The 72,089-nt window shown below is 37.2% G+C and overlaps 1 non-coding gene and 1 pseudogene across 1 annotated transcript; both read left to right on the top strand.

Moving 5' to 3' along the window:
* The first annotated feature begins 44,662 nt into the window (after nt 1-44,662).
* LOC118617941 lies at nt 44,663-44,764 on the top strand. The gene has a single exon (XR_004956898.1). It is a non-coding gene; the product is annotated as a U6 spliceosomal RNA (small nuclear RNA).
* A 16,697-nt stretch (nt 44,765-61,461) lies between these two features.
* Nucleotides 61,462-62,761, top strand: LOC118617863 (annotated as a pseudogene).
* The last annotated feature ends 9,328 nt before the right edge of the window (nt 62,762-72,089 follow it).

Here is a 72,089-nt window from a genome sequence, read left to right as displayed (position 1 = left end):
TTTGAAAAAAAAAAATATATTGCAAGAAGTGCATGTTAATATTCAAGAAGGAACAATGTAATGACAAGGATTAGAGAGGAAGAAAAGAGAATTTGAGAATGATAATTAAGGATTTTTCTATTTGCATATTCTGCAGATAACTCTATCCAAAAGACCAGCACAAAGTGCTGTTACTTGCAGAACTCTGATTGCCATTAGCCTGGTCCTGGCATCACCACCCTCATTAGTACACAGATGGCCTGGGAAATGGCATAAGCAATAGCTCATAGCTCTTAGAACTCTAGTCACTACTGGCCCCCACCAGTCAGACCAGTCATGTAATTAAAATAATGCCCTTCCTGCCATGGCTTCAGCTGCTGCCTGGCAAAACTTATTAGATGTTGCTATTTTCACAAATTAAGCAATGCTAAAAGAAATCAAGAGTATTAGTATTCACTTCTGGGCACACCTCTTTCTGAATATCCATATATTTATTGATGTTTGTATCTGTCTGCGCGCGCGCACACACACACACACAAACACTTTTTATCTTTCTAAGAATCAGTTTCTACAAATAAAAGTATATTATAATCACTTCCTACCCCACACCAAGTGTGATGAGGTCATATTAGCTAAAACATGTAACAATATCATTTAAATATATTGTGTTACTATCTGCAGGAATATTCTTAAACTTATCAATAATTATGTGCTTGTTGCAGATATATTTTCTAATTAAAAACAGGTAAAAAACAATTTCTCATACTCCTTTTAAAGATGTTTATTCATTCATACATTCAGATATTCTTTTATTAAATAATGTGTGTTTTCTATTCTTCAGCCACTGATTGGTCCTGAGATACAGAAATGAGTAAGAGAAACTCCATTTCTCTATTCCAGTGGGGGATACAGACTATAAACAAAGTAATAAGTATGTACTGAAGTGTCTGGTAGTCATAATTACTAAGAGAAAAAATAAAGTAGGTTAAAAGAATAGTGAAATTGGGATAAGATTGAGGATGTATATTGGAGTTGATGTTTAAGAAATAACTTTCTGAGTAGAAAGCACTGAACTCAGTAAGTTTAAATCACTTTCTAGAGGTAAAATTGCAAATTTGAATAGAACTCAAAGATGCCTATCACTAAAACAATGCCATAACCATTGAGTGATATTGGCTTCCAATGCAATATTAATAAGATAAAAATAGCATGAAACTATTTCAATATGTTCCAGAGTAAGAAAAAAAATCTAGATTATTAAATTTTCTCTACTATACATTGATAGCTTACTTTTTTAGATGTTAGAAAAAACATTATTTAGAATGTGAATTTCTATTTCTAAATATATTTTTGTTCTATTTTAATACTTAGCATTAAAAAGTCATTAATCTAAATGCATAACTCTATTTATGAGACAATTTGTGACCTTAACACAGCAAGAAATTTAAATTTACGAGGTAATTTATACTCCTAGAAACATAGAAACCAAGGCAATAAAAATGTTCTGAATGCTTCCAGTTCAAGATTTTTCTCATCATTTAAAAAGGCTGTAGTTGAACTTTGAAGGAATTCTCCATTTCAATATTGTATTTGAGGAGATGATCAATAGATGGCTTTTTTCAGACTGTGGTTATTTTTCTCTTTTTGCTGGAGAATATTCTCCAATAATTCTTTCAAATAAGGATTGCAAGTCACATACTCTTTGATTACCCAGTTTCTATGAAAGTACCATCATTTTGTCCTCCTATTACAGTAATACTTCTTTTTTTTTTTAGTTTTAGTAGTCTATATTCAAAGTTATCTCCCCTCAGAACTTTGAAGATGTTGTTCCATTCTCCTATTATGCCATTAATTGATAATGAAGTCTGTTGTCAAATGTCTGTAGATTATCTTCCCCTATATGCATTCCCCTGGTAATACTTTGCACTTTGTTTTCTCTCTTGATAATCTGATATTGAACTGTCATGCAGTTCAATAGGTATATGTGTGTATGTTTATGTGTGTATGCACACATGATAAGAGTAGGTGTGCATGAGGATGTGTATTTGCATATATCTTTATTGCAGTCATATCTCATCTTAGATGCTTCATGTTATTGTGCTTCAAAGATATTGTTTTCAAGGTTTATGGCAATCCATTGTCAAGCAAATCTATTGGTACCATTTTTTTAAAAACTGCATTTGCTTATTTTGTGTGTTTGTGTCACATTTTGGTAAATCTAACATTTAAAACTATTTCATTCTTATTATATTTGTTATGGTGACCTGTGATCAGTGATCTTTGATGTTACTATTGTAACTTTTTTTGGGTGGCACAGACTGTATCCATATAAGATGACAACGTTAATCAATAGTGTGTTTTTTTCTGACAACTCCACTGACTTGCTATTCCCCAATCTCTCTCTCTCCTTGGAACTCCCTATTCCCTGAAACAATAATGTCAAAATCGGGCCATTCAGTAATTTTACAATGGCCTCTAAGTCTTCAAGTATTGCATATCTCTTACTTCAAATAACAGTTAGAAATCATCAGGCTAAGTGGGGAATGCATGTGAAGAGCCTAGACAGGTCCAGATCTTGGTCTCTTCTGCCAAACAATTAGCCAGACTGTCAATGCAAAAAAAAAAAAAAAAAAGTTATTGAAGGAAAATAAAAGTGCTATTTTAGTGAACACACAACTGATAAGAAAGTAAAACAACCTTATTGCTGATACAAAGCAAATTTTAGTGGTCTGGATGAAAGATCAAACCAGCCACTATATTTTCTTAAGCTAAAGCCTGATCCAGAGCATGGTTCTAACTGTCTTCAATTCTGTAAAGCCTGAGAGGTAACAATGCTGAAGAAGGGTTTTAAGCTAAATGGAACAATGAATCCTGGATGATAGTACATCTGTTTACAACATGGTTTATTGAATATTTTAAGCCCACTGTTGAGAACTACTGCTAAAATAAAAGATTTCTTTCAAAATATTTCTGCTCACTGACAATGTGCAGTCTCACCCAAAAACCCTGATGGAGATATACAACTAGATTAATGTTGTTTTTATGACTGCTAACACAACACCCATTCTGCAGCCCATGCATCAAGAAATAATTTTGACTTTTAAACCTTATTATTTAGGAAATATATTTCATAAGATTATACCTGCTATAGATAATGATTCCTCTGATGGATCTAGGCAAAATAAAATTGAAACTTTCTGGAAAAAAAATTCACCAATCTATACACCATTAAGAACAGTCGTGATTTATGGGACCAGGTCAAAATATCAATATTAACAAGAGTTTGGAAGAGGTTGATTCCAGCCATCATGGATGACTTTGAGCTATTCAAGACTTTGGTGGAGGAAAAAACTGTAGATTTGGTGAAAACAATAAGAAAACTAAAATGTGAAGTGGAGCCTGAAGATTTGACTGAATTGCTGTAATCTCATGGTATAACTTGAATGGAAGAGAAATTGGTTCTTATAGATGTGCATCTGATGAAGATGCTGTAAAGATTGTTGAAATGACAGTAAAGGATTTTGAATATTAAATACACTTATTTTATTAAACAGTGGCAGTCTTTAATAAAATTGACTGTAATCTTGAAATAACTTGTACTGTATGAAAAATGCTATTAAACATGCTTTAGAGTAATCATTCATCAAATGAAAATCTATCAATGTGACAAACTTCATTATTGTCTTATTTTTAGAAATTGCCATAGCCACCCCCACCCTAATCATTCAGCAGCCATTAACTTTGAAGAAGATCCTTCACCAGCAAAAAGATTACAACTTTCTGAAGGCTCAGATAACATTTTTTAGCAATCAAGTATTTTATAAATTGAGGTATATACATTGCTTTTCAGACCTAGCACTGTTTCACACTCAACAGACTATAAAGTATAGTGCCAACATAACCTTTATATGCACTGGGAAATTTAAAAATTTGTGTGATTCTCTTTATCATAAACTTTCATGATTGTGGTGGTCTAGAACCAAACCCACAATATCGCCAAGGTGTGCTTGCATTTTCTTCTTTGGGGCCTAGAATATCCTTTGCTATTACTTATTCAAATACTGCTTTATATCTAGTCTCTATATTGGCTCTTCTGAAACTTCTCTAAGACAGATGCTGCTATTTTTAAATGTCTAGTATATGTTGGTTGAGAAAAATGTTTCTTAAAAATTTTGATATATATTTACATGTTGAAGAAACTAAATTTTTGGAAACAACTGGGCATTTTCAACACTTCTCTCAAAAAGAACTTACTTGACTTGTGAATTTGGGAAAATATCATTATTGTTCTTTTTTCTACTTGGCATCTAATTTACCCACAGAAAACATGTTCTCTGATACTCATGACCATAGAAACTGCAGATAAAATTGTGTTTACAGGAGATGTTCTACAAGGGACCGTGTCCCCTGCCACTGGGTGGATTAATTTGCTGGATTGATGTTCTCAAAGCAATAGCAGCCTGAACATTAAACTCCATACCCAGGCCATGTATTGTTGATAAAAATGAAGACAATTTGTCCTTCACATACTTTAGTCCTTGTTTTATTTTTAAATTGTTTCATGCTCAGAGGTAGAGAAAAAGCAAGCTAATTATTGGGCATCCCCAGAGATGCCAGATATTTGTCTATTAACGTCTCTTTAAAACTTTTTTTTTCTTTTGTGCTGCTGTCTGAGGCAATCAGCTAATGAGTGATTTTTTAATAATTTTATAAATTTACACATAAATTTATAAATTGTGTGTCTAATTCCTATGCTCACTAGTTTGTTCTTTTACATACATAACTTTTTTGTTTCAATATGCACCTATACTTTTGTGATAAGCCCAAAAATCTATCTTTATTACTTTATGAATAATAGTTGTTTGTTTTGATGTCCTTTTCTGATTACTCTCCAAATTTTGTGTAGTCTTCAATTTTATTTATTTATTTATTTATTTATCCTCACCCAAGGATATTTTTCCATTGAGTTTTAGATATAGTGTGGAAATGAGGGAGGGAGAGAGAGAAAAAGAGGGAAACTTCGATGTGAGAGAGACACATTGATTGGTTGCCTCCTGTATGACCCTGACCAAGACTGGGGATCAAACCCACAACCCAGGTATGTACCCTTGACTGGGAATTGAACCTGAGACCTTTTGGTTCCAGGGCTGAAGCTCTAACCGCTGAGTCAAACCGACCAAGCCGTGAAATGCAAAGCTTCAATTTTTAAGCTTGTTCTTTGTATTTCACAGTATTAACTTTTCTCTATGAATTTATTACTTTTACTTTTGACCACTTAAGATTGATTGTTAGACTGTCTTGTGCCTATATATTTGTGGAGTTCACCAACAATCACAGGAGAAACGGCAGATATCCATGCCCATAAGTCCAGTATTTCAATTATCCTGTTTAAGAAGTAGAATTCCACCATCTCAGTGTCCTAAAAAAAAAATTTGTTCCCGGTAAGCGGTAACCTTGTTCTGTCTCTGTCTCCCAAGCTCCTCATCTTCCTGTTTCTGCCCAGTGACAGACCGGCTTCCATTCTTCCCCAGCGCCTTTTCCTACAGTAACAAACTAAATGAATTGTTGGGTTTTTTACTGCTCCTATCCTGATTTTCTGTTTCAATACCTCCACACCAAAGATCTCCTGATTTTCTATCTACATTTCACAGATTAAACTGTACAACCATTATTAATATCAGGATAATATATGATTATTAAATCCAGTAATATTAAAGTAATTAACTACCATATTTCTCCAGTAGTAACCTACAACTTCTATATAATGACAAAGAATGTTGAGATGAAGTTATCAGAGAAGAATGGAGGTCCACTTAGCTTAATATTCACCCTCTATTGTGGAGTTCAATGAACTCCATACACACAGATCTGTACATAGGACTAAAACAGATTTTATTTGGACTTCAGTTTTCAAGGATTTCTATAAAACCAGCATACTCTTGTATTATACTAGAGTTTGTTATTCAGAAACATCATTCATTTGATGATTAATATAGAGCCAATGTAACTTAGAACATTTTCATATTATGACAGAATTTAAAGAATATTTATTTCCCAAATAATTTATTATAAGCTGCTCCAAATGACAATTACTAATAAACATTGACAAGTGTATGTGTATTCATTCAATAATATATGCAAGAAGTACTAATAATTTCAAAATTTGTCAAATGAAAACATATATAAAGAAATACAAAGTTTAGCCTGGCGAGTGTGGCTCAGTGGATTGAGCATTGTCCCATGGACTGAGAGGTCCTGGTTCAATTCCTGGTCAGAGCACATGCCCAGGTTGTGGGCTAGATCCCCAGTCGGGGGCGTGCAGGAGACAGCCGATAGATGTTTCTCTCTCACATCAATGTTTCAATCTCTCTCTTCCTCTCTCTCTAAAATATCAATAAAAACATATTAACAAAAAAAATAAAGAAATATAAGGTTTAAACCGACGAAGGGAAGTGCAAATATTGTGTTCTTTAAAATGCTGAATTAAAGTAACCAGAAACATCTATGTAATGCTCATATTTTATTAAACATGAACTATTAAATAAAATATAAAACATAATCACAATGTTTACAATTGAACTCAAAAGTCAAGTGATTAAAATAATGACCTCTTAAGAGTTATTAAAATTGTTATTAAGGAGTTTATTTTTCCTGTAGTAAAAAATAAGAATGGAAACTTGGGATTTAAATTTTTTAAGAGTTTCCTAAAGAAAATATCACATTTAAATAGTATCAAACAATAAATTAAAACTGATTTAAGGAATAAATAAATAGCATTTCCTTTGTCTGGAGCAACTTAGCATAAACAACATTAAATTTTACAAAAGAAATGAAGTCAATTCAATTACTTTTTCCTACACATAAATGTTATGCTTGAGACAAAAGTTTGAGGGTTGAAAACTATGAAATCTATATAAAGTCAGTGTTTTTCTAAAGCCCTGAAATATAGTGAGTGTGAGTGTGTCAGTATTTACACACACACACACACACACATTGTAGAGTTACAAATAATTTTTATCCATTCAAATGACTTAAGATTATTTTCCTCAATAAACCGCGTGGCTGAGTCTCCAATAACTCGGGAACAGGCAGTCTGGTTGCACCATTTTCATAATTGACTGTTGCTATGCTCAGTTTGACCTAATTGAGAAGCCTATTGGAACACTTCAAACTCTTTGCATTTGTTGGCTTTTTACTATTATGATTTCTTAGATTGCAACCACTTACAAGACAGAATACATTGTGCAGATATGTAAAGCCAAAGCTTTCATTGTTTTTCCAGAAACATTGTTCTAACATCTTGGTAAATTAAGTGGGTCGTGTGGATTCTTAACAAAACAATTTTCACTATTAAATGAGAAATAGTATATAGGCCTATGGTCAAGGACACTGTTTCACAATTTAGGTAAACTGGGTCCTCACTTTTCCACATTGTGACAAAGGGAAGAACAACCAAAAAAGCCCTCTTCTACTGTGATGTATTTAACTATTGTACTCTATAATTGCCTTTAGAAAACAGTTTTGTTTTTCGTTTTTTTAGTCAAACAGTACAACTAGAAGAACTTAATAGCAGCATTGCTAAAATATGAATCACTGCTCTTTCTGACATTCTGAAACATCTAATATCATTTTAAACATACTTTTATGAAGTTCATAAATTATAAAGTCGATCTACTTGTATACAAAAAAAATACATTTACACTAACATCACATTAAAGATATTGCAGTTCAATCCAAGTTTTGGCATTAAATGCCACTGAAGTTTTCTCAGTTCATATACTCTTCTATCTTATCTGAAGATGTCTGTAGTTTCACTCGAGTATTATGTTCCAAAACTTGAAGAGATCATAAAAGCCTTAGTAGAAAATCCTTGGCTTGGTTTTGAAACACTTATATTCCAACTTTTGTGCAGAGAACATAATTAAAACTTTATTTTTCTTTATTAAATCTTATATAATATACATAAATATAATGCAAAAAATGATTTAAAATAATTATTAACACTGGAAATATATTTCACCTTTATTCAGAAATAACACATTCCCAAGATTCCAAAGGACCTTCAATATTCTCTGAATGATAATGCCTTCTCACCACCCAAAAGATTACCACTGTTCTGGCTTTATGAATATCATTTCTTTTACTCTTACCTTGAAATCACATTTAAATATCTAAATAGCAGGATTTAATTTTTTTGGAACTTTATAACTGGACAAATAAGATCTGTGTTTGGGGAAGTAGTTTATTTGTTCAATATTAAGATTTTATTTTATGTAACTCTGTATTTTCACATTTATTCACAATAATATTTGAAAGTTTAATTATAAAGTAAAAATGACAATTTAGCCAACTATGTAATTAATGTATAAAGCATACACTTTTCTTTTTTTTTTTTTTTTGATATGTTTTTATTGATTTTTTCTTTTTCAGAGAGTAAGGAAGGCAGAGAAAGATAAAAACACTGATCGGCTGCCTCCTGCATACCTCCCACTGGGGATCAAGCCCACAACTAGGGCATGTGCCCTGACTGGGAACTGAACCAGACCTCTCAGTCCATGGGACGATGCTCAACCCACTTAGCCACACTGGAGTGGCCTAAAAATAAGATTTTAATTGTATTATCTGCACAAACGTGGATAATTATATTGAAACTACATTTTATAAGTCCATTTAATTTATTTATACTTTTTTTGTCTTAAATAATGAGAATTATTTTTATATTCTGGCAGTCAGTAATATCTGAAATATGTTATGTATTTATTTTCAAAAACAATTAACCTGGATTGTCTGGTGTTTCTTTTCCTTACTCTGCAATTCTTTTCTCATCTCATTTTGTTTTAATTTTTTCTTAGGGTTAATTTTATGTGTGTGTGTATGCATAGATAAATAGATAGATAAATAGGTAGATAGATAGTCTGTGTATACATAATATACACACATGTGCATGTTATATATGCTTATATATATGCATATGCATACACATAATTTGTGCTTATATCTGTGCTCACTGTGAGTCTCATCACGTCCTATATATTGGATTGTAGAGGGTATAAATATAGAAATTTTTGGATAGTTGAGCTTGACATTTTCTTTTTAAGTCATCACACCAACTGCTTGTGTGTTTATATAGATTGACCAAAGAAAATAAGCCATATAAGAAATAATAAATTTATCATTTAATATATTTATATTGACAATTAACATTCACAATCTGTGTTTCCCTACTTGTTTTCTTTTTTTTTTTAAACAAAAACTGAGAAAAATTTTTCATTGGTCAATTGTTTTCTCATCAATTTACATATTTCTCTAGAGATTTTATTTCAATACTGCACATAAATTTTAAACTTTTTATTTTAACATACCAAAATCCACATCAGCTATTTCTCTGAATTGGGAGCTGTCTCAGTTTGAGAGCTTATGGGATTAATAAAATTTCAAAATTATGTTCCACTGGTCTTGGTTCTCTTGATTTTAATAGACTCTTTGCCATCAATTCACACTATTTGCCATCCCTTATACCTCACAATTCTCTTCTCAGTTAGCTTCCATGTTTTTTTTTTTCTTTATTACCTGTAACATCTTTCTGTAGTCCTTTCGTGGGAATTTTTATGGATTAAAAAGTAACACAATAGATATTTCATCATATATTCTATTAAAATGTTTTTGTGTTTATCATTCACCATTCATTAACCATTTTCTCAATTTTATTAAGTTTTTGGTAACAGTCACTGTTACTATTTTTTACTATAATATTGTTGTCTTTAATGCATTTATAGGTTTTTGTTTTGGTCCTTCTGACTATATTTTAAACTGCTCAGTAACAAAAAGAGTTCTATATTTACTTCTTCATTTTTATTGTTTATCAAAGTCAAAATGCAAGGCAAGCACTAAGGTGTTTTGTTTTGTTTTGTTTGTAATGATTAAGGCAGGAATTGTTGCCTCAAAATTAGCAGGTGATTACTGCTGAGTGTCATCATTCACACTCAATACATCTTTTCTTGTTATTAAATAGGAAAACCTTGATTGGAACTGTTGAATTATTTCTAATTCAATCTGTGGTTTATTTGACAGTTAATTAACCTGACAAGTTTTACTTTTCTAGATAAAATATTAATAAATAAACTACTGCCAAAGAAGATGGGAAAAGTAAAAAAGCAACCAATTTAAACGAAAAGAAGTTAAAGCTGTTCAAGAATATTTGCTCTTCATCACCAGTTTATTTACATAAAAGGTTTTATAAAAGTACCTCGCCAGTCATTTATGTCCAACCACATGACTTTCTACTTCTTGAAATACAGGGTTACCAAAGTTTGGCTCTCACTGTGGTAGGGAATATACAAGTTAATATGATTTACAGTAAAAGGTCTTTTATTTTATTACTCAGGATTCAGCAAGGGAGAAAGAATAGTTATTTCACTTAAGAGAATGTTACAGTAGGAACTTATTAAGCAGGAGATGAGTACTGAGATAGAACGGAAAGAGACTGAATTTACAGTGTTAGTCACTACACAAACAGCAGAGCAAAGGAGTTGCAGTTGTGTTAGTGGAACCCAAAAGTCTAAAGAAGGGACCCTGAAGAGTTGGGAATCAGACTGCAGAGAAGGGCACTGCATGGCTGTCTCTGGAGCTTGGAGAAGGGGCCACCAGAGCTGGGACACAGGGTCTGGTGGAGGGGAAGCAGATGGACCCTGGACAAACCACTGCTGCCAGGTAGAAGGGCTTTTGCTCCCGCGGAATCTGCACGGATGGAAGACTCCAGGAGGAAGCAAATTCTCTTTCATTTTCCCAGCCTTCGAAATCTTACCCCCTGCCCTGGACTGGCAGACCCTAACTAAAAGAGAGCCAACCAACAAAGAAGGAATACCATTTGTAGACTCCAGGGCCGGCAGGACAAAGCAGAGTACAGAAAGGTGGATTTGGAGTTTGGAAACTATGGCTTCATGTTCCACATAAAAGTTTTAATTGTATAGTGATGCCTGGGGTCCTCAATTACTATGCGGCTTGAGGGTGACTGGAGTTGCTAGAGGCAGTAATCACAGGTAAGAAGAAATTTAAGCCATGGAAATATCAGTGTATAATGATAAAGTATGACATTTAAAATACCCAGGAACAATGTGATCTATCAACTTCCAGTCCCATGTGGATATTTCAGTTATGTTATGTACTAACTCCAAAAAAGAATTTAATCACATATTTTGATTAAACTCATGAATCATAAATTTTTTTTCCTAGTAATGGAGAGTACATTTTACATAAACCAATGGGTGATTTTTCTTAATTTATGTCTATTCATTTTAAAAAGCAAACTTCATATATGGGTTTTTGAGATTATGTGAGATATTATGAAATAAGTCTCTCTTCTATAGGTAGCTGGAGTCCCAGATAAAATAAAATCTTTTTTTTCTTTTTCCAAAAGATGCTTCCAGATGGGCCTTGGTTTATGTAGACAAACCTTCATTAGAATTTTTATTAACAGTTTTCTGCAAAGCACCTTTTGATCTTGCGCAGGTAAACAGCAGTTGTCATAGCATTTCTGAGGGAAAGAAGTAACCCTCTTGTGAATTTATCAGCTACAAGCCAGACTATACAGTGCTGCTCACTGAGGCAATGAGCAGATTTTTGCAGGGCCCAGAGAGCTGTCTCAGAGGAGCACTGATGATGGATTTATTTTTAAGCTTTGATATTATTATTGCAAACTCTGATGAACTGAAACAGTTTCAACTAGTGGAAGTTAGCAAGAAAGAGTTTGAAACTTCCAAAGTGGGGCATACCACAAAAAAGATCGTCTATCCTGAGTTGAGGCACAATCCCAAGGCTTGAAGGTTTATAGGGAAGAGTTAGTTCCAGCCCATATGTAGTTGAGGTGGAAATCCTTCAACCTGCAGATGTGCTGTCACTGCAGTTTGAGATTGCGTGCACAAGTGCATACACTAAGGAGACTTCACACTTTGGGAGCCTGAGGCCTGAGCAAGAATTAGGAGGAGCAAGAGCAGTGGAGGAGTCTGAGTCGTGAGTGGCCAGTTTTCAACAGAAAAGAAGGGGCAGCAACATAAATATAAAAGCACTTAAAAATCTGGACCAAATGCAGTTGGCTCATGAACAATGTAGTAAACTCCCCACACTAAGAAACACTTCTACTACTTTTGACTCACCTAAAAACTACAATTCTCTCCCAGCGTCTGCATGGCATTGGTTCAGGACCCTCGAGGATACCATGGATGTGCAAGTCCCTTTTATAAAACAGTGTAGAACAATGCATACAGTCAGCCCTCTGCACCCGAGAATCCCTGACTGCAGATTAAAGATACTGTTTTTATCTTCAGTTGGCAGAATCCATGGATATGAAACCTGAGGATACAGAGGGCTGACTATATACTTATTAAAAAATTTGGCATGTAAGTGGGCCTGCATAATTCAAACTTGTGTTGTCCGGAGGTCAACTGTATATTGATAAAACTTTACTCTCTCAATCTACAAATTAGAAACTAGACTAACACAGTCTAAGTAAGCTTCAGTATTTTGACACAATTTGGAATTGTGAGAACTTCTAGTAAGATCGTATAGTGAGGACAGAGTTATTAATAGGAAACATAGAAGGGATAGAATTGCCCTTGTATTTCAATCTAATAAAGTATACTCTACCAGGTAGTATAATGTGTCCTTGATACTAGTTCTGCTGGTTGTAGTGACCTAACAAGTAAAGCATCCATTCATGTTCCAAATCTGTAAGTATATACACAGAGGTTGAAAGCCTGGCCAAGTCAAATGCCTAGTCAGAGGCAGAGATGGACTGAAAAAAAAAAAGAGAAAAAAAAGCTGAAAAGTCACCTATGACCTATTCCAGAAGAGTCACCCAGAACTCAGTATGCTCAATAGAAGCAGAGTTTGTAAATGCTGTTTAGTGCCATCACTCTTTAACATCAAAGGGAAAGTGATGATATAAAAACAAATAAAAATCTTATGTGCATTCAAGTTAGGGCATATGTCGTCACATTCACCTTCTGATGTAAATCTTCAGTGTGTCAAAAATAACCAATAAATATTTGTGAAAGGGAAGAAGGTAAGGAAACAGAAAAGAACGGTTAAACTATAAATTCCACAGTGTCAATTCAGGATCAATCCTCAGCAAAATAGGTGTCATTAAGAATTGTTCCCTGAGTTTAAGGTACTGTACTAAATCCTTATGCTTGATACCCATGAGCATCCCATTTTATTTTGGAACCACTTATCACTTTATTACACATTGAACAGCGGAGGAAATGGTACCAATGGCATAAGAAAAAAGCTGGTGCATTTTACAATATAAAAATTTAAATTTTTGTTCATAAAATTTTTTAAATCATGACATAAAATTAAATATAAAAATTAAAAACAGTGCAGATGATTGAAAGATATGACAGATTATGTAATAAAATATTCATATATAAATAACTTTTATAATTCAACAAGGGAAAAGAGGAACATAGGAAAGAGTGTGCAGAGGAAGTCTGTTATGATTAAATATAGATAGGTATAAATAAAACTTAAATCTTTAAAATGTTTAAAGACATCAATAATATACCATCAAGTAAGAAATGAGAGAGTGTAAAGCGGCTTGCGTAGCACCAGACACCTGTACCTCCTCACAGTCATCTCTGAAAAGGTTAAATGTCAGCACAGTAAATAAACACGATGCTATTTTATGTTATTATTACTATTGCCTTTTTCTGTTTCTCAGCAACTATTTCTTTACTAGGAAAAAAAAGTAATACCAAAAAGAAAAACTTCAGAAAAGAAAACGTACTGGATGACGAAGGAATTTAAAATGTAGCCAACTTATTAATACTGGTATTTATAACTCAATGGATGGAATAAAAATAAAGAACAGTTATTTGTTAGAGAAGCATTGTGTTGTATTGGAAAAACACAATGAATATGGTATCAATTAAAACTGGATTCAAAATGTATTTTTGCACTGCCTAACTGTATGAAATTGGCACATTACCTAAAGTCTCTGTCATTAAATGTCACTATAGTCTCTAAGCTTCAGAATTTGGGGGGGAATGTAGTATATTAGGAAAGTGTGTGTGTGTTTCTGTTATTTTCATTTACTGTGTTTCTTTAAAGTGTTTTTTAAAATTAATATTTATTCTGGTCTCTGTCATCTGTGAGATTTTTTTAAATATGGCAGTAATTCTACTCATATATTCCTTACAGATTTAATTACACTTTACCTTCTGTGTTTTTGTTACTTGCTGTTTTAAGATAGTCTTTTTTCTCCATTCCAGGTGAAAAAATAAGAAAATATTTGTAAAGCATTATCAAGTTTTTATTTTTACACTGCCTTATGTTACAGATAAAATTTATTTTCCTCTGTGGTGAGGAATCAGACTGTAATATTTTAGAGAAATTATTTGCCAATGCCAACTTTAAATTAATCTTTGTGATTTCAAAATATCATCTAATAAAGAAAAAAATGATGAATATCTTTTAGGGTAACAGTATTAAATAAGATAAAGTTTGTAGAGAACACATTCAGGAGGAATAAAAAAAAATGGCGGCGGAGTGAACGGAGCTACACAGACCGTCTCCCAGAACCAAACTGGAATTACAACTATAACACAGACAAATCCACGGGAAAAACCAACAGAAAAGCAGCTTGCGAGGACCATACAACGAGGGACACTGACTCGATCCCGGTAGGCTTGCGAAGGCGCGAGACGGGGCTGGGAGCCCACGGTCGGCAGCTCGGCAGCGGCCTCAGCTGGGAGCAGCGCGCTCGGGTCACACTCCCAGGCGGCCCCACAGCGCAGCCGGGACAGAGGCTGAAACAGCCACAGCCACTCACCTTGGGCTCCGGCGGAGGGAGGGCGGACTGAACTGGAACGGTGTCGGGACACTCGGGGTTTGGAGGGCGCTCAGAGCTTTGGCTGAGTGCAGCCACGCAGGACGGTGGCCACATTGCTCCTTCCTAGGGCTCTGAAGAGAGGCAGCAGCCCCTCCCTTGGAGACCCAATCCCACCCTGTGGGCCATTGAAGTGCTAATTGAGGCTCACCAACAACCAGCATCTGCCCCACCCTCGTGAAAGCCCCTTGGCTGAGCACCAGAGGGAGTTTGTCAATCAACTGACAACCCAAAACTTATCAAGTAACCTAGACTGCTAGCCTCCAGGCAAAAAACTAGAGGATAACAGTACCTTTCCTGGGCTAGCAACTTTAACCAGGAAAATAAGACTTGACAGTGGTGTTCAACGTGGGTCCTTTCTCGCTCATCTAAACACAGGAGAGGGAGCCACAAACAGCAGAACACCAACACCCACAGGGAGAACTTGACAGGCTCCAAAGCCCATAGTGATAGCCAAAATGGTGAAACACAGAAACAGCAGCCAAATGAAAGAGCAAGACACCTCCACCGAAGATGAGATCAATGTGGACCAATTAGGCATGTTAACAGAGCTAGAATTCAGAGCCATGATCTTGAGGAAGCTGAACAGCAGGAGTAAGGACATAGAGACACTGAAAATAAGCCAATTGGAAATTAAAAACCAACAAGAAGAGATAAAAAATGACATATCAGAAATGAAAAACACATTGGAAGGTTTAAAAAGCAGAGTAGAGGAAGCTGAGGACCGGATCAGTGAATTAGAAGACAGGGTAGAAAAATCAACCAATCAGAAAAACAAAAGGAAAAAAACTATTAAAAAACAGGAAGACAGCTTAAGAGAACTGTGAGACAACTGGAAACGTAATACTATTCGCATCATAGGAGTCCCCGAACAAGAAGAAAATGAGCAAGGAATAGAGAATATAATCAAAAAAATAATGACAGAAAACTTCCCTAATTTGGTGAAGGAAGAAGGCATTCAAGTTCAAGAAGCACAGAGAGTCCCAAGTAAGAAGAACCCAAACAGGCCCACACCAAGACACATAGTAATTAAAATGCCACAAATTAAAGACAAAGAGAGAATCCTAAAAGCAGCAAGAGATAAGCAACAAGTTACCTACAAAGGGAACCCCATAAGGCTCTCAGCTGACTTCTCACAAGAAACACTACAGGTCAGAAGAGAATGGCATGAAGTAATCAAAGTCATGAAAAACAAGAATCTGAATCCAAGACTACTCTACCCAGCAAGGCTATCATTCAAAATAGAAGATCAAATAAAGAGCTTCCCAGACAAAAAAAGGCTAAGGGAATACATTAGCACCAAACCAGCACTGCAAGAAATGTTAAAAGGACTGCTGTAATTAGCAGTAGAAATGGGAAGAAAAATAGAACCACACTAAACAAAAATGGCAATAAATAAGTACATATCAATAATCACCTTAAACGTAAATGGATTGAATGCTCCCATAAAAAGACACAGAGTAGCTGATTGGATAAAAAAGCATGACTCATCTATATGTTGTTTACAAGAGACCCACCTCTCAACAAAAGTCTCACATAGGTTGAAAGTGAAGGGATGGAAAAAATTTTTCCAAGCAAATGGAAAGCAAAAAAAAGCTGGGGTAGCAATACTCATATCTGATAAAATAGATTTCAAAATGAAGACCATAACTAGAGACAAAGAAGGCCACTATATAATATTGAAAAGATCTATCCAACAGGAAGATATAACCTTGATAAACATATATGCACCCAATATAGGAGCACCAAAATATATTAAAAATCTTCTGGAGGACTTCCAAGGAGAAATCGACAACAATACAATCATAGCAGGGGACTTCAAACCCCATTGACAGCACTGGATAGATCCTCTAGGCAAAAAATTAGCAAGGAAACAGAGACTCTAAATGAAGCACTAGACCAAATGGATTTAATAGATATCTACTGAGAATTACACCCCAAAACTACAGAATACACATTCTTCTCAAGTGCACATGGGACATTCTCAAGGATAGACCACATGATAGGACACAAACTAAATCTCTACATGTTCAAGAAGATTGAAATCATATCAAGCATCTTCTCAGATCACAATGGCATGAAACTAGAAATCAATTGCAACAAGAACATGCAAAGACATTTCAACACATAGAGGCTAAATAGCATGTTATTAAACAATGAATGGGTCACCGAGGAGATCAAGGAAGAAATTAAAAACTTCCTGGAAACCAATGAAAATGAATACACAACAACACAAAATATATGGGATGCAGCGAAAGCAGTTCTGAGAGGGAAGTTCATAGCACTACAGGCCTACCTCAAAAAACAAGAAAAATTTCTAATTGACTGTCTAACCTCACAACTTAAAGAATTAGAAAGCAAACAAAGAAAACCCCAGAGCAAGTAGAAGGAAGGAAATAGTAAAGATCAGAGCAGAAATAAATGACATAGAGACCAAAAAAACAATTCAAAGGATCAATGAAACAAAGAGCTGGTTTTTCGAAAAGATAAACAAGATTGATGGACCCTTAGCTAGACTCACCAAGAAACAAAGAGAGAGAAACCAAATACACAAATTAGAAATGAAAGGGGAGAAGTAACAACCAACACCACGGAAATACAAAAGATCGTTAACAACTACTATGAACAACTATATGGCAACAAATTCGACAATCTAAGCTAAATGGACAAATTTCCAGAAACACACAGTCTCCCAAAACTACTCCCGGAAGAGATAGAAAACTTGAACAGACCAATAACAACTAAGGAAATTGAAGAGGTAATCAAGACTCTCCCAGCAAACAAAAGCCCAGGCCCAGATGGCTTCACGGGGGAGTTTTACCGAGCATTCAAAAAAGAACTAACACCCATTCTCTGCACACTCTTTCAAAAAATTCAAGAAGAAGGAAGACTTCCAAACTCGTTCTATGAAGCCAGCATAATTCTAAATCCAAAACCAGAAAAAGACACTACAAAGAAAGAAAACTCTAGGCCAATATCCCTGATGAACATGGATGCCAAAATCCTGAACAAAATATTAGCAAATCGGATCCAGAAATATATCCAAAAAATTATTCACCATGACCAAGTGGGATTCATTCCAGGGATGCAAGGCTGATACAATATTCGCAAATCAATAAACGTGATACACCACATAAACAAAATGAAGAATAAAAACCACATGATCATATCAATAGATGCTGAAAAAGCATTCGACAAAATCCAGCATCCATTTCTGATAAAAACGCTCAGCAATGTAGGAATAGAGGGATCATATCTCGACATAATAAAGGCCTTATATGAAAGACATACAGCCAACATCATACTCAATGGACAGAAACTAAAAACATTTCCATTAAGAACAGGAGCAAGACAGGGATGTCCACATTCGCCACTCTTATTTAACATTGTACTGGAAGTCTTAGCCACCGCAATCAGACATGAAGAAAAAATAAAAGGGATCCAAATTGGAAAGGAGGAAGTGAAACTGTCATTATTTCCAGACAACATGATATTATACATAGAAAACCCTAAAGACTCCATCAAAAATCTATTAGACTCGATAAATGAATTTGGCAAAGTAGCAGGATACAAAATTAACGTCAAGAAATTGACGGCATACTTGTACACCAATGATGAACTCACAGAAAGAGAAACTGAAAAAACAATCCCAATTACCATCGCGCCACAAAAATTATGATACCTAGGAATAAACTTAACCAAAGAAGTAAAGGACCTATTTGCAGAAAACTACAGGTCATTGAAAAAAGAAATAGAGGTAGATATAAAAAAGTGGAAGCACATACCCTGTTCATGGATTGGAAGAATTAACATCATTAAAATGTCCATACTACCCAAAGCAATCTATAGATTCAATGCAATCCCCATCAAAATACCAATGACATATTTCATAGAACTAGATCAAATACTTCAAAAGTTCATATGGAGCCAAAAAAGAACCCGAATAGCCACAGCAATCTTGAGAAAAAAGAGCAAAGTAGGTGGGATAACAATACCAGATATTAGGTTATACTACAAAGCGACTGTAACCAAAACAGCCTGGTACTGGCACAAGAACAGGCATATAGACCAGTGGAACAGAACTGAAAACCCAGAAATGGACCCAAGGCAATACGTTCAATTAATATTTGACAAAGGTGGCAAGAGCATACAGTGGAGTAAAGACAGCCTCTTTAATAAATGGTGTTGGGAAAATTAGACAGCTACATGCAAAAAAATGAAACTAGACCATCAACTTACACAATACACAAAAATAAACTCAAAATGGATAAAAGACTTAAATGTGACCCGTGAATCCATAAAAATTCTAGAAGAAAATGTAGGCAACAAAATTTCGGACATCATACAGAGCAGAATTTTCACTGATACATCACCTAAGGCAACAGAAATAAAGGAGAAAATGAACACATGGGACTACATCAAACTAAAAAGCTTCTGCACAGCAAAAGAAACAATCATCAAAATGGAAAGGCAACCCACATATATTCTTCCTATAATATATGTACCCCCATGTTCATAGCAGCACTATTTACAATAGCTAAGATCTGGAAACAGCCCAAGTGTCCACCAGTAGACAAATGGATAAAAAAGCTGTGGTACATATACACAATGGAGTACTATGCAGTAGTAAGAAAGAAAGATCTCTTATCCTTTGAGACGACATGGCGGGACCTGGAAAGTATTATCCTAAGTGAAATAAGCCAAGCAGAAAAAGACAAATACCACATGATCTCACTTATATACGGAATATATTGAACATAACAGTCTGAGGAATACAAGTAGACCCAGAAACATGGAAGTAGGGCACAGACTGACATCCCACAGAAGAGGGGGTGGGGGGGGGTGGGAAGAGATAAACCACAGAACTTATATGCATGTATGCATGACCAATGGACATGGACAACTAAGCCAGGGACCAGGCGGAGGTGGGGTGGGGTGGGGGGTGCCAATGGGGTAAAAAGGTAAAATATCTGTAACAAAAAAATAAATAAAAATTCATAAAAAACTTAAAAAAAAAAAGAACACATTCAGGTGCCTGATGTTCTTTAGTTATAAATAATGCCTAAATTTCTAAAAAGATAATGGGGAATCTGGTCTTTTAGTGAAATAATCCTGAGTTTCCTTTGAGCTTCAGAATCTACAATTTCATAATTTTTTAAAATTATTAAGACTTCAACATATCCTGAGATAATTTTATTGAGTTTATATTTACACAAGTCAATAGTCTGTGTGACTACTGATAAGCAGTAAGTGGCCAGGTACATAAATATATCACATAATGTAGGTACATGAATATATCACACATATATCATGGATACATGAATACAGTCTGTAACAAACACCCATGAAATGAATCTTTTCAAGGACATTCTTATTTACATTAAAATAAAAGAGGTAAAAAATTAATAAATGAGTTCAACTTTTTCCAGATAATAAAGTTATGTGGAATCATAGAAAATAACTCATTTTGCCCTGGCCGGTTTGGCTCAGCGGTTAGAGCGTCGACCTGCGGTCCTGAGAGACCCGGGTTCGGTTCCCGCTAAGGGCATGTACCTCGGTTGCAGTTTGTCCCCGGCCCTGGTCGGTCGTGCGGGTGGCAGCCACTCGATGTGTTCCTTTCACATCGATGTTCCTCTCTCTCTCTCTGTTCTCTCTCCCTCCCACTCTACCTGAACAAAAAAATGGGAAAATGTCCTCAGGTGAGGATAAAAAAAAATAATAATAATAAATAAATAAATAAATAACTCATTTTAATTGTATTCAGATTTTATAATATTCACATATAACCTTATTTTATTCAATAGAATTTCTTCCAAACCATAAAACTTAAGAGTCTTCTGAGATTTCCTACTGAGATAAACTCTTTAAGCCACAAACTTTTTTGCCACTGTTTCCATAAAGCGATCTTTCCCTCCTTTGAATTTGGGCAACATGCAACTGCAGTGGTCAGTAGTGTGAAAAGAGGCACTATGTCCATTCCAGGCTAGACATTAAAAGGACTGGAAGCTTCTCCATTAGTAGGTATCTTGGAACTTCAATCTACTACATAAGAGACAACATGGAGAGACCTGGAGATAACATTGAACTAAAGAGATGTGCAGCTGAGTCCAACCTTCCGGCCGTATTCAGGAAAGCACTAGATACGTGAGGGAAGAAACCATCACTGAAATGGATCTTTTACTGCCAGACATTCCAGTTCATAAACACATGAATTAGATGTAAGCCATCCAGCTTCTGATTTCCTGACTCAAAAAATTATGAATGAATTTGTCTAAACCCACACAAGATATATCAACTATATAAACTTATACTTTGGGTATTATAAACTGCCAGGAACCAGCCTGGAGAGCAGAGTCCCTGAGTTTGAGCAATGGGAATGAAGACAACAACATGAATACGAGATCAGGAGGACTGTCCTTGGCAGGATCAGCCTCCATATGCTTTATTACATGCCTTTTATACCCTACAGCAAAAGTTTAGTGATAGAAGATAGTAGGATCTTTTTGATATAATGCCCAGGGCTACAACAATGCTGTAGAATTAGTTTGCCTTGCAGATAACAGGAGCACCCAGGAACACTCAGTCTGTTACTTCAGGTATTTTAAGGTACATTGGGTCACACTTAGCCGTGAGCTGCACAAACACAATGCAAACCTAATTCCTTGAGATTTGGGGGGAGATCGAGTCTCTGACTCAAGATCTCTAGGCTCTGTGGACTCTGTCAGACATATAGCCAGCTCCCAACATCTCCTCCTTCTTTATATTTTAAATGCAGTTGGTGGATTCCTGTTTGCAGCTTGGAAATATTCCGCGTTCCTTCCTGGATGCAGACTGGGAACAGACACAAGAATATTACCACAATGATAGCAAGCATTACCCTGAAATATAATAATAATGTTAGTCCATGCCCAGAGATGAGTGTTTAAATTTATTAAACAATTCTTTAGCAGGGAAAGTATCTAATGGAGGTGCAGTCCTAATACCATTAATATCCACATGTAATCTCACTATATCTATTGAAAAATTTTGACTACCCCAAATCTCTAGTAAATGATTAAGTATTTTATCCCATCCCCATTCTGATTGATTATACACTTTTTGAGTTACACACATCCATTGAAATTGACCATGGCACTGCAAAGAGATCTGCACCTTTATGCTCTGAATTTGATCTCCTATTAGCAGCACTGCTTCTTCTAATGCATTGTTCATCCTCTATTCTTTTTATCTATCTTCTCCTGTGCCCCTAGGCATCAGAGACATTTTTTCCTAAGCCATTTACATATTAAGCTGTGTGAATTTCTTCTGTCAGAGCCACTCCAGCGATTGCTGCGGTAGCCACAATAGATACTAGAGCTGACATATCAGCAATGAACAAACCTAGGAACCACTTTTGCCGATCAAGCAATGCATTTAGTTCTTTTAAGGCTTCAAGTCCCTTATTATCATACTATTGACCATTCACTCTTACAGATACCATGACAAATGCTGGTAGATGCAAGATTAACAAATCTTTTGTCAATTACTATGGGGAACACAATTGGTAAGATTGCAATTAATACATTTAATATTATAATGTCCTGAATCTTTTGTTAAAATCATTTTCTAACAGTTAACACATAAGAAGGCCCAACACAGGACTAGGCATTATCATGTGATTGCAGAGTATAATGTGATTGAGTCTCAGGATGCGTGATATTTATTAAGTCTAGATTAGCTACCGGTTTCCATGCACTTCTTTGTATATGACCTCGCTGTGTAACCAACATGCCTTCCATAAAACCCTCTGGAGTTTCCACTAGTTGAAAAATTGATGTACCCCGGGGATTAGCCCTTGACCACTCACATAGGACCTCTTCTGTCCCTTTAATAGGGTGCTGTACAGCCAACCCATAGCAAAATTGTCTCCATCCTGGATAAGTTTTAAATACATGTGTAGCATTTCCACAAGGGGGAAGGTTAGGGGGAGTTATTACTCCTCATAGCTTCTTTCCCCTGGAGGGAAATCCAGTTATGTAAATACTCCATTCCTTCTGTTGAAATGTTCCAAAACTTTCCCCAGAAGCGTTAAGTAATCCATGAGTCATCTTATGGTCCTTACTCACTTTCACACACACAGTAGTCTCCGTTTCAGAAAAACACATAGGTGGCCGAAGAAATTTTTCTGTATAATTAAATCCTTCAACCCATTGGAGCTTGAGATGGTCTGCAAATGGAAGGCCTAGAATTTCTGTTTTTGATACAAAAACTGGGACTGTGGTATCATCCCATTCCATAGCCCTAAGCAAAGGAGGATCAGACACATAAACCCAATAAGTCTGTCAGCACAAAGTCCTATTGCCTGGCTGGAGGTTAGAGCTGGCATCATTAGGAACATAGAGGTCCAGTCAGCAGAGCCTCCTCTAGCAACCAGGTGATCCTTCGCTTCCTGTGTCAATCTCTTGATCTGACCCCAGGTCGGAATGGCAGCCTCTTGTGTCCCTCTCGACCGCAAGGACCCATGCGAGGGTATGGTTGTGGAGCACAAATGCTCAGGTGGCACATCTTGCTGGTTAAATCAACCGGCTACATCCTGTCAGATGAGTCGCTCTGAGACCCACCGCAGATTTTGTCGATTCCTAGAAAAACACAAACATAACCTCACCCCCAGATTAATATTGGGTCTGGTCCTTGCTACTCATTAGTTAGGGGATCTTTCCAGCAGACTTCTGCATACTTACCAGAGGGAGAATGCCAATGCCTTTCAGCTGCAGAGTGTCCTGATGCATCAGAATTTGAAAATTTAAAAGTTAGAACTCTAGGTTTAACATATTATTGGGCATAAGAGGGCCATTCTCCCCCTTCTTTACTTTTTAAATCTTAAGGGACTGATTGGCTCATTTGATAATGCCTTGCCCTTGGGGGTTATATGGAATGCCTGTGAGGTGGGAGATTTTGAATGTCTGACAAACTGTGCACAACTTTTACTGGTATAAGCAGGACTGTTGCCTGTTTTTATCATGGCTGGAATGCCTAGGACAGCAAAACAAGTCAGTGTGTGACCAACTTGTATAACATTTTTTCCTGTCCTAATAGTAGCAACTAAAAATCCCGAGTAAGTATCAATATTGACACGCACATGAGATTGCCTTCCAAATTCAGGGACATGAGTAACATCTATTTGCCATAATTTTTCTGGGAGCAACCCACAAATGTTTACAACATATTGAGGTACTGGGGCAAATGCTCAGGTCATGCAGGGCATGCTTAACTATTTGACGAGCAGCTTCATGGGTAATATTATATTGCCTTCTTAACCCTGTTGAGTTTGGATAATGAATAGCATGAGAAGCCTTAGTTTGATCAATTGCAGAGGCAGAAAATATGTCCCCCGTGTGAGGCATCTGCTTGCACATTCCCTGCTGCCAAGGGGCCAGGTAGGCTGGAAGGTGCTCGAACATGACCAATACAACAAGGATGTCACCATTGTTGAATTAATTGTTGTAAATTTAAAAACATGGTAATAACTGTAGAAGGGTCACTTTCAGTAAGAATAACTGTTTCTAAACCTCTCATTAGGGAAACAATATATTTTGAATCTGTATACAGATTAAAGGGCTGCGATACTTCTTTAAATACTGCTAATACTGCTTCTAGCTCCACTCGTTGAGTTGAGCTGTGCGAGGTCTGCAAAACACAACCTTGCCCGTTAATGACACAACTAGCAGTCCCAGTGGGAGAGCCGTCAGTGAACACCCGCGCAGCATCCACGATAGGCCACATTTGGATAATTTTTGAAAATATAATTGGATTTTGGATGAATAACTGTAGGAATTTATTAGCTGGATAATGACCATCCATTTGTCCTGTAAAACCAGTTAATGACAATTGCCAGCTTTCCTTGTTTTGCCATAACCATTGTTGCTGCTGACTGGTATAAGGTACAATAATGAGAAGAGGCTCTGTGCCAAATAATTCAATGGCTCTTTTTCTTCCTTGCACGAGGAGCTGAGCAATGGAACTAGCATAAGGGGTGATCACCTTTTTCAAGAGGAGAGATGAATCCATTTTATAGGACCTTGTTGCCAAACAATTCCTTAGGTAGGTATAAGGAATTGCCAAGGAGATTGGTCGGCTGTCTCTGAACTGTCTGGGTGGCCATGGTGTCTTCTACTACTTTGAATGCTGCCTTTGCTTTGTTAGTTAATTGACGAGGACTATTTGGATTAGAGTCTTCTTTTAATATGTCAAAAAGGGGTTTTAATTATTCTGTAGCAATACCCAAGGAAGGCCTTAACCAATTTATATATCTCCCAGGAATTTCTGAAAATCATTTAAGGTTTGTGATCTGTTCTAAACTGAAACTTTTGAGGTTTTATCTTTTGTCCTTCAATTACTTTTCCTAGACAATTATAGAAGGCTGTTTGTTGCACCTTTTCAGGTGCTAAGATCAATCCATGTTGCTGCAATTATTCCTGCAGGGAAGCTTAAATATCTCTCAACAGAACAGAATCTTCATGTGCGAGCAAAATGTCATTCATATAATGAGTAACATAAGCTTCCTGAAAGGTGGTTTTTGTGCCAGCAATGGTCACAGCAATAAATTTTGACATAATGTGGAACTGTTAGCCATACCCCGAGGCAGGACCTTCCAATGATATCTTTGCATAGGTTCTTTAAAATTAGTTAAGGGGACACTGAAGGCAAATTGCTCTAGATCTTTTGGATGGAATGGAATGGTAAAAAAAAAAAAAAAAAAATCCTTTAAACCAATTACAATAAGATGATATCTCTTAGGAATAGCTACAGGAGAGGGGAGGCCTGGTTGCAAAGGTCCCATAAGCTACATGGTCTTATTATGGTCTTATTGCTGCATGCCTGTAAATCTTGCAGCAATCTCCATTTTTTAGATTTTTTCCTAATTACAAAAACTGGAGTATTCCAGGGACTTTTAGAGGATTCTGCGTGTCCTTGCTCCAGCTGTTTCTGCACCAGCTGTTGAGTAGCGTGTATTTTTTCTGAGGTCAAAGGCCACTGCTCCCCCCACACTGGATCATCTGTCAGCCAGACTGTTGGGTCTGCAGTCAGGGAGGCAGGAGTAACAGTGACCCTGCTATACATTGTGCTCATATCCTAAACCTCGTCCATCCTGATTACCTTCAGGCTGTATAGGGACTTCCCTGCCTTGACCATGCTTGCCCAGTCCCTCTCCAGGTAGATATCCTTGATCTAACATTTGTTTAGCTACTTTCTTATTAGGACTATAAGTTAATACTCCCATTTCTTGTAGTATATATCTTCCCCACAGGTTTACTGAGAGGAATGGCAAAACATATGATTGAAATTGTCCTGTCTCTCCTTCATCATCTTGCCAGGTTAAAATCTGCGAGCTTTGTAAAGGGGAATTTTTTTGTCCTGTTCCTTGCAGGGTGGTCATAGCCGAGGTTCCTGGCCATGAGTCAGGCCAATGACACTGACTTATTACTGATACATTGGCCCCTGCGTCTAAGAGTCCTTTAAACCTTTTTCGATTGATAGTTAACGTTCTTTCTGGTCATTGAGAACCAGTGGCTTGCACCCAATATGCTGCATCAGTGGAGCCAAATCCATGACACCTCTGTTATGAGAGGATAGAGTTTGTCCTGTAACTTTAAGAGAAACTAACACTAGTTGTGCAATTTTCATCCCTGCTGTAATAGTTATAATATTTCTAGGAGCTATACACATGACTTTAATTTCTCCTGTATAATCATTATCTATGACTCCAGGTAACACCTGCAGCCCTCTCATGGTGAGTCCACTTCTTTCTAATAATAGCCCGACTGTCCTGGAGGGCAGAGGCCCATAAATTCCAGTAGAAATAGCTTTAGGTCCCATTTCAGGTGTTAATACAAAGTAGGAGGAGTCACTGATGTCCAGTCCTGCACTCCCTGGGGTGGCCCGGTAGAGGTCCTGTACCCCTCGCTGGCCGGGTAGGTTTGCAACATGTACACCCACATTGCCCCGATTGTCTGCGGGGCTGAGGCTGCCCCTGTCGAGAGTTTCCCTGCTTATTAAAAGAATTCCCATTTTTGTCTGTTTTTGACCTACATTCATTAGTCGAGTGCTTTCCCTTTTGGCATTTTGGACATAGGCAGGCTGGCGTTGATTGCTATCCTGTACATGATTACTGACCCCCCTTTCAAGCGACATTCTCTGCTAAAATGACCTTTCTTTCCACAGTTGTAACATTTTTCTTTTCCCTTTTTTTCTTTTTGCTGCTGTTGTGTTAGCCCTTGCAGTGTAGTTCCCTGCAAAGCAGCTGCAAGGGTAAGACCCTGAATGTGGGAGGGACCTACATCTGCACATAACCTGATATAATCCTCTATATCTCCCTTTTTCTTCAATGGTTGAATAGCTGCTTGTCAGGCAAGATGTGCATTCTCAAAAGCCAGTTGAGTAGTTAGGATATTGCCTGCCTCCTCATCTGTAACTTCTTCCTGTGGCCTGTGCTAATCTAGCTACAAAATCAGCGTATGGTTCATCCGGCCCTTCTCTCATTTTTGATAGTTCCTCTGTCTTTCCTGTAGTAGGTAGAGCCCTCCAGGCATGTAGTGCTACAGCATTAATAGTCTGATATGCTTCTCCCAGGAATACAACTTGAGCATTATTAGTAATATATGCCCCCTCTCCTACTAACATTTCATAGTAGTGGGAATATTGTTAGTCTGATTGTGAAGGGCAGTTAACAGGCCCAATCATAGTGCTCAGCTTTCCAAGTCAACTAATCCCTCCCAGAAGCTAGGTTTTTGCTAATGTTTTCCAATCATTAGGGATAAGTGCCTCTTGTGAAATCCCTTCTAGAACCGCTAGAGTATAAGGCGCTGTGGGTCCATACTGGGCTGCGGCAGTCTTCAGCTCGCTCAGTGTCTTCATAGATAGAGGAGAATATGACCTTTGCACTTGATCAGGATTATTCGGTTCATGTGCTTCTACTACTGGGAATAAGTAAAATCCTGAATTCCAGACGTCCTCCCCTCGTTCCTCTGTAGTGAGGGACTGTAGCTGAGCACTATGATTGGGCCTGTTAACTGCCCTTCGCATTTAAGCTCATTACAGTAGTGAGGGACTGTTCCCAGTAGGTAGTCATATCCTCCCACTTCCTTTTGAGGGAAAATAAGCAGGAGCAGGCTCAGGAGCAATAGGAGCGGAGGGATAGGCCTCAGTATAGAGGACCTTTTTAGGGACTGTACCAACTGAGTAAGCTACTCCACAATATCTATAGGGGCTTCTCTAAGCCCTCATCATAATACTGAGCTACACCATTATCTAACTCTCCTGATCTTCGAGGCTTAATTCCTCCATATCCCATTTATAATCCTTCTCTTGATTTTCTGCCCTAAAAGGCTTTTCCACTTCTCTTTGGGATTACTCAGCTTCATGAGTGGGGTCCAATGAATTCCTCACTGAACTCCACAGAGAAAATGTATCTACAGGAACTTTGTCTGGGCCATGAGCAGTATACAATTCTCTTGATTTTTCTCCTACTTTTTCCCATGTTTTCAAGTCAATCGTTCCTTCCTCTGGAAACCAAGGACAAACCCGTTCAGTAAACTTTAAAAATTTAAGTATTTGCTCCTCAGATACCTTGGCTCTCCTTGGTATAGACTGGTATAGAGCATAGACTGAATTAACTGCACAAAAAGGCGCTGAGATGACCCTGCTTGTCCCATTTTCTTTTACTCCTGACTATTTAATCTATTGCTCCTCTTTTCCCTTTCCTTACTGTGTGCATTGCATTAGAGGAGTTCCTCCCTTACCTTCAATTGTGCCTCAAGTACTCAGGTCTCTGTTTGGGCATCACTTTGACAGAAACCAGCCTGGAGAGCAGAGTCCTTGAGTTTGTGCAGTGGGAATGAAGACAATGATACAGATATTGGATCAGAAGGACTTTCCACAGCAGAATCAGCCTCCATATGCTTTATTAAATGTCTTTTATACCTTACAGCAAAAGCTTAGTGATATGAGAAAACAGATTCTTTTTGATATAATGACCAGCACTACAACAATGCTGTATAGAATGAGTTTGCCTTGTGGATAACAGGAGCACCCAGGAACACTCAGTTTGTTATCTCAGGTATTTCAAGGTACATTGGGTCACACTTAGCCCTGAACTGCACAAACACAATGCAAGCCTAATTTGTTGAGATTGTGGGAGAGGTCAAGTCTCTGACTCAAGATCTCCAGTCTCCATGGACTCTGTCATACACTTAGCCGGCTCTATAAACTATATATTTTGGGTGATTATGATGTGCTTATGTAGATTCATCAGTTGTAACAAATGTGTCTCTCTAGTAGGGATGCTAATTAAAGGAGGAGGCTGTTCATGTGTAAAGGCAGGGGATATATATATATATATATATATATATTATATATATATTATATATATAGGGGATATATATATATTTTATATATATATATAATATTTGTACCTTTCTCTCAATTTTTCTTTGAACCTAAAACTGCTGCAAAAAATAAACTTCTAATTTAGAAAAACAACAGCATGTTGATTACCAGAGGGGAAGGAGGATGGGACAAGAGAGAAGAGGGTATAGGGGGGATGAATGGTAATGGAAGGAGACTTGACTTAAAGTGGTGAATACACATGTTTATTAACATGTAAGATGCATGTCAATTGTCAGGAAGCAGAGTTTAAAAGTGGGGGCCAAGAGTAATGACTCTTCATGAATGTGAAAGTAAGAAGAGATTGATAAATATCTGATCATGCTGAAAAGAATGGGATGGGGTTGATGGAAGAGAAACAATGAAAGAAATGTAGTATGTTAATCTTGAAGGCTGCCTCTATCCTGGCAAGTGAATCAATATCTCCATGTAGTTGAACTTCATATTAATAATTAAATCAATTTTTGTATAATGTATTCTTATATTATTTTATTAGGAAGTATTTACCCAATGAGTAATAAAATAGAATATTCTCATCAGTTCCTTTCCATTTTAAATAATATGAAGATCAATCATAATATAATTTTAACTATATTATTAATATAGCTAAGGATCATAATCACACAATTTCTCAATTTGCTTAAGCATTTTATTAACTACTTTCTAATGTGATGTGATACAATTTGACAAAATTTATTTGACTAAAGATTTTATTATTTATATTTTTCTGTAGAAACCATTTTGTTTGCTTTACCACATATGATATTGATAGAAATTAGTAAGTAAATTATCAGTGGGCATCTTCTAAATATGACTATTATTTTTTTTAAAGAGTTATATTCTAAGTACTCTGGCTAATGTATTTATCCCTTTGGTTTTCTTGGTAACAGCTAGGGAAACACAAATTATTCCTGGAAGCATTATATATCTATTGGTATGATAGAGCAAGCTATGGCAAAGAGATACATATTCTAATAAGGTGTTTAGAGTATATGCCCATGCACAAATGCAAGTGTTTGCCAAAATAAATTAAGCTGGAAAGCTATCAATTTTTCATTACTTATAGAGTTTATCTATATTCAGTTGTAGTTACTCTTTAATATGCATTTTACTATCAAATTTCTTCAATCTCTTTGCCTCCTTTAGATAAATTTTTCCTCACTTTCTTTCTCTCATTATAATGGTCTTAGAGAGTAAAGCATATTTTATGAACCCTTACAATAGTGTTGTGCAAGATAATAAACTTCAGTTTTTTGCTTGCAAATGTTTATACCCATTTTAATAAAAATAAATCAAACCTTCTGTTTTACTTTCTTTTAATTATTTAATATGCCCCGGTCTTCCAGAATATCTGATTAACGCCAAACATCAAGGGCACCACATTTTGTATAAAGATTTACAAGCATTGCCCTGGCCAGTTTGGCTCAGCGGTTAGAGCGTCAGCCCTCAGATCAAAGATTTACAAGCATTAATAAAAACATGAGAACTAGACAAAGTACTGTGTATATAATATAGTTGTAATAATTATTACATTGTTTTAAGGTTATTGATCTGTGTGTCTCACATTTCTATGGTCACCAATCTCTCCAATGAAGAGACCATATGTTATTCATAATTGGTATCACTAGGGCAAACCTCAGTGTCTGCTACAAACAAAGTTCTTCAAAAATTATGGCTAAACAAAGGAATGGATCAGTGGGTAGATGGATAGATTGCGGAGTAAATAGAATAATGCATTATCTACCCCCAAATAAAATCATAATAAAAACTAGATACCAGACATTAAAAATGTTTAATAAAAGTATATATTGTCAGATAAATAAAGTGTTATATGGCTTAGCATAAGTTTGACCCACTTTTGTTCAGCATAAACAGAATTAATTATTTATAAGAAGGCATCTGAAAAAAATTCTAAAAGGCAGTCTAAAATAAATTCTTTGGTGTCATCTCTCAAAAAATCAGAATTTAGATATGCATGCAATTATGCAAGTCATTCATTTCATAGAAGCAGGCATGAAAGCATCCTGCAAAGGCAGCAAATTACAGAATCAACAATTAGCTCTCTTTCCTCTATTCAGATATCTTAGAAACTAAAATATACATTATTACACTACACAATAATGCTTGAAATTTAGAGTGGGGGCATCAAGAAAAAGGAACTATTTTCTTCATTTAAAGGTACTAATAGCAAGATCAGATATCAGAGTTAAATATAGTTTTAAAACCTTTTGGCACATAAATGCATTTCAGCTGATTGTTCAGCATTCTGTCTACATATTTACATCTGTGAGCCTCTTGTCCACTTTCACCTGTACTTCTTTGCTCCTCACATGACTCTCAGATAAGCTGCACTCTGCCCTTATAAATGTTCACATGTGATGATGCTGGCAATCACTGCAATGTTATTTCTCCAGATTGTACTAACAGAGCAACTATTTAAGTGCCCACTTTGCCAAGTGGTTCAAATTAGACACAAGGAGAATGTCTATTTCCACTTTTATGTTAAATTGCACATGGAATTAACATTATTTTGCCTCTGTGCCTCAAAGATTACAGTTGACTCCCTGTCCCCACACTCCCACATGACATAATTTATTCATTTTCCTCATGCATCTTCTTCTCTCTCTAGGGACTGTACACAAGTACTACAAAGCTTGGCTGAAGACTTAATTACTAAGAAAGACTGTTGGACCCTCTCTCCCTGCAGTCAAAATAACTTTCTCATCCTCTTTCAGCTGAAAATTCTGATGCAACATGAATCATGGGAGGCCTAATCACCAACAAAATGGACATATACATGGGTTTATCAAATACTGAGTTAAGCACACAGTATACAACAGTAAGCCAGAAGGACAATGTCCTTACTTCCTGGAGCTTACATTATTGTGACAGAGTAAGGGTGAGATAGACAGGTAAGGTAATATATGAAAGAAATACCAGATGGTGATCAACATTTGGAGGAGAGGCCACAAGAGTGTAGAGTATCATTGGGAGAAAAAATAAGATACTGAAATCTAGAAAATGTATGAATCGTTTGCTCTAACCCTGAAGTAAGGGCCATTTTTACACATGTTCAACCTTCAGGAATATATTCCGCTTGGAGAAACAAAACTCAACTCAGAGAAGATGAGAAAGGATTGTTTGTTGGTAGAAAAAAATACTAGTATCAAGTATCATTGTCACAGATTTGGAGAAATGTTTGTCTAAAGTAATAGAAGGGAAGTCACCAGCAGAGTACAGCCCTTTAATGGCCAGTGACCCTAAATTAAATTATAAATATTTGTATCTATGAAAGAAGAATAGAAATATTTAAGCGGAGAAATGAATGACTGAAAAAAAAAAAAGCTACACTTTCAGAAAAGATAAAATGCCCTTTCAATAGAGAAAGAGCAACACAAGCACCCAAAGTAGGAATAAATTCAGTGAGTTCCAGGGACATAAAAAAGGCAGTGTGTCTACAGTGTGATGCTTAAGAATGGAGTGGTATTTAAAAAGACAGGATAGTTAGAATAGGTCCAGATACACCTGTTAAGGGATGTGGGTTTACTTTAGCACTACAGAAAGCCACTGGATAATTTTAAGCATAGTTGTGACATAACCTGGCATAACATTAGAAATTAATAAAGGTCACTTAGGACACTATCCCTGGAATTAGTCAGAGTGAAACAAGGGTGGAAGCAGGAAGACCAGTTAGGAAGGTGCTGTGAGGTTTCAGGCAATACATAATTATAGCTTAGCACCGGGAAATAAAAAGGAAAAGACATTTTGGAGATATCATAGAAGAACTTGATAATTTGGTTAGCTCTTGGATGGTAGGAAAGAATAGACTTGTGAGTAACTCTCAAAAATCTGGCTTTAACAATGGAGAAGATAGCTGTTTCATTTTCTGAGCCAAGGAGGCCTGAGAGAAAATTTTGGCTGTATAAAATTTAATTTGTGTCTTATACATTAAAGATAAGATACAAACTAGACAGTTGTACATAGGAGGTTAAACTAAGTAAAGGTCAGATCTGGAAAAAAAGTTTCACTTTATATAAATGGGATTGATAGTTATAGTTGATGCAATGACTCAGGGTGGGGGTATGAATAGAAGAAAGAAGAGGGTCTGAATAGAGTCCTAGGGACGTATCATGTTAGAGGTCCTATTTGTTTTCTATAGCAGCTATAACAAATTACCACAAACTTAACAATCTTAAAACAACACAAATTTATTATCTTAAAATTTTGGAAGTCAGAGTCCATAAAATAGGTCAGCAGGGCTTCTAGAGTCATTAGAAGAGAACTGTTTCCTTGTCTTATGCAGATTTCACGGGCTGCCCACATGCCTTGGCGCATGACCCTGCACCACTCCTGCCTCTGCTTACATTGCCACCTTCCCTTGTCTGACCTGGATTCCCACTCTTCTGTCTCCCTCTTTTTCTCATAAAGTCCCTTTTAGTTTTAATGGGCTCACTTGGAACAACCATTATCAAGATCTTTAACTTGATCACATCTACAAAGTTTATTTTACCATATAACAGATTCACAAATTCTGGGAATCAGACAAGGGAATCCTTGGTGGTCATTATTCTGCCTACTACGCACTTATAGTAAAGTCTGAATTCAATGACATGAACTGTGACTTCAGAGTCCGTATACCAAAGTCCTTTTGAATATCAATAACCCTTAAAAATTACTGTGGAAAGAGGTAAAATTTTGGGGAGAAAAATGTACTAGGCTGGCAAAGTACATATACAGAATTTTTAAGGTGAAGGAAATATTAAAGGTTACCTAATTACTCCCACCTAATCCTTAAACAGATGAGAGATATAATACTAGAAACAATTAAATAAAAAGTTTAGATCTCTCTAATTAGTGGTAAAACTAGGATTTAAATCTACCACATCATTTTATATGCAGTTTACCACACTTACTTCTGCACAGTGCAATTTGCATTTGAATAGACTCTGGATTACAGACTATACAATTTGCAAGATTACTTGGCTTTGAATTCTGGCTCTATCCCTTGGTTATCTCTTTTTCTAGTTTCTCCATTTGCAGAATAATGCCAATAATGGGGGTTACCTATTGTTGTGTTCATCAGATTGCATCAAGAGAATAGTATCATTGAAAGTGTTGTCTAGTCTGAGATTTGTAATATGGGTTAATTCATAAAGGAGGAACTGGGGAAGTGAAGTATTAGAAAGAGAAGTGTCCCAAGTATCCCAGCAGGAATTAGCATCCAGCCAATCTGAGCAGTTATTCACACTCAGCTGCTGAAGCAGTGCTGCAAATTGGAGTTTGTGGGTTCATCTATGGAAAACTATTGTATTTTGCTCCAGTGGGTCTACAACCATGCTTCTGGAGGAGGAGGTAGAGCTGCTGTTGGTCAGTAGGACTGATTGTAGGAAAGACAGCCTCACATCACAGAGAGAGGGGACTTTCCAGAGCCCACCAGACAACTTTTCATATTTAACATCAAAAAGTCCTCCCAAATGTAATTGTCATCACTTCATTTTACTCCTGCCTTTCAACTCTCTCACAAGTTTCTATTGGGACCAACTCTAGCTTAGAATGATATAAGGAAGGGATTTCTGGAATTTTTTTTCTCCAGTGTATACAAGTTGTTACAGTATACCTTTCGATTTCAGGTCAGGGCACATATCTGCATTGCAGGCTCCATCCCTGATAGGGGAATTGGCAGCCCATCCCTGCTTTGCTCTCACACTATGTTTATCTATTTCTCTCTCCCTCTCCCTTCCTCTGTCTCTAAAAATCAATTTTTAAAAATCTTAAAAGCACACTTTTACCATTTATTCATTCTTTTACAAATAATTGTTTAATAAGTTTGGTGAACACTTTCAATTTTAATATTGATCTAAATTGTTAACAGAAGACATTCTTTGAAAAAAAAATTTTCTTTATTGATATTTAAAGAAAGAAGAAGAAGGAGGGAGAGATAGACATATTGATGATGAAAGAACATTGATTGGCCACCTCCTGCATGCCCCCCACTGGGGATTGGGCTCACAAGCTGGGCATGTGCCCTGTCCAGGAATTAAATCGACGACCTCTTGGTGCATGGGTCAATGCTCAACCAGCTGGGCAACAGGTGACATTTGTTAAAAATTAAAAGGCCACTTATAATTAAATTGCATATAGGACACAAATATATCTGTATCTGACTATATAAGAAAAATTTCTGAAGAAAATTAAGAAAGAGATCTATTTTTGTACATAATAGCATTGTTTAGAAAATGTTCCATTTTTTGAGGAGATGTGTATTTATGTGTAACTATGACTCTATTATTTAATTTCTATTTTAAACAAAGCATATTTTATTAATCAGACAGAATATTTTTAACAATTTAGACTTACTAGAAATGAGAGATGCACAATTATATATTATACTTGATGATCCAGTATCCTCTATTGTTTTTATAAAGATTAGTTATTGATTTGGAATTCACCTCTCTAAATATAGAATGAAATTGGCTTGCTATAATTTTTCTCCATGGGCCAATTTTTGACATAAAATAATTTTATTTTTATACAAAATAAGAACAATATATAAATATTTTATTTCTCAGATGCAGTTCTTATGGACTTACAGTTTTCTTGTGATCTTTTCTAATTCCACATCAAGAATTCTTTCCAAAGACTTATCACAACTTTAATAAAAACAGTTATTCTGGCCCTGGCCGGATTGGCTCAGTGGTTAGAGCATCGGCCTGTGGTCCGGAGAGACCCAGGTTTGGTTTCTGCTTAGTGGCATGCACCTCGGTTGCAGTTTGTCCCTGGCCCTGGTTGGGTCATGTGGATGGTGATCACTCGATGTATCCCTTTCACATCGATGTTTCTCTCTCTCTTTCTCCCTCCCACTCTATCTGAACAAAATATCAAAAAAAGAGAATGACCTCAGGTAAGGAAAAAAACAAAACAAAACAGTTATTCTGGTACAAAATTTAGAATATTTTTATAAAAATTATTACTTTGGGATTTTGAAACTAGATAACTCCTTAGACTCTGAAAGCTTGGAAAGATATATTTTATATACATCACTAATTTTTTGTATAATGGTTCCCACCACAACTTTCTTTCCAATTTTACAAATTATGTGACATATTCCCAGCCCGTAATATTTTTCTTAGAAGAAGATGTACTTCCTAAAGTAAATTTTAAATAGAATTATTATATACTCATAATATTTATTTATATTTATATAGTAAATTATGTTTCATAGTTGAATTAAAGATTATTCTTTTTATTTTTCAGTTACTGAAACTAAAAATAAAAATATTCAAGACTCAGTCTGATGATTAAACTCTGGAATGACAACTATGAAGGTTATTAACAAATTTAGCATTTTTAGTTTTGTGCCAAGTGCAATTTTGTGAAATTGGATTGTATTTTAAAATAGATGCTCTAACCCTGGACAGTATGTTCAGTGGTTAAAATATTAGCTCATGCACAGAAGGGTCATGGGTTCAATTTCCAGTCAAGGACACGTACTTGAGTTGTAGGTTCTATGCCCAGTCCTGGTTGGTGTGTGTGTGGGAGGGAACCAATCTATGTGTCTCTCTCACTTTAGAGTTTCTCTCTATCACTCTTCTTCTCCCCCCACTTCCTCCCTTCCATTTTCTCTAAAAATCAATGAAAAAATATCCCCAATTAGAATTAACCAAAAAAATAAAATAAAATGGAGCCTTACCTGCCCATTTGGTTAAAGTATCACCCACTATACAAAAGGCTGTGGGTTTGATTCCTGGAAAGGGCACATACCTAGCTTTCAGGTTTGCTCCCTGGTCAGAGCATGTACTGGAGGCAACTGATCTATGTTTCTCTCTTACATTGATGTTTCTCTCTCTCTCTTTTTCCACTTTCTGTCCCCTCCTCTCTCTCTCTCTAAAATAAAATATATATATATATCCCCAGGTGAAGATTATAAAAAAATAAATGCTTTATTTGTAGCATACTTACATTGCTTTTTCCACTTACATAAACAACATGTCTTTCATATTTTTACCTATAAAGTTTCAGGCTCCATTTTTCAGTATCTGTGTACTTTAAGAAGAGAGATTCACAGCTCACTGAATGGCCAAGTATTCACCTAATTTCCTGGCCTCACTTGTAGTATTAAGAAATGTTTTAAGAAGATATTTAATATACTAAAATGATAACTAGTGTACTATTAACTGTAAAATTGGTTGTGTTTAGCTGATAATAATTGTGGTTTCACAACATTAATCATAAAAATTATCACTCACTTATTTGGGTACTTTTGAAAAAATTGGAAAAAGAGAAAAGAAATAGAAATCCTAATTAAGTAAAACTGAAGAACATGCTGAATGTGCACTGATCTTTATTGCAAGAATAATCCAGAAGATCCAAATTCATAGCTGCTTTTCCAGTACTATTTTCCCCCCTGAAGATTTTTTTATAAAATATAAAAAAAGAAACTAAATATTCTCAATTATAGTGTGGAAATTTTATTTTGCATTTGTCTTTGACAATAACATTTTATTTTATCTCTCCCAATACTGTAGAACTAGAATTTAGCCTGGGGGAGTTTTCTATGTGGGAACATGAAAGAAACCAAAGGTTGGAAAATACCTTTAAAGTCATCTGGCAAAATATCCTTTCAAAAGCCTATTGAAAGGTTAAAGCCGGTGGTGCACAGGCAGGTTACAAAGCAATCCCAGGTAGTGAATAAAGAAAAATTGGGTTTATTTAAAGAAAAGGGGCTGGTGGGTGGAGATATCCAAAGGGAAGGGCTACACATCACAGAGACATGGGGTATTGGGTCAATGATGACAGCCCCTAGGAGCTGGAGTTTTATTCTTATATGCATACACTTATACAAAGCTTATATTCTTAGTGGGTTTTGAGGTCTTGGCTGGTGGGTTTGGTCAGTGGGATTGGGTCTCCAAGAATGTGAATATGTGATTGGGTGCTTCTTGGGCAGTTTGTTTCTTATATGGATTGATTACTGGTGTCTGACATTTCTTGTCTGGCCATTCCTCTTGATCTTTGTTCTCCTGGTGGGGAAGCTTACAACATGGCTGTCAAGAATAACAGTGTTCTATAAGTCCTAACCCCCACGTTCTCAGTAGTGCATTGCTGCCAACTAGCTGTCCAGCATATATTTAAGTATTTCAGGGACTGAAAAATCACTGGCTGTGGGAAAGACTTTTCTCCCTTTGGCCAGGTAAACCTTTAGAAAATTCTCCATTATTTGAAATTTGAATTATTTTACCGTGTCCATAGGTCTTATTTGTACCCTTGAAGATGTATAGAACAGGTTCATGCTTCTTTTCCATAAATCTTTGTAGCAGAAATGAAATAACATGTGTATATGTTTCTCATAACATAAATAAGTGCTAATATTTAAGCATGGCTTTCTACAATCTCACCTAGCCTCAATAAAAAGTTCCAAGCAGAATTTCTCTTAGTCTGTTTATTTGCCACCTAGTTAGAAAAGCAGATTTGTAATTGCAATTTTTCCCTAATAGAACTTAAAATAGCAATTGTCTGTTAGGAAATATAAGACAGCACTATTCCTTTTCACATGCTATATCCACCAACCTACACCAATAAAAAATGAATAAATAAAAATTTATAACAGAACTGAAATGGAGAACGGTAAGCAGGACAAATTAATGAATTCAGTTATGCCTTTGGCTAAACTACATCTCTCATTGAGTTAGTCTGAAGCTGTTTGCACAGTAGGGTGTTTCACCTAGTAAAGATTTCACAGCTGGTACATGCATGGCATCAATGTTTATTGGCAGCCTCAATGTCAGTTATTTTTAAGAAGCTCTCTTCCAAGACTCTGAATAAATTATCTCTCAAGTGCAGTAGTGCATGACAACACCCAAGATACAATTTGCAGCTTTGCACAGGCTCTCATTATTTGGTGTAAATAAAATCCCAAATCATTACACTTTAAAAAAAATATATAGGTACCTTGTATTAAACATATGAGCAATTGAAAGACTTTCTAGGTCATTCATTTAGTCCATAATTTGCATAGTAATAAGCATTGAAGTAGGTTCAATTTCTTCACAATTATTGACTTTGCTGTAAAAGACAAAAGTTTCTGTCAAACACATCATAAAAAAGTTCAGGCAGCCTAGTTACATTTATTCCATTGAGAATGCACCTAGAAAATTGGCTAAGGAAAACACAAGACAAGCAACAATAATAAAAAATAATATTCTCTGAAATTTACAAAGTTATAAGTCAACAAAATATGTAGGCTGTCTACTGAATAACTATCAGCAATTCACACTTCTATGTGCCTGAAGGTTTTTCTCCATCTACATATACTATAAACTTAAATAAAGTAGATAGAAAGAGCTTTTCCTTGATCTGCTTAGATGGGCCTTATCAATTTTAAGCAAGATGGTAATGCTTTTTAGAAAATGCATTTAAACATATCTGCAGTCTCTCCTGCTATGCTTATTATAAATTTTGGTGATGTTTTATATGAGCCTCAAAGCTACTTGATGTTAGTATACTTTTAATCCATGAACTGAGAGTTTGTGTTGTAGTATGGATCAGTACTTCACATCTTTTTATTATTGAATAGTATTTCTTTGAATGAATATAGCACACTTTATTTAGCCCATCAAAAAAAGTTTAGTCAGAAACCGATTCCAAAATGGCAGCAGAGTGAATGAAAGCAATACAGACCATCTCCCAGAACCAAAAAGGAATTACAACTAAAATAAAGACAAATCATCAGGACAAAAGCAACAGAAAAGCACCTTGTGAAGACTATATAGCCAGGGAAACTAAACTGATCCTGGTGGGCTTGCAGAGGCATGAGAGGAGGACTGAGAGCACACAGACAGCAGCAGTCTTAGCTGTGAGCAGTGCCCTTGGGGTCAAACTCACAAGCGGCTCCATAGCACAGAGCTGGGACAGATGCTAAAATAGCCGCCGCCACTCAGCTTGGGCTGTGGCAGGAGAAGGGCGCACTAAACTGGATCTGAATGGGGACACTCAGGATTTGGAGGGTGCTCAGAGCTAGTGCTGAGTTGTGGCCATGCAGAATGGTGGTCATCTTACTCCTTCCCATGGCTCTGGGGAGAGGCAGCAGCCCCTCCCTCAGAGATTCAACCCCACCTGATGGGCTGTTGAAATGCAAATAGAGGTCCATTAACAACCAGCATCTGCCCCACCCTCGGGAAATTTCCTTATGCTAAACACCTAAGAGACTATTTCATTCAACTGAGAACCCAAGGATATTCAATTAATGGCCACTAATAGCCCCCAAGCAAAAAGCTAGAGGGTAACTGAACCTTTCCCAGGCATTCAACTCTACCCAGGAAAGTAAGACTTGACAGTGGTGTTTAACGTGGGTCCTCCAATGCTCATCCAAACCCAGTAGAGAGAGCCACAAAAATCAGAATACCAATACCCACAAGGAAAATTTGGCAGGCTCCAAAACCCACTGAGATAGCCAAAATTATGAAACAAATAAATAAATCTCAAATGAAAGAACAAGAGACCTCTACCAAAGATGAGATACATAAAATGCAGTTAAGCAAGTTAACTAGAGCTAGAATTTAGAGCCATGATCTTAAGAAAGCTCAACAGCATGTGTAAGGACATCAACACCATGAGTACAGACATAGAAACATAAAAAATCAACCAATTGGAAATTAAAAATTACCAAGAAGAAATAAAGAATGACATAGCAGAAATAAAAAACACGTTAGAAGGACTAAACAGCAGAGTAGAGAAAGCTGAGGACCGGATCAGTGAATTAGAAGACAGGGTAGAAAAAATCAACCAATCAGAAAACCAAAAGGAAAAAGCAATTTAAAAAAGGAAGACAGCTTAAGAAAACTGTGAAACAACTGGAAACACAATAATATTCACATTATAGGAGTCCCCAAATAAGAAGAAAATGAACCAAAGGGTTAGAGTATATATTTGAAGAAATAGTGACAGAAAAATTTGCTAATTTGGTAAAGAAAGAAGGCATTCAAGTTCAAGAAGCACAAAGAGCCCAAAGTAAGAAGAACCTCAAAAGGCCCACACCAAGACACATAGTAATTAAAATGCCAAAAATTAAAGACAAAAAAAAAAAATTCTAAAGACAGCAAGAGATAAGCAACAGGTTACCTACAAAGGAACCCCCATAAGGCTCTCAGCTGACTTCTCAACAGAAACACTACAGACCAGAAGGGAATGGCATGAAGTAATCAAGGTCATAAAAAAAGGATCTGAATCCAAGACTACTCTACCCAGCAAGGCTATCATTCAAAATATGTCAAATGAAGAGCTTTGAAGCCAAAAAAAAAAAAAAAAAAAGGCTAAGGTAATAAATACATTAGCACCAAACCAGCACTGTAAGAAATGTTAAAAGCACTGGTGTAATTAGTAGAAGAAATAGAAAGAAAAAAAGAACCAAAATAAAAAAAAATGCCAATAAATAAGTACATATCAATAATAATATTAAATGTAAATTGATTGAATGCTCTGATAAAAATACACAGAGTAGCTGATTGGATAAAAAAGCATGACTCATATATAAGTTGTTTTCAAGAGACCCACCTCACAAGAAAAGACTCACATAGGTTGAAAGTGAAGGGATGGGAAAAAATCTTCCAAACAAATGGAAAGGAATAAAAAGCTGGGGTAGCAATACTCATATCTGATAAAATAGATTTCATAATGATGGCCAAAAATAGAGTCAAAGAAGGTCACTATATAATATTAAAAGGATCTATCTAACAGGAAGATATAACCTTGGTAAACATATATGCACCCAATATAGGAGCACCAAAATATACTAAAAATCTTCTGGAGGACTTCAAAAGAGAAATCCACAGCAATACAATCATAGCAGGAGACTTCAACACCCTGCTGACATCACAGGATAGATCCTCTAGACAAAAAACTTAGCAAGAAAACAGACTCTAAATGAAGCACTAGATCAAATAGATTTAATAAATATCTACAGAGAATTACACCACAAAATTACAGAATTCACATTCTTCTCAAGTGCACATAGGACATTCTTAAAGAGCACATGATAGGAAAAAACTAAGTCTTTACAAGTTCAAGAAGATTGAAGTCATATCAAGAATCTTTTCAGATCACAATGGCATGAAACTAGAAATTAATTGCAACAAGAACATACAAAGATATTTGAACACATGGAGGCTAAATAGCATGTTATTAAATAATGAAAGATTACCGAGGAGATCAAGGAAGAAATTGAAAATTTTCTGGAAAATAATGAAAATGAACACACAACAACAGAAAATTTATGGAATGCAACAAAAGCAGTTCTGAGAGGAATGTTCATAGCACTACAAACCTACCTCAAGACACAAGAAAAATTTCTTATAGACTATCTAACCTCACAACTTAAAGAACTAGAAAGCAAAAAAAACCAAAAAACAAAAAAACCGAAGCAAGTAGAAGAAAGGAAATAGTAAAGATCAGAGCAGAATTAAATGACATAGAGACCAAAAAAAAACAAGTAAAAGGATCAATGAAACAAAGAGCTGGTTTATCAAAAAGATTAAAAAGATTGATGTACCATTAGCTAGACTCACCAAGAAAAAAGAGAGAGGTCCCAAATACACAAAATCAGAAATGAAGGAGGAGAAGTAATAACTGGAACCGCAGAAATACAAAGAATCATTAACAACTACTATGAACAATGATATGGCAACAAATTCGACAATCTAAGCAAAATGGACAAATTTCTAGAAACACATAGTCTCCTAAAACTGGACTGGGAAGAGATAGAAAACTTGAACAGACCAATAACAACAAATAAAATGAAAGAGGTAATCAAGACCCCCGGAAACAAAAGCCCAGGCCCGGACATCTTCGCGGGAGTGTTTTACTGAACATTCAGGATACTAGCACCCATTCTCCTCAAACTATTCCCAAAAATTCAAGAAGGAGGAAGACTTACAAATTCATTTTATGAGGACAGCACAATTCTAATTTCAAAACAAAAGAAAGACACTACAAAGAAAGAAAACTACAGGCCAATATTCCTTAAAAATATAGATACCAGAATTCTGAACAAAATACTAGCAAAACAGAGCCAGCAATACATCAAAAAAATTATTTACCATGACCAAGTAGGATTTATCCCAGGGATATAAGTCTGGTACAATATCTGCGAATCAATAAATGTGATACACCACATAAACAAAATGAAGAATAAAAACCACATGATCATATCAATAAATGCTGAAAAAGCATTCTACAAAGTCAGCATCCATTTGTGATAGAAATGCTCAGCAATGTGGGAATAGAGGGATCATATATTGACATAATAAATGCCATATATGAAAGACCTACAGCCAACATCATACTCAATGGAGAAAAACTAAAAGCATTCCCCTTAAGAACAAAAACAAGACAATGATGCCTACTTTCACCACTTTTATTTAACATAATACTAGAAGTCTTAGCCACCGTAATCAGACATAAAGATAAAATAAAAGGGATCCAAATTGGAAAGGAGGAAGTGAAACTGTCATTATTTGAAGATGACATTATATTATATATAGAAAATCCTAAAGACACCATCAAAAATCTACTAGACAATAAATGAATTTGGCAAAGTAGCAGGATACAAAATTAACATCAAGAGATCTATGGCATTCTTATACACCAATGATGAGGTTGCAAAAAAAAGAAACTAAAAAAGCAGTCCCATTTACCACTGCAGCAAAAAATTAAGATACCTAGGAATAAACTTAACAAAAAAGGGAAGAACCTATTTGTAGATAACTACGGAACATTAAAAAAAAAAAAAATAGAGGAAAATATAAAAAAGTGGAAGCACATACCTTGTTCATGGATTGAAAGAATTACCATTATTAAAATATCCATATTACCCAAAGCAATCTATAAATGCAATGCAATCCCCATCAAAATACCAACAACATATTTTACAGAACTAGAACAAATAATTCAAATGTTCATATGGAACCAAAACAGGCCTAGAATAGCCACAGCAAACTTGAAAAGAAGGACAAAGTAGGTGGGATCACAATGCCAGATATCAGGTTATACTACAAAGCGACTGTAACCAAAACAGCCTGGTACTGGCACAAAAACAGGCACCTAGATCAATGAAATAGAACAGAGAACCCAGAAATGGACCCAAACATTATGCTCAATTAATATTTGACAAAGGAGGCAAGAGCATACAATGGGGTAAAGTCAGCCTTTTTAATAAATGATGTTGGGAACATTGGACAGCTACATGCAAAAAAAAAAAATGAATCTAGATCATCAACTTACACCATACACAAGAATAAACTCAAAATGAATAAAAGACTTAAATGTGACTCATGAATCCATAAAAATTCTAGAAGAAAATGTAGGCAACAAAATTTCAGACATTACTGCTTGCTTCAGCAGCACATATACTAAAATTTAATGATACAGAGAAGATTAGCATGGCCCATTTGCAAGAATGACACACAAATTCGTGAAACATTTCATATTAAAAAAAATTTTAGACATTTTATGCAGCAGAATTTTCACTGATACATCACTGAAAGCAACAGAATCAACATAAAAAATGAACACATGGGACTATATCAAACTAAAAAGCTTCTGCACAGCAAAAGACACAACCATCAAAATGGAAAGGCAACTCATTGTATGGGAGAGCATCATTCCCAATGATACACCAGATAAGGGGTTAATTGCTAAAATATATAGAGTACTCATACCACTTGACAAAAGGAAGACAAAGAATCCAAATAAAAAATGGGCAGAGGAACTAAATAGACACCTCTCCAAACAGGACATACAAATGGCCAAGAGACATATGAAGAAATGCCCAACATCACTAATCATCACAGAGATGCAAATTAAAATAACAATGAGGTATCACCTCACACCTGTCAGAATGGCCGCCATCAACAAATCATCAAACAACAAGTGTTGGCGAGGGTGTGGAGAAAAGGGGACTCTAGTACACTGCTGTTGGGAATGTATACTGGTGCAGCCTCTATAAAAAAACACTATGGTGTTATCTCAAAAAATTAAAAATTGAATTGCCATTTGACCCAGTAATCCCACTTCGAGGAATATACCCTAAGAATCTTGAAACACCAATCAGAAAGAATATATGTATCCCCATGTTCATAGCAGCACTATTTACAATAGGAAAGATCTGGAAACAGCTCAAGTGTGCATCAGTAGACGAATGGATAAAAAAGCAGTGGTATATTCCATATACACAATGGAATACTATATAGCTGTAAGAAAGAAAGATCTTTAATCCTTTGAGACCACATGGAGGGACCTGGAAAGTATTATCCTACGTGAAACAAGCCAAGCAGAGAAAGATAAATACCACATGATCTCACTTATTTGTGGAATATAATGAACATAATAGTCTGAAGAATTGGGTAGACCAAGATACATGGAAGTAGGGTACAGACTGACAACCCTCAGAAGAGTGGGTGGTGGGTGGAGGAAAAAGATAAAGCACAGCCCTGGCCAGTTTGGCTCAGCGGTTAGAGCGTCGGCCTGCGGTCCGGAGAGACCCGGGTTCGGTTCCCGCTAAGGGCACGTATTTCGGTTGCAGTTTGTCCCCGGCCCTGGTTGGTCGTGCGGGTGGCAGCCACTCGATGTGTTCCTTCACGTCGATGTTTCTCTCTCTCTCTCCCTTCCTCTCTCTCCCTCCCACTCTATCTGTACAAAAAATGGAAAAATATCCTCGGGTGAGGATTTAAAAAAAAAAAAAAAAAGATAAAGCACAGAACTTATATGCATGTATGCATAACCGATGGACATGGACAACAAAGCCATGTATGGGGTGGGGGGATAGGGAGGAGGGTATCAATGGAGAAAAAAGGAGAAACATCTGTAATAAAAATAATTTAATATATATATTTTTTTATCCTCCCCGAGGATATTTTTCCATTTTTTGTACAGATAGAGAGGGAGGGAGGGAGAGGAAGGGAGAGAGAGAGAGAGAGACATCAACGTGAAGGGACACATCAAGTGGCTGCCACCCGCACGACCAACCAGGGCCAGGGACAAACTACAACAGAGGTACGTGCCCTTAGCAGGAACCGAACCCGGGTCTCTCCGGACCGCAGGCCGACGCTCTAACCGCTGAGCAAAACCGGCCAGGGCTAATAATTTTTTTTAAGTAGACCAAAAAAAAAAAAAATTTAGTCAGAAACCAATATGGAGTGACTTATTTCTAAAGCTTGTTTTGTTGTTGGTTTTACAATAAAATAAGAACATCCTATAATACAGTATAACATCTTAATAATGTGGATATTGATGGAAAGCATTAAACAACCACTTAAACTAACTAAACTCAGGTGTGATTTCACTCTGTATTATAACTATGTTTTACACACAATTTAACCGCTGTGGTGTACTTGAAACTGGAGAATTAAAGTAGAAAACAAAGAGGAAAGAAGAAAGGAGGAATGGGCTCTAATGGCTTTATCTATAAAAGTCTAAATATAATAAACAATTATTTCATGTGGTTCTCTTCCATTATCATTCTATTCCATGAAGGTAGACACTTTCAACATTTTTTCTCCTGTATAGTTTCATAATTTCACGTTTTCCTGGCATGGTAGAGACAGCAAGTATTTGTAAAATGAATAAAAAAATTGAAGTAAGCCCTGGCCAGTTTGGCTCAGTGGTTGAACATTAGCCTGCGGACCAGAGAGTCCCGGGTTTGCTTCCCGATAGGGGGATGTACCACACACACAAAAATGGAAGTATCTGGAATATTCAAATTTTTTAGTCTTTTTTCATGCAAATGACCCTAGCAATACAGAGGTTACTTTGAAACTATGTCTTGTAAATAATCACAAAGCAAGCTATTTGGTGTTACAAGTAGTTTGATTAAAAATTAATTTAAAAATATTAGTACAGACAGAAATTTAGAACCACTCCAGTATAAGCTGTCCACCACTTCTAAAATACTCTTTTGTGGTAGGCTGATTCTAAGATCACCCCATCCTCTTGGTGTTATTGTTCATGTGTGCTATTCTGCCCCTGAAAAGTTTGTTTTTCTGCTTTGAAAACTCTTATTTTAAGATGAGAAGATGATAAATCCTGAGCTGTATCTTAGAGAACAAGTTCAAAGGACATGTTTTTACAGATAAAGAAAAGGTGATAGAGATAAGCTGGAGGACTTGTTTATGGACACATATCTAGTCCAGCTGAGCTGGAACAAAAGCAAAGTGTTTTTTCCACTATCCTGTGCTATTTATAGTTCTCTGTGAATTCTTTGCTGGTCTATATCTCCAACAAACTTGGCATCATCTTCAGCCATCATCATTATCTTCATTTGCAAATGACATTTTCTTAGCTGAGAGAGTGTCCAGAAACCCTGATGACATCTTTATCAGAATGTCTCAGCAAGGAAGTGGGAAAGACCATGTGTAAAGACTCATTTAATTAATTATTAGAAGATATGTATATAAAACACATGGTGGGCCTTGTAGCTCTGGATCCTCCACTCCTCGAGTTTGTGTCAATTTCTGTCTTTGACATCCACAGTCCTATAGTGTCCTAGAATTTTTTCTGCATTATGACTGTTCCTTCAGAATTAATTACTGGCTCATCTTTTTCCTCCAGTAGGTCATCAATAGGAAAACTTCGAAAGAATAAATTCTCAGCTTTCTTCTCTTCGTGCCTGGAAAATATAATCTAATACCTAACTTCAACTTTGCTACTCCTGTGAATTACTTCTATTTCTATATGTGTATGTGTTACCTTCCATTTTAATTTCCTACTCCTGCATTTCTCACTGAAATATGAAATGCACATAAACTGAAAAGCTGTTCTAGCTTTTCCTCAATGCTCTCTCTCTCACACAAACACACACACACACACACACACACACACACACACACACACAAACACCACTACCATCACCAAAGTTATGTCTATTTATAAATAGCCCCACTATTCTCTGTGTTATTAGGACTAAAACCTCCAGGTCACCTTGACTGCATCTCTTTATTGACTAGCACATCTACCAGTTGCTAATTTCTAACAATTCACACAATTCCTCTTCATTCTATGATTACTCTCTTAATTTAGAAATTCAGTAATATGTCATTCAGTTTATTATGACATACTGAAATCTACATGTCCTTCTTGAGCTTCTCTTGCCTCCAAAATAATTTAACCTATTAGTCCTTTCAAAAAACATATTGCTTTTTTCTGTTAACTATTAACATCCTCCCCAGTAATAAGCAGCCACCACTCTACTCTCTGCCTCTATGGATTTTTGTATTCTGGACATTTCATATGAATGCAATTTTGCACTCTGTGGTCCTTTGTGACTGGCTTCTTTGACTTGGCATAATGTTTCAAGGTCCATGATGTTGTAGCATGTATCAGTACTTCATTTTTTTTATTACTTAATAGTATTCCTCTGAATGAGTATGGTTTATTTTATTTATCTACTCATCACATTTGAACATCAAACTTCATTTTAATTAGGGGTCCAAAGAGAAAGTGACAGTGAGAAAAATATTTGTAAATGTTTGAACATTGGCATTTACAATTTGTTTATTTACTCTCACATTTTATATGCATGCTTATGAATGCCTTAATAGTCTCTGACACCAGGGCAAGAAGAACAGAACAATGCACTAGTTTCACCTCTGTTAGTTATTACTGTTAGTTACTAAAATAACTTACAGAGATGAAAACTGAATGATTTTCCAAAATGTGAAGAAACAGCAGAGAGGTTGAATATAAGGAGACATTAATTTCCATTAACCCTTTTTACAAATAAGGCACTTGTTAATAGCCCAAAACTTTAAAGTTTTTTTTCTAGTTTGACAAGAAAAATGAGCAATGCCAATAGAGTAATTTTTTTAATAGAGGACTAAATTGGTTCTTAGTGGTAGGCTGAGTTGTATCAAAGGGCTGTTTTTGTAGAGAAAATGTATTCTTTTTTTCTATATATATATTTTTTTAAATTTATTTTTATTTATTTATTTTTCTTACAGATGTTTCTCCCCATTTTCTCTATTGACACTCCCTTTCCTATCGCTCTACCCCATCCCTGGCTTTGTTGTCCATATCCATTAGTTATGCGTATATGCATATAAGTTCTGTGATTTATATGAGTACTCCCCTCACCAACCCCTCTTCTGAGAGTTGTCAATCTGTACCCTACTTCCATGTCTCTAGGTCTACCCTATTCCTCAGGCTGTTATGCTCATTATATTCCACAAATAAGTGAGATCATATGGTATTTTTTTTCTGCTTGGCTTGTTTTGTTTAGGATAATATTTTCCAGATGCCTCCATGTCGTCTCAAAGGATAAGAGATCTTTCTTACTTACAGCTGCATAGTACTCCATTGTGTATATATATCACTGCTTTTTTTATCCATTCATCTACTGATGAACACTTGGGCTGTTTCCAGATCTTAGCTATTGTAAATAGTGCTACTATGAACATGGGGGTACATATATTTTTTCTGATTGATGTTTCAGGATTCTTAGGGTATATTCCTGGAAGTGGGATCACTGGGTCAAATGGCAGTTCAATTTTTAATTTTTGAGGTAAAACCATATTGTTTTCCATAGTGGCTGCACAGGTCTGCATTCCCACAAGCAGTGTATTAGAGTCCCCTTTTCTCCACACCCTCACCAACACAAGTTGTTTGATGATTTGTTGATGGCAGCCATTCTAACAGGTTTGAGGTGATACCTCATTGTTGTTTTAATTTGCATCTCTCTGATGATTAGTGATGTTGAGCATTTCTTCATATGTCTCTTGACCATTTGTATGTCCTGTTTGGAAAGGTGTCTATTCAGCTCCTCTGCCCATTTTTTAATTGGGTTCTTTGTCTTCCTTTTGTTGAGTTGTATGAATACTCTATATATTTTAGTAATTAACCCCTTATCTGATATGTCATTGACAATGATGCTCTCCCATACAGTGGGTTCCCTTTCCATTTTTAAGGTTGATTTTTTTGCTATGCAGAAGCTTTTTAGTTTGATATAGTTTCATGGGTTCAATTTCTTCTTTGTTACTGTTCCCTTAGGTGATGTGTCAGTAAAAATTTTGCTGCATATGATGTCCAAAATTTTGTTGCTTACATTTTCTCTTAGAATTTCTATGGATTAAAAGGTCATATTAAAGTCTTTTATCCAGTTTGAGTTTATTCTTGTGTATGGTGTAAGTTGATGGTCTAGTTTTATTTTTTTGCATGTAGCTGTTCATTTTCCCCAATACCATTGATTAAAAAGTCTTTACTCCATTGTATGCTCTTGCCTCCTTTGTCAAATATTAAGTGAGCATAATGTCTTGGGTCCATTTCTGGGTTCTCTGTTCTGTTCCACTGGTCTATGGGCTGTTGTTGTGCCAGTACCAGGCTGTTTTGATTACAGTAGCTTTGTAGTATAACCTGATATCTGGTATTGTGATCCCACCTACTATGTCCTTCTTTTTCAAGATTGCTGTGGCTATTCAATGTCTTTTTTGATTTCTTATGAACTTTTGAAGTATTTGTTCTAGTTCTCTGAAATATGTTGTTGGTATCTTGATGGAGATTGCATTGCATCTATAGATTGCTTTGGGTAATATGGACATTTTAACAATGTTAATTCTTTCAATCCATGAACAAGGTATGTGCTTCTACTTTTTTATCTTCCTCTATTTTTTTTTTTAAATGTCCTGTAGTTTTCTACAAACAGGTCCTTTACTTCTTTGGTTAAGTTTATTCCTAGGCATCTGAATTTTTTTTGCCACAATGGTAAATGAGATTGTTTTATTAGTTTCTCTTTCTGTGACTTCATCACTGGTATATAAGAATGCTGTTGATCTCTTAACGTTAATTTTGTATCCTGCTAATTTGCCAAATTAATCTATTAAGTCTAGTAGATTTTTTATGGAGTCTTTAGGGTTTTCTATATATAACATCAAGTTATCTGCAAATAATGACAGTTTCACGTCGTCCTTTCCAATGTGGATCTTTTTTATTTTATTTTTTTCATGTCTGATTGCTGTGGCTAAGACTTCTAATACTATGTTAAAAAAGAGGGGCAAAAGTGGGCATCACTGTCTTGTTCCTGTTCTTAAGGGAAATGCTATTAGTTTTTGTGCATTGAGTATTATGTTGGCTGTAGGTCTTTCATATATGGCCTTTTTTATGTCAAGATATGATCCCTCTATTCCCACATTGAGCGTTTTTATCACAAATGGATGCTGAATTTTGTCAAATGCTTTTTCAGAATTTATTGATATAATCATGTGGTTTTTATTCTTCATTTTTTATGTGGTGTATCACATTTATTGATTTGTAAATATTGTACTAGCTTTGTATTCCTAGGATGAATCCCATTTGGTGATGGTAAATAATTTTTTTGATGTATTGTGATATATTGCTGGCTCTGATTTGCTAGTATTTTGTTCAGGATTTTGACATCTGTATTCAGGGATATTGGCCTGTAGTTTTCTTTCTTTGTAGTGTCTTTTTATAGTTTTGAAATTAGAATTGTGCTGGCTTCATAAAACAAGTTTGGAAGTTTTCCTCCTTCTTGAATTTTTGGTAATAGTTTGAGAAGAATGGATGTTAGTTCTTTGAATGTTCAGTAAAACTCCCTTGTGAAACCATAGGGCGTAGGTTTTTATTTGCTGGGAGAGTCTTGATTACCTTTTCCTTTTCCTTAGTTGTTATTGGTTTGTTCAAGTTTTCTATCTCTTTCCAGTCCAGTTTTGGGAGATTATGTGTTTCTAGAAATTTATCCATTTTGCTTAGATAGTCAAATTTGTTGCCATATAATTGCTCAAAGTAGTTGTTAATGATATTTTGTATTTCTGTGGTGTCAGTTGTTACTTTCATTTCTGATTTAGTGTATTTGGGTTCTTTATCTTTTTTCTTGGTGCATCTAGCTAAGGGTCCCCCAGTCTTGTTTATCTTTTCAAAAACCAGCTCTTTGTCTCATTGATCCTTTGAATTGTTCTTTTGGTTTATATGTCATTTATTTCTGCTCTGATCTTTACTATTTTCTTCCTTCTACTTGCTCTGGGGTTTTCTTTTTGATTGCTTTCTAGTTCTTTAAGTTGTGAAGTTAGATAGTCTGTTAGAAATTTTTCTTGTTTCTTGAGGAAGGGCTTTAGTGCTATAAACTTTTCTCTCAGTACTGCTTTTGCTGCATCCCATAGACTTTGTGTTGTTGTGTGTTCATTTGCATTGGTTTCCAGGAAGTTTTTAATTTCTTCCTTGATATTCTCAGTAACCCATTCATTGTTTAATAACATGCTATTTAGCCTCCATGTGTTCCAGTGTCTTTGCATGTTCTTCTTGCAATTGATTTCTAGTTTTATGCCATTGTAATCTGAGAAGATGCTTGATATGATTTCAATCTTCTAGAATTTGTAGAAACTTACTTTGTGGCCTAACATGTGGTCTAACATGTGGTCTATCTTTGAGAATGTCTCATGTCCACTTGAAAAAAATGTGAATTCTGCAGTTTAGGGGTGTAATTCTCTGTAGATATCTATTAAATCCATTTGGTCTAGTGCTTTATTTAGAATCTCTGTTTTCTTGCTATTTTTTTTGTCTAGAGGATCTATCCAGTGATGTCAGCAGGTTGTTAAGTCTCCTGTTATGATTGTATTGCTGTTGATTTCTCCTTTGAAGTCCTCCAGAAGATTTTTAATATATTTTGGTGCTCCTATATTGGGTGCATATATGTTTACCAAGGTTATATCTTCCTGATGGATAGATCCTTTCAATATTATATTGTGTCCTTTTTGTCTCTAATTATGGCCTTTATTTTGAAATCTATTTTATCAGATATGAGTATTGCTAACTCAGCTTTTTTTCCTTTCTGTTTACTTGGAAATTTTTTTCCATCCCTTCACTTTCAACCTATGTGAGTCTTTGTTATGAGGTGGGTCTCTTGTAAACAACATATATATTCATGCTTTTTTATTCAATCAGCTACACTGAGTCTTTTCATCAGAACATCCAATCTATTTACATTTAAGGTGATTATTGATATGTATTTATTCATTGCCATTTTTGTTTAGTGTGGTCATATTTTTCTTCCTATTTCTTCTACTAATAACAGCAGTCCTTTTAACATTTCTTGCAGTGCTGCTTAGATGCTAATGTATACCCTTAATCTTTTTTTTTTTTTTTTTTTTGGTCTGGGAAGCTCTTTATTTTACCTTCTATTTTGAATGATACCCTTGCTGGGTAGAGTTTTGGATTCAGATCCTTGATTTTCATGACCTTGATTACTTTATGCCATTCCCTTCTGGCCTGTAGTGTTTCTGTTGAGAAGTCAACTTATGGGGATTCCTCTGTAGGTAACATGTTGCTTATCTCTTGCTGCCTTTAGTATTCTCTCTTTGTATTTAAATTTGGCATTTTAATTCTATGTGTCTTAGTGTAGACCTGTTTGAGATTTTCTTAGTTGGGGCTCTTGTGCTTCTTTTGTTTGAATGCCTTCTTCCTACACAAAATTAGGAAAGTTTTTTGTCAGTATTTCTTCAAATATATTCTCTAACCCTTGTTCATTTTATTCTTCTTTGGGGATTCCTATGTTGCAAATATTAGTACATTTTCTGTTGTTCCACAGTTTTCTTAGCCTGTCTTCCTGTTTTTTCATTGTTTTTTTTCTTTTGGTTTTCTGATTGGTTGATTTTTTTTACCCTGTCTTCTAAATTACTGATTCGGTTTTCAGCTTCCTCTACTCTGCTGTTTAGTCCTTCCAATGTGTTCTTACTTTCTGCTCTGTCATTCTTGATTTCTTGGTGGTTTTTAATTTCCAGTTGGTTGATTTTCAATGTTTCTATGTCTTTACTCATGGTGCTGATGTCCTTACACATGCTGTTGAGCTTTCTTAAGATCATGGCTCTGAATTCTAGCTCTAGTTAACTTGCTTAACTGCATTTCATGTATCTCATCTTTGGTAGAGGTCTCTTGTTCTTTCATTTGAGATTTGTTTATTTGTTTCATAATTTTGGCTATTTCAGTGGGCTTTGGAGCCTACCAAATTTTCCCTGTGAGTGTTGGTGTTCTTCTTTTTGTTACTCTCTCTACTGGGTTTGTGTGAGCATGGGAGGACCCATGTTAAACACCACCATCAATTCTTACTTTCCTGGGTAGAGTTGAATGCCCAGGAAAGGCTCAGTTATCCTCTAGCTTTTTGCATGGAGGCTATTAGTAGCAGTTACTTGAGCATCCTTGTGTTCTGAGTTGAATGAAAAACTCCGTCAGGTGTTCAGCATAAGGGGATTTTCAGAGGGTGGGGCAGAAGGTGGTTGTTAATGAGCCTCAATTTGCATTTTAATGGCCAATAGGGTGGGGTTGAATCTCTGAGGGAGGGGCTGCTGCATCTCCCCAGAGCCCTGGGAAGGAGTAAGATAACCACTGTCCTTGGTGGCTGCAACTCAGCAAAAGCTCTGAGTGACCTCCAAATCCCAAGTGTCCCCACACAGTCCAGTCCAGTCCACCCTTTTTGTACTGGAGCCCAAGGTGAGTTGCTGTGTTCATTTTAGCAGTCTTTCCCAGCTCTCTGTGCTCTTGAGTGGGCTTAGAGTTCAACCCTGAGGGCACTCCTCACAGCTAAGAAAGCTGCTATTCATGGGTTCCCAGCCCCCCTCTTGCATTTCCAAAATTCTATCAGGATTGATTTAGTGTCCCTGGTTATATGGTCCTTGAGAACTGCTTTTTGTTGCTTTTTCCCAATGATTTGTCTTTATTTTAGTTGTAATTCCACTTTTGTCCTGGGAGATGGCCTGTGTATCTTCCATTAACTCCATCGCCATTTTGAAATCCTATCTTCAAAAATGTATTCTTTAATGTGGTTATGACTACCACAAATGATTGACATTCTCTGATGGAAAAAAAAATAGTTTCCGTCATATGCTTTGCTAAATGTGATAGATTAATATTAAAATTAAAGAAATATATATGTTCTGCTGTTATAATAAACAAATAACAGAAAAATATTACATAGAATATTAGTGTCTCTTTTTCTCTGTACATCTTCTGGGAGAATTTACACCCACAATTTATTTATTTTTATTTTTATTTTTTTATCCTCAACTGAGGACATTTTTTATTTTTTGTTCAGACAGAGTGGGAGGGAGAGAGAGAGAGAGAGAGAGAGAAACATTGATGTGAAAAGAACACATCGAGTGGCTGCCACCTGCACGACCAACCAGGGCTGGGGACAAACCGCAACCAAGGTACACGCCCTTAGTGGGAATCAAACCCGTGTCTCTCTGAACCACATGCTGATGCTCTAATCACTGAGCCAAACCAGCCAGTTCTTCACAATTTCTTTTATGTGGGCATTAATCTTTACGTCACTAATTTCTCCTCAAACCTTTCAAACTTCTGGCTGCATTAACCAAAGTAGCTTTATTAGTAGGCTAGCTAGTAACTATGACTTGGCTCAAAATAATTTTGAATAAACAGATTTACTAACAAAAATGTCAAATAACAGAAAAAAAATTCAGACATTAATAAGCAAGATAAAAGTAGCTCATACCAAGATCTACGACTTTTTCTCTACTACATAAACATAGTTTCACCATCTTCTAGATTTCCATAAAAAGTTTATATACATCCAAAATAAATGTACATTTTCCTGATTGATTCATTTTTACATATACATATATCTCAAAGATGGCTTAGAAATAGCAGAAGAGAAATCTCAACAATTTTAATAATTTGTCAATAATTAATTTTCAAAAATGTCTACTATCAGGTACATTTGTTACAGGAAAATAAAAAGTTAGGAAAATTTTAGGACGAGAGGAATAGGAAAAGCGAGACAAGAAGATTAAATAAGGCCAGCTGTTTGGACATCCTGCAGCTGGCTTGCAAATAACAAGCCATTATCTTTCCAAACCAAGGACACTTGAGAGCAAATGGTTAAAACCCTCCCCAACTAGAAAATAAAGAAAAGTGGAAACTTTTTTTGAGCCAATAAACAAAGAAATCAACAGTTTGGGGGGGAAAGAAAGGAAAAAAGGAGAAAGTTTTATTTGTTTACCCCCTAAACAGAAAAGCCAGCAATCTCAAGACTTGGCAATGCTAGGTTCTTCTCATGAATTCTGGGAAGGTCACAACAAAGAAATGGACCTTGAGAATTAATCTGTACCAAATTATTCAGCAGAGAATTTTGAAACCTATGAACAGGAGGGTATATAACACCTCAAACATGTTTTAAATACATGTGGCATACTTGAAGAAAATACTGTGAAAATTAATAAAACTCTAAGTATTTTATATTACCAAGTGAATAATGATGGTGTTGTGGCAGAAATCTGGTCAGTGAGAAGAGACAGGCTACACCACTCAGAGGGTTAGAAAAGGACTGTTTAATGCATACTGGTGCTGTCCCAGTGGAGTCACCTCCAAAGGCTGAGCCCAGAGCCCAGGTTTCAGCCACTTTTTATACATGATAAGCCTCCAGGCAATTGGGGGCTTCTAGTTCCACTGTAGTTTACGCAGTTGGAGGATATACTGGAATTACAAAAGCCAGGGGTGGGTTTGCTGCACTGCCTAAGGGGCTGCACCTGGCTGGGCTTCTCATTTCCCCCTCTTGATTTTCAAGCTGACTTAGAGAACATCTTGGACAGGGAGTTCCCTTAGTGCCAAGTGAAAAAGAGGGGAGATAATCTCTCTGACTACTTTCTGCTGAAATAGGGGCATTGAAGGGGAGGGATTCAACATCTAGAGTTTTTCACTGTCCAGAGGAGACTAGTTGGGGGTCTTTATTTGAAGCCTCATTTGGAGCATTATTGTTTCTAAGCAAGAGAATATGAAACATGTTAGCATATTGAGAATACAAGGGCCAAACAGGAGCACTATAAAAAGCATTAAGAGAGTACCAGCTAATGGGAGTATGTACCCAAGATGCCTAGTACTTTTTCCTTTAACTGCTGGGACATGTCTCTAACTATTTCTGACTGATTAACATAAAAGCAACATTCCTCGCTTAACAAGAGGCATATTTTTCCCTTTTCAGCAATCAGTAGGTCTAACCTCTGTCTATTTTGACCTATAAATCACTAAGGATACAGAGTCCAGTGCTGGAATCAGTCCAGCAGGTGATGACCCTCGATTCTACTGACAGAGTCCTCAGGCACGTGCTGTAGACCAATCAGCAGGTTTAATTGTCCTCTTAAGGGTAATCTGCAGGTCACTCTCCAGGCAGGTTAGTTGTCATGTGGCAGGTGAGTTTCCTTCATCCGAGAGGGGTGGATCCAGGTATTCAGACCTGTAAACTTGAGAGCTGTGGGAGTGGTTAGTATAACTAAATAGGGCTCTTTCCAGGTTGGTTTGAGGGGTTCCCTCTTCCATTTTTTTATCCAGACTTGGTCCCCTGGTCTGTGGGGATGTACAGTTATTCTATCGGTTACCCACTTATGTACCTCAAGAATGGTTTTTCTTAGAATTTGTATTTGTTTTTGGATTTTCAAATTTTCCAGTTCTTTTCTATCCCCTTTGAATTTAATCAGTGGGGGAGCTCTCCCATATAAGAATTCAAAAGGGGAGAACACTATATTTGCACAAGGGGTACAACGTACTTGCAGAAGAGCTAGGGGCAGTATATCAGTCTAGGGCAGATTGGTTTCTTAACATAGTTTTGCCATGGTCTGCTTAAGGGTCTGATTTAGGAATTCTACTTCTCCTGTGCTCGGGGGCTGGTAGGCCATGTGCAAATTTCACTGGATGCCTAGAATTTTAGCTATCTGCTGTACTATTTTTGCTACAAAGGCTGGGCCATTGTCTGATTCAATAGTCAACAGCATTCCATATCTTGGGATGATGTCTCTCAGTAGAGAGCTTTGGTTACTTCTCTTGCCTTTTTTATTTGTGTGGGGTAAGCTTCAACCCAGCCTGAGAAAGTACAAATAAAAACCAGGAGATATTTATTTCCTCTACTGGGTCCCATTTCTAGGAAATCTACCTCTAGATCTTCAAAGGGTGCTGGTTACAGCACTGGATCTTGGCAGGCCTGGTGGGGCCTTGTCTGGGGTTATTTTGAGCACAGAGAAGACGGTGCTGGGAGACCGAGGCATAGAGGGGTGAATCAGGTAGTACTGGCTTAATAAGACTTCTAGAGCAGGTTTTCCCAGACGAGTGAGTTCATGTTGTTGGAGGACTAACTGATGAGCTAATTGTTCTGGCACATGGATTCTGTGGTCTGAGAGGATCCACCATTTTTCTTTCCTTATATTCCACCCCTCTTGTTGTGCCCATTCTTATTCCTGGGCTGTGTATTTTGGGGTTTCAGGTATTTCTGGACCAGCATGATTTTTGATGGGGCTGTCTGTTCTCTTGCAGCTTGTTTAGCTGCAGCATCAGCTCAATGATTTTCTTCTGACACTGAGTCTTTTCCCTTTTGGTGTTCCTTGAAGTGAGTGACTGCTATCTCTCTTGGTTTCCAGACCACCTCCAACAATGTTAGGATTTCACCTTGGTTTTTTATCCACCCCCCTACCCTGCAGTAAGGTGTTCTCTTTCCTTGTATATAGCCCCATGTATATGTAGGGTGGCAAAAACATAGCACGAGTCAGTATATATGTTGGCTCACTTATCCTTGCTGAGTTTTAACACCCTCACTAGGGCCCATAGTTCTGCTCTTTGGGCAGACTATCCCTCAGGGAGGGTCCCTGCTTCCAGAGTCTCAAAATCTAAAACTATTGCATACCTGGCATATTTTTTACCCTCACTCCTGTAACTGCTATTGTCCATGTACAGAATAAGGTCAGGATTTTGCAAAGGTTTATCTGTTAGGTCTGGTCTACTGGAGTAAACTTCATCAAGTACCTCCAAGCAGTCATGCCCCAGGGTCCTGGCTGCTATTGGCAAAAAGGTAGCAGGATTTAGAATTTTATTGCTTCCAGTCTTACACATGGGTTTTTACATAGGAGTCCTTGGCATGAGTTAGCCAGTGCTGTCCTCTTGCGTCCATCAAGGTAATGACAGAGTGGGGTACCTTGATGTTTAGATTTTGTCCCAATGTGAGTTTGCCTCCTTGATTAGCAGTATGGTGGCTGCTAAAGCCCTCAGACAAGGTGGCCAGCTTGCCACAACCAGATCAATTTGCTTTGAAAGGTAAGCTACCAGCCTCTGCCAAGGCCCAAATTCTTGGGTTAGGACTCCCAGGGCTATTCCCTTGTTTTTGTGAATGAACAGGTTGAAGTCCTATGATATGTCCAGGAGTCCTAAAGCTGGTGCCTTCATGAGTTTGGTCTTTATAGTTGTAAATGCTTTCTGTAGATCTGGGCCCCAGATGAAGGGCACCATTTCTTCTCCTTTCAGGGCCTCATATGAGGGTTTTGCCTGTTCTGAAAATTCAGGTATCAACATTTAACAGAACCCTGCTGCTCCCAGGAATTCTTAAATCTATTGACAGGAAGTGGGAACTAGAATAGCACAGACTGCCTGTTTCCTTTTGGCCCCTAGCATTTGTTTACCTTGGGTGATTTTGACACCTGAGTATTTGACTTCTTTTTGACAAAGTTGTGCCTTTCTCTTTGATACCCAATACTCAACTTCCATTAATACCTCTAGTAAGGCTTTGGTTCCTTTTCATCATTGGGCTTGAGTGAGACTGGCCAGCAGGAGTTTGTCTACATATTGGAGGAGGCCACATTCTAAGTTCAGTCCCAGGAACTTGGCTAAGTCAGACGCTAGTGCTCCACTGAACAAAGTTGGTGAATTCTTGAATCCTTGGGGTAGTCTAATTCAAGTGAATTGTTTCTTTGTTCCTGTGGTGGGGTTTTCCCATTCGAAGGTGAACAGAGCCTGGCTATTGGGTGCTAGTTGGAGGCAGAAGAAGTCATCTTTTAAGTCCAGGCATGTGAACCACCCTGCCTCAGAAGGTATAAGTCCTCATAGAATATATGGGTTAGGCAGTGTGAATGCAACGTGATGACCATTTCAATATGGCTCTTAAGTCTTGTATCAGGTGGTAGTCATTTGTCCCAGGTTTCTTTACAGGGAGAGCGAGGTGTCCATGGGGACTGGCATCACTTTCAAAGTCCCTGTGTGAGTAGCCAGTCTAGTCTGGATCCCTAGATGTGCTTCCTGTGGAACCATGTACTGGCTTATTTTGACAGGTTGGGCTCCAGGCTTCAGATCAATCAGGATTGGGGCATGGTTTTTGGCCAGACCTGGGGGGTTTCTTCTGTTGAGACTGATGGAAATTCACCATCCAGTTCAGGGGCCACTCTTGGCTCACTGTTCCCCTTACTGTGGTACTGCCAAGGACAGGATTATGGGAGGGATCTCCTTACCTAGGTGCAGTTGTGCCAATCCATTTGGAATAAAGGCTATTTCTGCATTATCTTTGCTAGGAGGTCCCTGCCCAACAGCAGTACTGGGCAGTCTGGTAGATACAGGAACTCATGAACCACCTGGTAGCCTCCCAGCTAGCATTTCTGGGCCCACAAAATGGTCTACAGGCTTTGGTTCTGGTAGCCCCCATGATGGTAACTTCCCGCCCTCATAAGTCACCACAGAGTGTCCAGTCCCTCTGTCAACCATAAAGTCTACTGTTTGGCCCCCAACCCTCATTTTGACCATGGGCACATGGGGGCCTAGTTGGATAGAGCCCAGTCTTTCCTGGTCAGAGCCTATTTCTGCCAGGTCAATCAGATTGGCCTCTGGTGGTTCTGGCTGGTAGTGGCTGGGTGGAATAGAAGTTTCTGGTTTTCTTTACTGGCGGCTGGGGCACTCATTTTTCCAGTGTCTGGATTCCTTGAAGTAGGCACAGTGGTTCTATCCTAGGGGCGTTTTTATTCTTGGTTCTTTAATTCCTTGTTGTTTCTGTTTGGGTTCCACCATTGGAGCTGGTCGCCCCAAGGCTGCAGCTAGGGGAGCAGCCTTCAATTCCATTTTTGGTCTGCTTCCTTTTTGTCTGCTGGTTCTCAGTTTATAAAGATTTTATTGGCAATTTCCAGTAATTTGGTGGCATTCTTCCCAGAAAATCCCTCTAACTTTTGAAGTGTTTGTCTGATGTCAGTCTGTGCCTATCCCACAAATGCAGTAGTGACCATGCGCTAGTTTTCAGGGGCCTCTGGGTCAAATGGAGTGTAGACTCCGTAGGCCTTGCATAGTCTCTCACAGAAGTCAGCTGGACTTGGGCACTGGCTGGTGGCCCGCACACTTAGAGGATTCCATTCACACCGTGACACCACTGGCCTGCGGCTGCGATGGAGGTTGCAGCAATACGGCTGCTGCTTGGCAGCTCCCTGCTACAAGGAAACTACCCAACTTGCCTGTCTTTTTGGAAGATGTCTCATGCTCTCCAGCCTTCCCAGTCCAAAACTGTACTCAGTCTAACACACAGCAGGCTCCCCTGCGCCCCCCTGCAGACATTTACAGATGAGGAAGTGATGATGAAGAGTGCACGTTAAAAATTTGCCCAGGAACAAATTGTCCTTTGATTTCAGCAATAGATGAAAATTTAAAAATGGAGAAATCAGCAATACAGGAATTGTTTTGACAAGGGCTGATGGCTGATGGCTGTTGACATTGACACCAAATACGGAGGGACTGGGGCTTCATTTTTCTCCTTTGTCCTGGTGGTAGAGGAATTATCCAAAGTTGACGCATCTGTGGCTTTGATATGTGATGTTCAGAACATGGTGGTTAATAGGCTGATTTGAAAGCACAGGTCAGAGAAGCAAAAGGCTGTCTATTTGACCCAGCTCACTACCAAGAAAGTAGGAAATTTCTGCCTTTCAGAGCCTGGGGCAAGTAGCGATTCATTTGTTTTGAAGACCAGAGCTGATAAAAAGGGAAATTACTATGTCATCAGTGGGGCAAAGATGTGGATCACCAGTGCCAGAGAGGCAGAGCTGTTCCTGAGGATGGCAAACGTGGACCCTAGCATGGGGTATAAAGGAATTACATGCTTCATAGTTGATCATGATACTGAAGGGGTTCATATTGGGAAGGCAGAAAACAAACTGGGAATCAGGGTTTCTTTCACCTGCCCATTAAAATTTAAAATGTCAAGGTTCCAGAAGCCAACATCCTGGGGCAAATTGGACATGGCTATAAGTATGCCATAGGGAGCCTTAATGAAGGCAGAATAGGAATTGTGGCACAGATGCTGAGATTGGCTCAAGGATGTTTGGACTAAACTATTCTATATATTAAAGAAAGGATATAATTTGGCAAAAGATTATTTGATTTTCAGGGGCTCAACACCAGGTGACTAATGTGGCCACCCAGCCGGAAGCTGCAAGATTGCTGACATACAACGCTGCCAGGCTCATGGAAGCCAGGAAGCTGTTCATAAAAAAAGGCAGCTATTGCTAAGTACTATGCATCAGAGGTTGCAGGACTAATGACTAGTAAATGTATCAAGTGGATGGGAGCCATAGGCTACACCAAAGATTACCCTGCGGAAAAATACTTCTGAGATGCCAAGATTGGTTGATATATAAAGGAGCATCCAACATCCAGCTGAACAGCATCGCGAAGCTCCTGGATGCAGAGCACTGACGCACACGGGCTGGGCCTCCCTGCTGTCACCTGCAGGAAATTTTAAGCTGTTGTACCTTTTGCAGCGAGTAAACCACCACAGGACTGGTGTGATTTATTCAAGTTCTTGGTCATGGGGCTTGGGTAGACCTTTTCTATTTTATTTTTCAAGAAACCATTTTTAAAATTTGGGAATAAATGCATTCATATTGTCTCGAAAGCTTTTTTTTAGAGTTCTATGGGGATTATTCTACATCAGGGTATACAGATGTTTCATCCATCAGTATTCAGAGTATTAGTAACAGACATGGCATTTTTATATTTCTGTGAACTCTTTGTTTTGTGGCATGAGTCAGAAATGTTTGTGGTGCATGGCAGTCCTGCAGGATAGATTCAGTTCTAAGCTGCTGAACTAAGTAGAAACTGATAAAAATTTGTAAATACCCGAGATTGGGTGGAAAATAAGGGTCTAACTCTGTAGTAAATAATAATAAAAAAAAGCCAGCCAAACTCTCACCTGGTTTCTGTAGGCCTCAGAGGTCTTTGCCATGTTTGTGGGTTTCTTGGCCCCTGCTTTCACCCCTTGGAAGAAGGTGAGTCAATATTTTTCTAGCTGGTTTCTTCTTTCCTGTGCATTTGGGTCCCAGCAGGTTTCCTCGTCAGCTAAGGCCTCTCATGCCCAGGCTTCTATGTCTAGGTGTTCAGCTCGTGCCTGGGTCAGGAGCCACTTTCTGGCTCCTGAGACAATCCGCTGGCATTCTTCTGTGGAGAACAGGGTGAGCAAGAGTTATCTGCAGTTAACCTAGGTGGCACAACGAGTCTGGAAATGGATTCCAGGAGGTCTATCATCGCTTGGGGTTTCTCAGAGTACGGTGGTGTATGGTGTTTCCAGTTAAGGACATCAGCAGTGGAAAATGGCTGATAGTAGAACACTGATTTCCCCTCTTGTGGAGTCCTATCAGGCCTATTCTCTGTGCACCCCTTGTCTCCCACAGTGGCAATTGCATTGCTGCTGTGGGTTTTGGTTCCTGGGTCACTGACCTGAGACATCTTCCAACTGGCTCTGGAGACACTGTCTCCAGTGACACATTGGCCGGTTGTGGGGGTGAGATAGATAGAAGTGGGCTGTTGGGCAGGTGAGGTTTCCCATCCATAGGTAGCAGAGCATATGGCTGTGGCAGTGGAGGGGCCTTTTCTGAAGCCCCTTGTAATATAGGAGGCCAGTTCATTCACTGTAAAGTCTTTCTTTCACCTCGTGCCACAAGGACCATATTCTAACCCTGACTAGTAACACAGAATAGGACCCAAGGAGGCCTGATTTGGGCTATTTCCAACCACTGGTCTATGTGGAAAAATTGGTCCAGTTGGCCAAAGTCTCCACTGACTACCCTATACATGGCCTGGACTGTGGGGACATCAAGGATGCCTTCAGAGGGCCACCCCACACCAAAAATTGGGCCATTCTAGTTCACAGTGTGAAATTTTCTGGGGCTCAATTTGACCCCATAATCTCCTGAGAACCCCTTGTTAAAATTCTTTATCACACATTCCAGAACAGTGGGTTTAGAAAAACTACCCCCCATAATGATATCTAAGATGGTTAAGCAAACATTCCAGTAAATGGTATCATGAGACAAACAGGAGGAAACTCTTTTTTTGTCCACCTGGCTGCTCCCCTGGTGGGAATTTAGGCACCTCTTGGTATTGGCAAGTCAGTATAAGCCCCTGACTCAGATTGGGCATGCTGGTCTCCACCATGTCCCTAAATGTTCCCAAGAACCTGATACTGCCCTTAGCCATATGAAGTTTCCATGGATGCTCAGGTTGGGACTCACACAGTCTTTGTAACAGGCATTGTGGAGCATGGTTACTCACACACACAATCACACAGAATTTAAACTTCCACCCAGGAATTCTCTATCCTGTGTGGCATCTGTGCCATTTGGGAGGTGGTCAAGCTCCCCTTCTGCCTTAGAAGCAGGCCTGAACTCAGTCCTGGGTCCCTGAGGACATTTACCAATCAGATGTCCTGGCAGGCTTTTCTATCTTCCCTGGAGTCTGTTTGAATGCAGCAGTGGCCAACCTCAGCTGGCCCAGCAAGGGTCAGGGTCCAGTAAAATACCAGTGGTGCACCTTCTTTTTTGTTGCAGGGGACCAAAATTAGTGCCTCCTTCATGCTGGCTTTCGGCAATGGTGGCTCAAGGGGCCAGCATGGCTGTCAGCTTTCCGGCCAATGCACCAAACTGTTGTAGCAGAAATTTGGTTGGTGGGAAGAGACAGGCTGCATGCACTCAGAGGATTAGAAAAGAACTGATTAATGTGCACCAGTGCCAGCCCAGCAGTGTCACTTCCAAAGACTGAGCCCCAAGCCAAGGTTCCAGCTGATTTTTATATATAATGAGCCTTTGGGCATTTGGGGGTCTTCTAGTTCCACTGTAGTTTAGGTAGTTGGGGGATGTATGGGAATTACAAAAGCCAAGGGCCAGGAAGCTGCAATGCCTAAGGGGCTGCACCTGGCTGGCCTTCTCAATGGTATAATTAAATAATGTAATTAAGCCCTTTTTATATTCAATATATAGATTGATAATGGCCTACGCACATTGTAAGATAAACACCTTGCAGGTAGAATGCTGATTGGAATGTAACAGAAAATGAATAGAGATACACTTATGATAGCTATTGCAATTTCGTTCTGATAAGAATGTACAGCCAGCCCGGTCAGTGTGGCTCAGTGTATTGAGCATTGTCCCAGGAACTGAGAGGTCCTAGTTCAATTCCTGGTCAGGGCATATGCCTGGGTTGTGGGCTTGATCCCCAATAGGGGTAGTGCAAGATGCAGCTGATGGAGGTTTCTATCTTTCTCTCCCTTTCTTTCTCTCTAAAACTTTTTAAATCAATTAAAAAAAATTTAAATATCTAAAACAATTAAAAATAAATAAATGTGCAGGACTTTAAAATAAAAAAAGAATGCACAGCCAAAAGAGATTGCAGACCATTGAAAAGGGCTTTGAAGCATTATACTTCACTGCAGAAGTAAAGAGATTTTTTATAAGTTTTACTTGCAAAGATTAGAAAAACTATCTTAAATTGTAGACAAAAAATATTTAGTATCCATTTATGTAAATGTAAAAATACTTTAATAATAACTTTTTGTTTAGAGAATCTTTTTGTTCTACTTCATTACTATAAAATGCCAGGAGGTCTTCAATGTAATGGCCATCAATGAGAAAGGGGGAAAAAAGGTCTTAAACTGATATTTAGAAACAGACCTATTATTCTTAATGTTCCATGTAACACATAAACCATCAGTATAACTCACAGCCAAAGAAATACATTGCAAAGGTATTGGCGCTTTTCAATTAAATATGCCCTAGTGCTCATTTTATGAACATGAAATAAGAAAATAAATTATTTAATTTTTACTATGCTTTTCTGTTTGGAATATTTCTTCTCATCAGCAGATGTAAAGTAGATTACTATAGAAAGGTAGTAATATAGATCTACTGCTGGATAGCAAGAGCAAATGAGATGAAGACAAATACTTTACATAGTATTTTTTTCCCCCAAAATTAATATAAATTTTAGAAAGTTGAGAAAATAACATCAAAGTGAAAGAGAACAATTAGATGGATCATCTAAAAGTTATTATGTAGCCTGGCCACCATTGCCCCATGGACTGAGAGGTCCCAGTTTGATTCCAGGTGAGGGCACGTGCAAAATTTTGGGCTCAATCTCCAGTAGGGGGGCATGCGGGAGGCAGCCAATTGATGTTTCTCTCCCACATCAATGTTTTTATCTCTCTCTCCCTTCCTCTCTCTCTCTAAAAAATATAAATAAAAAATAAAGGTCATTATCTAGTCACACATATGTCCTGTTAACATTTTAATATTATGCATTATTTGTAAATATATACATACACACATGCATAGATATACAACATTTATTTTAATGGTATTACATAAGGAAAAATACTTACAAATGCCTTTCTTTTTCCAGAATTATATAAATAATCATTCATGTATTTTTGAGTAATTTTACTATGCCACGTATTATAAGAAAGTATTAATGCTTCTGTAATTTATTTTGGTTAATATTTTAAATCAGGATCTGATTTTATTTTTATTCAAAAATCCCTCAAATTTAATAATTGTTTTAATCCTAAATTATGTTATTATTCTTTTATGATTCACTTGAAAATTTTACCTCTAGTTGCAGTTTTAACAGTATAAGAACATATATTATAGAATATTCCCATTATAATAGCATTTTATTTTTTAATTATTATTATTATTTTTTTGCATCAGCTGCTTTATTTAAGGGCTTATGACCAACAGTTGTCCCCTACCCAGCCACTTCCTCCTCTACAAAAGCAACTAAACATAAATCAGGGCCACCCTGCCGGGGCCCAGCCGAGGAACCTGAGGTTTGGAATCTCAGGCCACAGTCCTTGGAAGGTAGAGGAGGGCGAGCAGTCCATTTCCAATAGGCAAGGTGTTTGGGAGGTGGGTGAGGAGGCTGGAGTCCTGAGGCTGTCTCTGCGGGGCTTGCCCTCACTCAGGATGTCAGGACATTGGCCCTTGGAAAAGCCAGGGCCCCAGAGCCAGGAGAGTCAGGGGCCGAAAGAGGGCGCAAGTCAAAGGCTTTCGGAGTCAAGGGAGGCAGTTCAGACCCCCAGAGCCCAGCAACTGCTCAACTCCAGCCCTTGCCCATGAGCACACCCCCATGGTCACACTTGCAGCCACACATTTACACCCACATCCTCTACACACATGCGCGTGCGCATACGCATGCAGCTGTGAGGGCCCTGGACCCACACCCTGGACCTCAGGAATGTCTCTGGATTGGTACCCAGTGGGCTGGTCTATGGCGGGGCTGCCATGGGGGTGGGTTCTCTGCATTGCTACTGATTGGCCGCCTCGAAGGCGTCTATCCAATCACTCTACACGTCCACTGGTTCAGATAGATATGTGATCCGTGTTTGGAATTCCTCTAGGCACACGGTACAAGGGATGACTCCAGTGTTGGCAAGGTCCTTTTTCACGTCACAAGATTTTTCGTGGTTGCAGAGGGGCAGGTGAACTGGGTCTCTAGGGTGCCTATCATCTTCTTCTTTGGGGGTGGCTTCCGTTTTGACTTTCTGCGCCCCAAATCTGCAGAAGGACCAACCTGCACGAGCCTGCTTCCCAGGTTGTGACGGCCTCGTTCACCCAGGAAAGAGTCTATCTTAGCATTTTTTAAAAAATTATTGATTGTTGTTGTTTTTTTTTTGAGAAACACTGATTTGTTGTTCCATTTATTTATTCATCCATTGGTTGCTTCTTTTTTGTTTTTATTTTATTTTTGTTACAGATGTTTCTCTATTTTTTCCCAATTGACACCCTCCTCCCCATACCCCCCACCCAGTCACCGGCTTTGTTTTCCGTGTCCTTTGCTTATGCATACATGCATATAAGTTCTCTGGTTTATCTCTTCCCTCCTCCCACCACCCCCTCTTCTGGGGGTTGTTAGTCTGTACCCTACTTCCACCTCTCTGGGTCTACCTTATTCTTCAGACTGTTATGCTCATTATATTCCACAAATAAGTGAGATCATGTGGTATTTGTCTTTTTCTGCATGGCTTGTTTTGCTTAAGATAATACTTTCCAGGTCCCCCATGTCGTCTGAAAGGATAAGAGATCTTTCTTTCTTACACCTGCATTGTACTAACATTGTGTATATGTACCACAGCTTTTTTATCCATTCATCTACTGATGGACACATGGACTGTTTCCAAACCTTACCTATTGTAAATAGTGCTGTTATGAACATGGGGGTAAATGTATTCTTTCTGATTGGTGTTTCAGGCTTCTTAGGGTATATTCCTAGAAGTGGGATCACTGGATCAAATGGCAACTCAATTTTTAAATTTTTGAGGTAACACCATAGTGTTTAACATAGTGGCTGCACCAGTCTGCATTCCCACCAGCAGTGTACTAGGGTCCCATTTTTTCCACACCCTCGCCAACACTGTTTTGATGATTTGTTGATGGCGGCCATTCTGACAGGTGTGAGGTGATACCTCATTGTTGTTTTAATTTGCATCTCTCTGATGATTAGTGATGTTGAGCATGTCTTCATATGTCTTTTGGCCATTTGTATGTCCTGTTTGGAGAGGTGTCTATTTAGTTCCTTTGCCCATTTTAAAATTGGGTTCTTTGTCTTCCTTTTGTTAAGTTGTATGAGTACTCTATATATTTTAGAAATTAACCCCTTATCTGATGTATCATTGGCAATGATGCTCTCCCATACAGTGGGCTGCCTTTCCATTTTGATGATTGTATCTTTTGCTGTACAGAAGCTTTTTAGTTTGATATAGTCTCATGTGTTCATTTTTTCCGTTGTTTCTGTTGCCTTAGGTGATGTATCAATGAAAATTCTACTGTGTATGATGTCTAAAATTTTGTTGCCTACATTTTCTTCTAGGATTTTTATGGATTAATGGGTCACATTTAAGTCTTTTATCCATTTTGAGTTTATTCTTGTGTATGATGTAAGTTGATGGTCTAGTTTCATTTTTGTGCATGTAGCTAAATTTTCCTAATATTCCTAATACCATTGATTAAAAAGGCTGTCTTTACTCCATTGTATGCTCTTGCCTCCTTTGTCAAATATTAATTGAGTATAATGCTTGGGTCCATTTCTGGTTCTCTATTCTGTTCCACTGGTCTATATGCTTGTTCTTGTGCCAGTACCAGGCTGTTTTAATTACAATAGCTTGTAGTAAAACCTGATATCTGGTATTGTGATCCCACCTACTTTGTCCTTCTTTTTCAAGATTGCTGTGGCTATTCGAGGTCTTTTTTGGTTCCATATGAACTTTTGAAGTATTTGATCTAGTTCTCTGAAATATTTCATTGGTATTTTGATCGGGATTTCTTTTAATCTATAGATTGCTTTAGGCATATGGACATTTTAATGATGTTAATTCTTCCAATTCATGAACAAGTTATGTGCTTCCACTTTTTTATATATTCCTCTATTTCTTTTTTCAATGTCTTGTAGTTTTCTGCAAATAAGTCCTTTACTTCTTTGGTTAAGTTTATTCCTAGGTATCTTAATTGGTAGGTCTTCCATACATGGCCTTTATTATGTCAAGATATGATCCCTCTATTTCCACATTGCTGAGTGATTTTATCAGAAAAGGATGTTGAATTTTGTCAAATGCTTTTTCAGCATCTATTGATATGATCATGTGGTTTTTATTCTTTATTTTGTTTATGTGGTGTATCAAATTTATTGATTTGTGAATATTGTACCAGACTTGAATCTTTGGGATGAATCCCACTTGGTCATGCTGAATAATTTTTTTGATGTATTGTTGGATCAAATTTGCTAGTATTTTGTTCCGAATTTTGGCATCTATGTTCATCAGGGTTATTGGCCTGTAGTTTTCTTTCTTTGTAGTGTCTTTTTATGGTTTTGGAATTAGAATTATGCTGGCCTCATAAACCAAGTTTGGAAGTCTTTCTTCTTGAATTTTTGGCAATAGTTTGAGGAGAAGGGATGTTAGTTCTTTTTTGAATGTTTGGTAAAACTCCCCCTTAAAGCCATCCGGGTCTGGGCTTTTGTTTCCTGGGAGAGTCTTGACTATCTCTTCAATTTCCTTAATTGTTATTAGTCTGTACAAGTTTTCTATCTTTTCCCAGTTCAGTTTTTGGAGACTATGTGTTCCTAGAAATTTGCCTGTTTTGCTTAGATTGTCAAATTTGTTGCCACATAATTGTTCATAGTAGTTGTTAATGATCTTTTGTATTTCTGTGGTATCAGTTGTTACTTCCCCTCTTTCATTTCTGATTTTGTATATTTGGGTTATCTTTCTTTGTTTCTTGATGAGTCTAGCTAATGACCCATTAATCTTGTTTATCTTTTTGATAAATCAACTCTTTGTTTCATTGATCCTTTGAATTGTTTTTTTGGTCTCCATGTCATTTATTTCTGCTCTGATCTTTACTATTTCCTTTCTTCTTCTTGCTCTGGGGTTTTCTTTTTGTTTGCTTTCTAGTTTTTTTTTAAGTTGTGAGGTTAGATAGTCTATTAGAAATTTTTCTTATTTCTTGAGGTAGGCCTGTGGTGCTATGAACTTCCCTCTCAGAACTGCTTTTGCTGCATCCCATAGATTTTGTGTTGTTGTGTGTTCATTTGCATTGGTTTCCAGGAAGTTTTTAATTTCTTCCTTGATTTCCTCAGTAACCCATTCATTGTTTAATAACATGCTGTTTAGCTTCCATGTGTTCAAATGTCTTTGCATGTTCTTGTTGCAACTGATTTCTAGTTGCATGCCATTGTGATCTGAGAAGATGCTTGATATAATTTTAATATTTTTGAACTTGTAGAAACTTAGTTTGTGTCCTAACATGTGGTCTATCTTTGAGAATGTCCCATGTGCACTTGAGAAGAATGTGAATTCTTTAGTTTTGGGGTGTAATTTTCTGTTGATATTCATTAAATTTATTTGGTCTAGTGCTTTATTTAGGGTCTGTGTTTTCTTGTTAATTTTTTGTCTAGAGAATCTATCCAGTGTTGTCAGCAGGGTGTTGAAGTGCCCTGCTATGATTGTATTGCTGTGGATTTCTCTTTTGAAGTCCTTCAGAAGATTTTTAATATATTTTGGTGCTCCTATATTAGGCACATATAAGTTTATCAAGGTTATATCTTCCTGTTGGATAGATTCTTTCAATATTATGTAGTGGTCTTCTTTGTCTCTAGTTACAGCCTTCATTTTGAAATCTGTTTTATCATATATGAGTATTGCTACCCTACTTTTCTTTCTTTCCATTTTCTTGGAAGATTTTATTTCATCTCTTCACTTTCAATTTATGTTTTGAGGTTGGTCTCTTGTAAACAACATATATAAGAGTCATGGTTTCTTATCCAATCAGCTACTCTTTGTCTTTTTATGGGAGCATTCAATCCATTTACATTTAACGTGATTATTGATATGTACTTATTTACTGCCATTTTTGTTTAGTGTGGTTATGTTTTTCTTCCTATTTATTCTACTAATAACAGCAGTCCTTTTAACATTTCTTGCAGTGCTCATTTGATGCTAATGTATTCCCTTAGCCTTTTTTAATTTTTGGTCTGGGAAGCTCTTTATTTGACCTTCTATTTGAATAATAGCCATGCTTGGTAGAGTAGTCTTGGATACAGATTCTTGTTATTCATGACTTTGATTACTTCATGCCATTGCCTTCTGGCCTGTAGTGTTTCTGTTGAGAAGTCAGCTGAGAGCTTTATGGGGGTTCCTTTGTAGGTAACCTGTTGCCTATCTCTTGCTGCCTTTAGGATTCTCTCTTTTTCTTTAATTTTT

Source organism: Molossus molossus, unplaced genomic scaffold, assembly GCF_014108415.1.
Source record: "Molossus molossus isolate mMolMol1 unplaced genomic scaffold, mMolMol1.p scaffold_m16_p_5, whole genome shotgun sequence".
Classification (NCBI taxonomy): Eukaryota; Metazoa; Chordata; class Mammalia; order Chiroptera; family Molossidae; genus Molossus; species Molossus molossus.
This window is presented reverse-complemented; position numbering and strand designations above follow the sequence as displayed.